Genomic DNA, 72,089 nt, shown 5'->3' on the forward strand with positions numbered 1-72,089 from the left:
CCTATACATATAGCTATGTTCAATGCGCTAGGCAATGCAGGAGTACCCGTGGCAACAACCATTTAAGAATAATGAAAACCCAAAAAACCTCAGGTATAGAAAAGGCAAATGCCCCAATGTGGTGTAGTGATGTTGTAACTTGACTAAAGGAATTTAGCATGGCTTTTAACCCCTTTGTGTGAATAATAATGATAATAATAATAATGATAAGAAGAAGAAGAAGAAGAAGAAAATATGCGGACCTCGCTTTTGAAATGTCACGCTTGCATCCCAAGTACCAAGTTGTCCGACTCCCCGTTGTTCTCGGTGTCTTAGGTTTGGTACCTCCCAATCTGTTGACTGACATTGGGAGCGTACCCGGGTTTGCTACCAGGAATACAGTCATTCTGACAATCTGGGTAATGTAGATGGCTGCAGTATTTGGGAGTTTTCACATCCTCCGAAAGGTTCTGGATGGGTTTGACTAGGCCGTGGTTCCTTGGAGAAGACCCATTCGCTGTCTGGGCTGTGTGTAGAGGGGGCAAGGGCCCTGTGCTGATGATGAGCCTAACCAGCCTGACTGTGCCAGGATCACCCAAACCCTCTTTGCTGCAATTTTTATTTTAATCTGTAAATAATAATAGTTGAGCCTATCCAGCCTGACTAGTTGTTTTAGTTTGTAAATAATAATTATAATAATGACGATTACTATTGCGCCACATCCACCAACTTGTGCATGGTCATAGCGCTACATAAAACATTCAAGCACGGCTAGAGCATAAGACAATTTAGGAATTATAGATATTGACGTCTGAAGAGATGGGTTTTCAGGACTGATTTGTATAGCAATACCTATTACCTTACTTATTGCTGGCTGTTCGGGAACATCTGTCTTCAGCAACCCATGCTTGTCGTAAGGGGCGACTAACGGAATCAGGTGGTCAGGCTCGCTGACTTGCTTGATGCATGTCATCGTATCCCAATTGCGTGGATCGATGCTCATGATTTCAATCACTCGATTATTTACAGACCGCCGTCATATAGCTGGAATATTGCTGAGAGCGGCGTTAAACAACAAATAAACAATACAACATCTAGAAAGGCGACTTAGTAAAGAATATATAAAATCTAGAGAGAACCATTGTTTAAATTATTTGTTTTCGATTAAATGTACATATCGTATTATGTTTAAATCTTCGTTGCTTTGTGAAAGCATGCGTAAACACAGTGCCAAGACATCGAAAAACCTTGCAGAGGTGTTTCTGACTGTCTATCTCCTCGTTTCCTCACCCCTGTCAGGCGACGGCATTATTCAAGTCGTGAAAGATCTCAGGACGGCCGTTGTGGATGTCGTGGCAATAAAGGTCAACGTCTCAGACGGCCATAACGTCGTTGGTCCATTCACCGTCTCTGTACAACTGACAAGTAGGTTCCCCTTCTGAAATACGGCTTTTCCTACCTGTACCTTGATAACGGTAAAATATATCTGTAGATTTGGGGAAGGCTACCAGTAAAGGGGACACCTGGTCGGTTTTGACTTCAGAGTGGATTCATAAACTACCATGTCATCTCTCCAAAATAACCAAAGCAATGAAATGAATAGCTTTAAAGCAGACGACGCAGTGCCTTGTCGATTAATTGTTGTTGGGTTTTTTCCCACATATAGCACACAGAAATGAATCATTCAATTACTTATATCTTCTATACGGTGATGGACCACGTGATCCCTTTGTTGGCAGCCTTACCCTTTTGTATTACTTCAGTTCAAAACTACCATGCGAGTTAATATGTAGTTAAAGTTAATATAGAAACCAGGACTTTTTACATGTATTCTGTTTATAGCATAATTATCATCTGAGACATTAAATATGTTTTAGTATGTTGTTAAGCACAAACATGTTGCAAATACTTGACATTTATTTTAAGTTGCTTAAGATGGCGATATTATCTTATAGATCTGAACTCTCGCCCTGTATTCACCAACCTCCCCACCAATGTGTCCGTGTATGAAGACCTATCCGGGGGCTCCACCATCTACACACTGTCCTACGTTGATTATGACCTATACTCGACCTTGACCCCTGTCTGTTCCGTCACCCCGGACAACGAAAACTACAAATTTGTCTATCTCACCGGGGGTGTGTATGTTTGATTGTAACAACACATATGCACTAAAGCATGAACGCAATAACACAAATGTAATGCAACATGATTGTAACAACACATATGTAAAATAGCATGATTGTACCAACACATGTGTAAAATAGCATGATTGTAACAACACATGTGTAAAATAGCATGATTGTACCAACACATGTGTAAAATAGCATGATTGTACCAACACATGTGTAAAATAGCATGATTGTACCAACACATGTGTAAAATAGCATGATTGTACCAACACATGTGTAAAATAGCATGATTGTAACAACACATGTGTAAAATAGCATGATTGTACCAACACATGTGTAAAATAGCATGATTGTACCAACACACATGTAAAATAGCATGATTGTAACAACACATGTGTAAAATAGCATGATTGTACCAACACATGTGTAAAATAGCATGATTGATACAACGCATATGTAAAATAGCATGATTGATACAACACATATGTAAAATAGCATGATTGTAACAACACATATGTATGTCTATGACTTCGACTCCTATGCAATGTACATCTATGACTTCGACTCCTATGCAATGTACATCTATGACTTCGACTCCTATGCAATGTATATCTATGACTTTGACTCCTATGCAATGTATATCTATGACTTCGACTCCTATGCAATGTATATCTATGACTTCGACTCCTATGCAATGTACATCTATGACTTTGACTCCTATGCAATGTATATCTATGACTTTGACTCCTATGCAATGTACATCTATGACTTTGACTCCTATGCAATGTACATCTATGACTTTGACTCCTATGCCATGTATATTTATGACTTTGACTCCTATGCAATGTATGTCTATGACTTTGACTCCTATGCAGTGTACATCTATGACTTTGACTCCTATGCAATGTATATCTATGACTTTGACTCCTATGCAATGTATATCTATGACTTTGACTCCTATGCAGTGTGTATCTATGCCTTTGACTTCTATGCAATGTATATCTATGACTTTGACTCCTATGCAATGTATATCTATGACTTTGACTCCTATGCAATGTATATCTATGACTTCGACTCCTATGCAATGTACATCTATGACTTTGACTCCTATGCAATGTATATCTATGACTTTGACTCCTATGCAATGTACATTTATGACTTTGACTCCTATGCAATGTATATCTATGACTTTGACGCCTATGCAATGTATATCTATGACTTTGACGCCTATGCAATGTATATCTATGACTTTGACTCCTATGCAATGTATATCTATGACTTTCACGCCTATGCAATGTATATCTATGACTTTGACTCCTATGCAATGTATGTCTATGACTTTGACGCCTATGCAATGTATATCTATGACTTTGACTCCTAAGCAATGTACATTTATGACTTTGACTCCTATGCAATGTACATCTATGACTTTGACTCCTATGCAATGTATATCTATGACTTTGACTCCTATGCAATGTATATCTATGACTTTGACTCCTAAGCAATGTATATCTATGACTTTGACTCCTATGCAATGTACATCTATGACTTTGACTCCTATGCAATGTACATCTATGACTTTGACTCCTATGCAATGTATATCTATGACTTTGACGCCTATGCAATGTATGTCTATGGCTTTGATTCCTATGCAATGTACATCTATGACTTTGACGCCTATGCAATGTACATCTATGACTTTGACGCCTATGCAATGTACATCTATGACTTTGACGCCTATGCAATGTATATCTATGACTTCGACTCCTATGCAATGTACATCTATGACTTTGACTCCTAAGCAATGTACATTTATGACTTTGACTCCTATGCAATGTACATCTATGACTTTGACTCCTATGCAATGTATATCTATGACTTTGACTCCTAAGCAATGTACATCTATGACTTTGACGCCTATGCAATGTACATCTATGACTTTGACGCCTATGCAATGTATATCTATGACTTCGACTCCTATGCAATGTACATCTATGACTTCGACTCCTAAGCAATGTACATTTATGACTTTGACTCCTATGCAATGTACATCTATGACTTGGACTCCTATGCAATGTATATCTATGACTTTGACTCCTAAGCAATGTACATCTATGACTTCGACTCCTATGCAATGTATATCTATGACTTCGACTCCTATGCAATGTATATCTATGACTTCGACTCCTATGCAATGTATATCTATGACTTCGACTCCTATGCAATGTATATCTATGACTTCGACTCCTATGCAATGTATATCTATGACTTCGACTCCTATGCAATGTATATCTATGACTTCGACTCCTATGCAATGTATATCTATGACTTCGACTCCTTTGCAATGTATATCTATGACTTTGACTCCTATGCAATGTATATCTATGACTTTGACTCCTATGCAATGTACATCTATGACTTTGACTCCTATGCAATGTATGTCTATGACTTCGACTCCTATGCAATTTATATCTATGACTTTGACTCCTATGCAATGTACATCTATGACTTAGACTCCTATGCAATGTATATCTATGACTTTGACTCCTATGCAATGTACGTCTATGACTTTGATTCCTATGCAATGTACGTCTATGACTTTGACTCCTATGCAATGTACATCTATGACTTTGACGCCTATGCAATGTATGTCTATGACTTTGATTCCTATGCAATGTACATCTATGACTTCGACTCCTATGCAATGTATATCTATGACTTTGATTCCTATGCAATGTATATCTATGACTTCGACTCCTATGCAATGTATGTCTATGACTTCGACTCCTATGCAATGTATATCTATGACTTTGACTCCTATGCAATGTATATCTATGACTTCGACTCCTATGCAATGTATATCTATGGCTTCGACTCCTATGCAATGTATATCTATGACTTCGACTCCTATGCAATGTATATCTATGACTTCGACTCCTATGCAATGTATATCTATGACTTTGACTCCTATGCAATGTATATCTATGACTTTGACTCCTATGCAATGTACATCTATGACTTTGACTCCTATGCAATGTATATCTATGACTTTGACTCCTATGCAATGTACATCTATGACTTTGACTCCTATGCAATGTACATCTATGACTTTTGACTCCTATGCAATGTATATCTATGACTTTGACTCCTATGCAATGTATATCTATGACTTTGACTCCTATGCAATGTACATCTATGACTTTGACTCCTATGCAATGTACATCTATGACTTTTGACTCCTATGCAATGTATATCTATGACTTTGACTCCTATGCAATGTATATCTATGACTTTGACTCCTATGCAGTGTACATCTATGACTTTGACTCCTATGCAATGTATATCTATGACTTTGACTCCTCGACTTGGTTGGACTTTTAAGTCTGGTTGATGGTCTGTAACAATGTAATCCCTGCAGCTAAACGGATACAGCTGGCATCTCTGACGACAGAAGGCAACCTCCTGGATTTCGAGACGACGACATATTACAACATCTCTTGCCTCATCAATGACGGTTACCTCGACTCCGTCGGCGGATATATCAACCTGTTCGTTCTCAACGTCAACGAGCCACCCGAATTCAACGACCGAGTGTACTACTGCATAATGAATGAAAACTATGTACGTATAAAGGCTTATAAGCTATGAATAAAAATCCATGGGACATTTCGCGCGTAATTTTATCACCTGAATTAAGTCAATCATTTATTGATAACCTGCTATTGAAATTGTTAGACATGAAACAGTGGTTTGTAATGAGTGAGATTATAGATTATTTCGCCAGTGCTTCCATTTGATGGACTTAAAATTTATAGTTAAAAAGTCATGTCCATGACACAATCGTCCTCCTTAACGATATATACTCTGCAAAAAAAGAAACGCAAACGTGATTTTTATGTATATATTTTTCATATATAAATTATCAACATATCAATTGTTCAAAATTGGCACGGATCATTGTCATTGATCCAGGTTCATATGACACACATGGAACAGTAGATGTTCAAGGTGAAGGTCATCTGTTCTCAATATCTTGTATTGCCACCATTGGAGTACAAAACTTCCTGGCATTGTCGTCCCATGGAAGCGATCAGATCCCGAATTGTGGCCTGGGGAATGTTCACCCACTCTGCCTGCAGTGTTTGTGCCAACTGTCGGGGGTTCTGTTATTGTTGTTGACCTGCTCGCAGTCGTTGATTTAGTGCATCCCATAAATGTTTGATTGGGTTTAAATCTGGTGACCTGGAGGGCCATGGCAGGACATGAATGTTGTACTTCCTGAAGCAAGGATGTTGTCAGTCTTGCCGTGTGAGGTCGGCCGTTGTCTTGTTGTAAAATGACGTTCATTTTTTTCACAGTGGTAAGGACGTAAGGCCGAAAAAACCCATCCGTGTGACGTTGTGCGGTTTAATTACCTAGAATTTGCACCTAGTTTGTTCTACCAGTGTAGGAGATGGCTGACCACATCATCCCACTACCACCATCAAATCTGTCCACTTCCTGCATACAGTTTCGTGCATATAGCTCCCCGCGACGTCTGTAAACACGACGTCCACTAACTTCACTGCGAAGCATAAAACGTGACTCGTCACTACACCAAACTTGTCTCCACCGCAGTTGTTGCTATACTCTGTGACTCAGCCGGTTCTTTGGAGCGAATACCTTCAGCGCGTAAACGATTCCTCACTGTCTGAGGAATCCTACGCAGTCCTGGTATTGTTGTAGTTTTAGAGGCGGCCGTGGTGCTTCTTTCATGTAAGTGACGTAACCGTATGAATCTGTCCTGTGCTCTAGTGGTGATACGTTGTCGACCGGGTCTGGGTAGATCTGATAACGGTTCCATAACCTTGTAATGGCGGTTGGTGATACATGTACGTGGAAAAAAACTAGCTTCAGCTGAAGATGATTCTCCTGCTTGCAGTCGGCCGATGGTGTTCTTGCTTTGGGCTTCCGTCAGTCATGGCATGTTTTCGTTATTCACTTTCTGCAGTAACTCATTCTTTCCACACAAATCAATCCCAATCAATGCAGAAAGAACCAATTCATTAACTGTGTATGGATGACAGCAACACACTGCCATATTTGTCCGATTTTACTACTTTTGCATTTCTTTTTGTGCAGAGTATACAAGTAAATTGCCAGGCAAAAAAAGTATACACTAGAAAATAGGATTTGACCAAAAGCGCTATGAAACGTTACTAAGCTGAAAACTGTCACCGAAACACTGAATGTTTAAAGCCCAAAACATAACTATGATACCCGTTGCACTATTAAATAGATCCCCATCGAATAACCGTTTCTTGTTTGTTATATTTTAGCCACCGTCAAACATGGGTGCACATTTTTGCACGGCAGTTTAGAAACGTGTCAGTTGACTCTCGAAAGAGTTTATGATTATTGCTAAAATGGTGAAAGGAGAATTTTCATGATTCAATATGCTTGATATTTAACTTTAGAATATTTCCACTGCAGCAAAACGTCGGTGCATGTGATCTGAGCGGACTGACTGTGTCTGACCCAGAAGGCAATAGCATCATCGACTACAGGTTGTTAACTGGTAACAACAGCGAGCGCTTTCAGTACGACAACGCAAAGAAACAGCTGGCTTTCAATGTAGATTACGACGTAGATGCAGCAGCAATGCCAACAAGCGTCCGCCTGACGTTAGCTGCCGTTGACGACCAGTCGGCTACAGGGACAGCACAGATTCAAATCAACGTTATAGATGTCAACGACAACGCTCCTTCCTTTGCTACAAGTGTCAACGCCTACAGCGTTACGCAAGGTCAAGCCGTAGGCGCGATCGGAAGGATTACCGCTACAGACGCCGATCTTACGTCACCAAACAACGACGTGACGTTCACCGTAACTGGCGGTTCTTTCTCTAACTACGTCTCTGTACTCGGCAATGGACAGGTGATCTACGCTAATGAGTTCGACACCTCGTTTTCTGGCAAGAGTGAGTTGGTATACGTTGAGGCAAAAGATGGCGGTAGTCCTGCAAAGTCGACAACAGCCACAGTTATCGTTTCATTTCAGACTACCACATCAACAACTACAACCACAACTACAACTTCTACTCCCACCACGACCCCTACCACAACAACCACCACACCTAAACCAGGGTTCTTTGATTACACTGAGAACATCGTGTTGTTTTGTTTCTTGATGTTCCTCCTCTTGTTACTGGTATTGGCAGCGCTCTATCTTCTCTACCGCTACTGCTACATGCCCTCTGGTCCAGCCGGGGCAGGAAAGGGCACTTCACTCTGTGAATCGTTAAGTGGTGAAGGAGGAGGATGTGATGACTGTTTCAGACCAAGGTAGGATCTGTTAATTGGGAATGATCTCAGAAAAAAACATTTGACGAAGTATTGTTTTGTTTGATTGTTTGTTAGTTTCTTATCGCCGCACTCAGCAATATTCCAGCTATCGAGTCTAGATCAGTGATAGACATCTTGGGCATCGATCTACGCATTTGGGATGTCATGACATGCACCAACTAAGTCGGCGAGCCTGACTACCAGATCCCGTTAGCATGGATAGTTGAAGACATTTCCAACCCGGATCTTTGACGACGTTTTGATTTAATGTGACAGAATTGACTATCTATAGCATCTTTATATGCAGGCTAAGTAAACCTGTCCAATTTCACCCTTCTCATATACACTAAATGCATTCTGATTTTAAGTAGAGGGTGTCATTTCCCAATGATGTAGCAGAATGTTGTCATGTAATCTTTTTTCTCTTAATAAGAAACTTTATCATCCGACTCTCCCTATGAAACACTGTCTGAGTGATATGAAGGTTAAAGCATTAACGTTCTGCAAATAGTGTGTATGTACATCTTTCCTATTCTTACAGCCAAGCGAACAGAGTCCAAAACCAACCAAGGAATGACTACCCGTGAGTATGTCAATATTACTGACAGACTTTTGCCCATTTTGGTAATTTTGTCTATAATTTGAAAAAGTTAAATTCCAAGATATAGAGCCCTGCATATGGATCATGTGTGTGTTAAGCCCGTTCATGGCACACTACACTTCCAAAATTGTTACTGCAATTAAAATAACAATTAGTGAGTGAGTATGGTTTTACCCCGTTTTTAGCAATATTCCATTACGGAATGGGATACCAGAAATGGGCTTCTCCATGAGGGGAATCGAACCCGGGCTTTCGGAGTTACGAGCGAACGCTTTAACAACTCGGCTCCACCACCGCCCCAAAATAGCAATTCGCTCTATCACAAACTGTGTATAATCCAGTAATAACTACTGACATTAACTGAATAGCCCTACATCGTGAATTCATTAGAAAAGCACTAAATACAAATTCACCTCCAACGCATTACATATGCAAACACTTTCAACTGATTATATGTGACTATTGCAGGATGAGACAGCAGCCACCGCGCATTAACGGGGACTACAAAGACCCGTTCTGGAAGTCGGGTGAGTAAAATGGGGTCACACTTTATTTTCGGATTGATATTTTTAAAACGTTTATTTTGACTTTAAAAGTACCTATGATATAAATATTCTCATCAAACTTTTGTTTCAATTTATAACTTGTTGGCATCTTACTTCATGAAAAATGAAATGCAAGCTGTTCCTATAGCCTGCAATAATTGGAGTAAAGAATGTTTCATTTCAGGAGTTTTCTTTTCCTGTCAGTCAAACATTGAAGTAACATATCAACAGAATGCGTTTGTTTATTGTTTGTAAAACACGACTTATAAACAATAACAGAATTTAACATGTAAACGTGTGCCTCTTTCTTCCAGATGACCATTACGAGAATGGCGCCATTGCGAGGATTTTCTGAGCCTTTTGAATCATCAAATGGCCAACAATGTGGACTCCCTTTGCTTAAGAGCCCACTGAAGTAGCAGTAGTATCTATGACGAACATGATACACATGTGTGTATGTTATAGATCGCGTATACGAATAAACAAGTCCTAAAAAGTGTTGTTAGTATTGTTGATATATCCAGTGCTTAACATTTGGTTTTTTTAATTTTCGCCCTTGTTAATTACAACTATTTTGAATTTCGAAAGCTTTAAATATACTAGTATATAGATGGATGAGACTCATTGGGGGACACCAATTCCTGAGATTTGCCCCCCCCCCCCCCCCTGGATATTTTTTATAGAGATCAGTTTTATTTGAATCCTGAAAATACAAGTTGGGGACAAGTGATACATGTACAAATATTTGCACCCCCCCCCCCCCCCCCCCCCCGTCAAAAAAGGTTAACTACATCCTTGCTACACCAGTGGCCCTGTAGTCTGAGACGCCATTCGCTGTGCCGTGTTGCATTGCATCCCTTAGACGTTCCAGGATCCGCACGATATCCCGATTCGCCCTGATTGCGATCCTTGGTTTGCCAGAACCATACCTGTTTATTTTCTCCAGAATAGTAAACAGAAATACATGAGCATGTACTGTTCTAAGCATTACCCCCAACTCATGTCTTATCGGCCCTGGAGTATGTAGCAAATAGTCGATAGAGGGGGTAGAAAAGGCAATGGTTTTGTCTCATTAGGTGAAGGTGAAAAGGTGGTATAGAATCTCGTAGACAATGATAACGCATAATGACATTCTTTTCAAGGGAAGAGAAAAGACGCTACAGAGTGAGATTACTTTCACACATGTAGTTAAATGTCCCCACGCCTGCTTGTCTATTCCACGTGAAATTATATATGTTCCCGCGACGTGTTTGTTCAGCTGAAAACTTGCCTTGCAGGTTCGGCAGGGATTTGCTTTTATTTACATCTATCCAGATCGAAAATTGTACATAAAAAAGGTGAACGTAATTTATTATATATCTAAAGTATGTATTTTACAATGCACCATATACACAATTTTGTTTTAATGAATAAACCTACATTATGAGGTTACCGTTCTTGTTTACGTTTATGATCAAACTTAATTGCCGGAAAAAAAAGAGAATTGGATTTGACAAACAAACGTTATTAAAACGTTACTAGGCTTAAAACAGTCGCCGAAACACTGCAAACTTATGTTCCAAAACACAAATATATTACCCGTACCAAATAAAACTCACTTTCTTGGTTTTTTATATATTTTTAGTCACCATAGGTGTAAACTTTCTTTTACCCCGTGTATGAATGGATCAATGATTGAATCAATGAAAGTTACAACTAGACCATACCAGAAAGGTCAAAGTTGCCATCAAATTTCATAACATCTACGTCGCTCCTTGTGGGTATTAAAACTATAGCAAACGCTCACAGGACACTCTGTACATTGTACTTACCTTTGGAGTGAGTGAGTATGGTTTTACGCCGCTTTTAGCAATATTCCTGCAATATCAAGGCGGGGGACACCAGAAATGGGCTCACACATTGTACCCATGTCGGGAATCGAACGCGGGTCTTCGGCGTGACGAGTGACCGCTTTAACCGCTTGGCTACCCGACCGCCCCCCTTTGGAAGAAAATATAAACGTTAAGACATTGGATAAACCACAATCCTAGGGAGAACATCAGTGTATCTTAACCATTAGTGTTTTACGAAGTGTATCCTTTCTTTCTTACAATGCTAGAGAGGTCAAGCTTTTATCGAAATGATGTAAATACATAACACATCTACCGTTTCCTAGATTCAGTAGGTTCAGGAAAGTAAAGTCCCAATGTGTCGTATATATTTGCATACTAGTAAAATTAGTAGAGTACTAACTAGAGGTGTTGATAAACAATCATGTTATCTTTCATGAAATTACGTCTATCGAAAACGTCGAGCGTGGCGTCAACAATTATTATTTCAGAACGCCATCGTTTGATGTAAAATGGCGATGCTATAATAATTCGACCAACCATTACTCGCCTGCAGGCCACTGTAAGGTACTTATTTCCTACTTATAGGTTTTACATGGCATCTTCTTAATGATCTGATCGCCTCAAAGGTCTCGTGTAGATCGTCCGCCCGGAAAGCGGAAGGTCCGCGGTTCCATTCCCGGCCGCGTCATACCAAACGACGTTGAAATATGGTACTTGTTATTATCCTGCCTGGAGGACTGGTCGCCTCGGAGTCAGTATACTTTGTCTGAGTGGGGTATTCATGTTAAACTGCTTCATGGTATCTCAGTGGGCTAGCACAATAAATCGGCATCAGTCCGGACTGGTACAAACACACACACACACACACACACACACACACACACACACACACACACACACACACACACACACACACACACACACACACACACACACACACACACACACACACACACACACACACGCAAGCACGCACACACGCACGCACGCACACACACACACACGCGCGCGCGCATACATGCACGTCGCTATATAAGTGCAATAACTTTGTACGCGATGTAAAACCCCATTCCACCTCACCTTCGTCTTGATCAGACCTCAATAACACTGATGTGTGATGTCTTGCGGCATCTAAGGTCAAGTTGTTTTAAAGGGACACCTATTTAAAACATATTTTACCTATGCTTGTTTCATATCTTTATTCCATTTATTCCCTCTTAATAATTATGTGTACGAGGGGATTCCTTTGCTGAACAGGTTACTACGTCAGGGCGTTAAGTATACTTATAAGCCTGACACACTTTGTAAACATGGCCCTCGATTAAACAAAATCAGTGCCATTTCATAGGCACTTCTCCTTTATAACACGACGAGACGTTTGATCTCCAACGCTTGACGCCAGATAGAAGATCTATTGGCTCTTCTGAACATTGTTAGTTGCGATACGGCACGGCCACCATATTGACATGTCAAAAATGTTCACGAACACATGGACCCTATTCAATATAGCTCTTAGGTAGACAGCACATTAGCGGATAGCTAATATGTCCCAAAGTGTTTACATAGACATAATCAAGAACAAACTCAATCTCTGATATTCTATTCACACCATTTCTATCGGCCTGCTGGCGGTGAATTCAGAAGTGTTTGTATGACGATTATTTAAACACTACACATAATTGCACAAATAATCATACAAACATGAATAGTCAAGCAGACCATAGAACTGCTATATGTAAGTTCCAGGCCTACCACGTCATTTGTGAAAATAATAGCCTGAGAAATCACCCCGAGAAATCTTCGTACATGGTGACATGTTGAATAAAGCGAATGTCCGCCGTGCAGGTGGATGGTAATTCTGGTGGTTGACCACATTCCAAGATGAAGATTCTTATAGCATCCGTGGTGGTTTTTGTCCTTGTATCCTTCATTGCTCCGTCACATCAGGTCTGTATTCTATGACAGTTTCACTACAAAATATATTGTGATATATACTATATTACTATATCCGCATTTTGAAAAGTCGACCTCGTGTTATTGGTTAGATACATTGGTTATATACATTGGTTAAAAACATCAATAGAACCATACAGATTGGAAATGGTTTGCGAGTTTTGGGATTTTTTACTCCGATCTTCATACAGTTTGGCCTTCACTATGAAGGTTCATAATCCAGTGAATTTAATTCTTAATTATGAATTGCTGCACGAATAATTCCTTGACGAATTCTACGCTATAGGGATTGAATTCGCACTGGAAGGGTTGTATTGGAGTGAGTGAATGAAAATATTACGACGTAACGTTGCTTTCAACAGCATTTCAGTTATACGACGGTGTGTTCGTTTATTGGGAGAAGACAATACAAATGGATGGTGGTTTGATGGATGTTTACCAAGAGCATGGTATGTCTCTGACAAACAAATGAAGAATCGGGATTCAAACCTTTCTTATAGTAATAAACTTACACCATGACCACAATCCTCATTTTAATTGACATTTGGTAATGTATTTTAGTTTTTATACTGTTTGAAATGGATAATCTCTAACTGGAGAATTGCAAATTAACGAAAGTTCTTGTATAACTATATAGGGTTCTTTTTAAAATAACGTTTTACACGAATCGTTTAAATACAAGTGATACACACAATGAGACCCACCACACTATAGGTCACTTCCTTTTTCAACCAAGCAACCTGTGATCTCCGGTGCGCCTATCGTGGCCAACCTACACGAGGAGACGGCTGTAGAGACGGAGTTGGTGTGTATAAACTGTACCAGCCCCGACAACAAGAACATAGAGGTGTCAGACCAGTCCATCACACCCAGTGCCACGTTCTTTGATGTCTACAGAATCGCCGGCAGTCAAGGTAAAACATTATCAAATGGGAGCCTCCAACACAGTTTGATCTGAATTTCTAGAATGATCCACACTTAAAACAATCCTTTAAAGATTTTATTAAAATATGCTTGGGTTGTCATTTTTGCCCGGACTCAGTCCGTCGTTTCACATTGTCGGTATCGGTGTGTGAACGAGTGAGTTGGATTTAACGTCGTATTAAACGTTTTCTACTAATAGTATTCCAGTTCTATCATGTTATGTGGGAGGAAATCCCGAAGCGATGCAGGTGAAACGGACATGGTGCTTACAAACATAAAATCATAATCGGGGCAAACCGGGATTCGAACACACGACCATAGGTTCCTGGTGTTCCAAAGGACGCAACTCTGCACAGCGAATTTCGGTGCCTTAGGAGACTAGGCCATCCGTGCCCCCGACATCGATCTTTGTGCTGATGTTGGGATGTCTCATGGAATCGGATGTTGTAAACCAACATCCTCAGATGCCGCTACTGTACGGCCGACAATACCGTTATCTCCGTCGAAGATTATCTTAACGCTGAGTGAGTTGACTCTTGTTGTATATTTCGTATTTCCAATTTAATGTGCAGTATTTCCCATACATGTATATTCGTTAATGGTGACTTCTCTGGCAGAGTTCTGCATCCGCTACCTGCCCAGCCAGGGCTCGCCTAACTATAAGAGAGCACGAGCCTACGACATCACGATCCGGTGTACCGACAGCGACAAGGCCTTTGTTGAGGAAAATGTGGAGATAAGGATTCGAACAAACGAGCCACCCCGCATAACCTCGACACTTTCAGGTGAGTGTATTTATGACATTTAAGTGAAACCTTTTACCAAACATGAAAATAAACATAGTACTAAAACTACAAATTCACATATGCAGGCGTCCAGTAATAGACACAACAATAAATCTATTTTACATCGAGACAAAGGTGCAATCCAAAAAACTTGAGAAATATGTCCTTGTCTGCAGACCTTACTGTATTCCTTTGTGATACTGAAATAGAATGCGCTCACAAGTCTTAGCATTGGCTGTGAAAATGAAGTAATGCTGTTATCATCCTGCATTGTAGACTATTATTTTCAGACGAACAATGTTTTTTTGGTTAAAAAGTTTGGGTTTCGGAAATAGTCAATGGACTCTTTTCAGCAGAGATTTCTTATGATTATTGAAAGGGTTAGATCGTTATCATTTTTATATTACTTCATTGCCTAAACAACATAAACGCTCTACGGTTGCTGGCAATTTTAAAGATGTTTATATTCTACATGCTCTGAGAGCATACAGCCGGGTCATTTTGAAAATATATTTCTAATGTTGAGGTATTTGTTTTTCCCATGTCGCATGTTTGTCATTAAATGTGACTGCTGTGGTTGTATTATAATTACACCCGTTTGAAGATACCTGCTCGTATGACGCAAAGACTACCACTGCTGGGACATCACTTCTAAACAATCTCATCACCGTCGAGGACACAGACAACGACGTCCTCACATACACACTCACAACCGTCCCGGCGTCTGCTGCAGACAACTATGAAATAGTAAAGCCTAACCCTGGTTTCGGTGAGTCAACTCAGTCAACTTGAATATAAATATAACGAGAGCCACCTGAAATAACTGGGATATATCGAGGCCGGTTACGGTCAGTCAATTCAGTCAACTGGAATACAACGTGGCCGGTAACGGTGAGTCAACACAGTCGACTGGGATATAACGAGGTCGGTTACGGTGAGTCAACACTGTGGACTAGGAAATAACGAGGAAGTTTACGGTGAGTTAACTGTAGTAACTGGAGTATAACGAGGCCGGTTACGGCGAGTCAACTCAGTCGACTTGAATATAACGAGGCCGGTTACGGTGAGTTAACTCAAGAAACTTGTGTATAACGAGGCCGGTTACGGTGGGTCAACTCAAGAAACTGGGGTATAACGAGGCCGGTTACGGTAGGTCAATTCAGTCAACTGGAATACAACGTGGCCGGTTACGGTGAGTCAACACAGTCGACTGGGATATAACGAGGTCGGTTACGGTGAGTCAACACTGTGGACTGGGAAATAACGAGGAAGGTTACGGTGAGTTAACTGTAGTAACTGGAGTATAACGAGGCCGGTTACGGCGAGTCAACTCAGTCGACTGGAATATAACGAGGCCGGTTACGGTGAGTCAACTCAAGAAACTTGTGTATAACGAGGCCGGTTACGGTGGGTCAACTCAAGAAACTGGGGTATAACGAGGCCGGTTACGGTAGGTCAACTCAAGAAACTGATGTATAACGAGGCCGGTAACGGTGGGTCAACTCAAGAAACTAGGGTACAACGAGGCCGGTTACGGTGAGCCAACACAGCGGACTGGGATATAACGAGGTCGCTTACTCTGGGTCAACTCAAGAAACTTGTGTATAAAGAGGCCGGTTACGGTGGGTCAACTCAAGAAACTGGGATACAACGAGGCCGGTTACGGTGGGTCAACTCAAGAAACTGGGGTATAACGAGGCCGGTTACGGTGGGTCAACTCAAGAAACTTGTGTATAACGAGGTCGGTTACGGTGAGTCAACTCAAGAAACTGGTGTATAACGAGGCCGGTTGCGGTGAGTCAACTCAAGAAACTGGTGTATAAAGAGGCCGGTTACGGTGAGTCAACTCAAGAAACTGGAGTATAACGAGGCCAGTTACGGTGAGTCAACTCAAGAAACTGGGGTATAACGAGACCAGTTACGGTGGGTCAACTCAAGAAACTGGTGTATAACGAGGCCGCTTACCATGGGTCAACTCAAGAAACTGGGGTATAACGAGACCGGTTACGGTGGGTCAACTCAAGAAACTGGTGTATAACGAGGCCGCTTACCATGGGCCAACTCAAGAAACTGGTGTATAAAGAGGCCGGTTACGGTGAGTCAACTCAAGAAACTGGCGTATAACGAGGTCGGTTACGGTGAGTCAACTCAAGAAACTGGGGTATAACGAGGCCGGTTACGGTGAGTCAACTCAAGAAACTTGGGTATAACGAGACCGGTTACGGTGGGTCAACTCAAGAAACTGGTGTATAACGAGACCGCTTACCATGGGTCAACTCAAGAAACTGAGGTATAACGAGACCGGTTACGGTGGGTCAACTCAAGAAACTGGTGTATAACGAGGCCGCTTACCATGGGCCAACTCAAGAAACTGGTGTATAAAGAGGCCGGTTACGGTGAGTCAACTCAAGAAACTGGCGTATAACGAGGCCGGTTACGGTGAGTCAACTCAAGAAACTGGGGTATAAAGAGGCCGGTTACGGTGAGTCAACTCAAGAAACTGGGGTATAACGAGGCCGGTTACGGTGAGTCAACTCAAGAAACTTGGGTATAACGAGACCGGTTACGGTGGGTCAACTCAAGAAACTGGTGTATAACGAGTCTGCTTACCATGGGTCAACTCAAGAAACTGAGGTATAACGAGGCCGGTTACGGTGGCTCAAGTCATCTCTGAATATGTGTCACATGTGTTGAGATTATTGAACATCGAGAAGATCATCCAGTCAGCATCGACGTTGTGCCACCATTGATATTACCACCACATCACGAAACTCGTATTAAACAGAATTGAACTAACATGGTTTATGGCCGTGACTAATGTGTAACGTGTTGATACAGTTTTGCTAGCATAGGTGTGCCGCTGATATATTATTTGTCTATATCCAGAGGAAATCCAAATAGCGGCAAAAAACAACCTTGATGTTGAATGTAACTCTGATGTCACTTTCTACGTCAACGTCACCGACAGCAAGCACAACGCCGTCGGGCCCATCGTCGTGTCCTGCACAGTGAACAACAGTACGTACAACACATATAGGACATTAATTACTAGAACTATTACTTCATGTATTCAAAGTGAATCTACATGATGAAAAAGAAATAAAAATAATGATGAATATATGATAATGATGGTTTTAATAAAACAATACTAATAACAGCAACAACGGCGACGATAATAATTATATTTACCAGAAATCAATCATTATTGATGTTGTCTGACTACTACTCATATTACTACTACTGTTGTAAATAAAAGAAAGAAAAAAAAGAGGATAACTGTCAAACACATTGTCAGTGGATGCCCAATACACAGTATCTTAAGCGACATATGGTGGAGCTCGATCATCTTATTACCTTCTTCGCCATGCTTGTGGTTTTGACACAGAGGTCCGACCACGATACGACTCGGAATATGTAGAGGGCGTCTTGGAAAATGATAAATACAAAATTCTTTGGAATAGGTGTGTGTGTGAGTTAATGCTTTACGTCACATCGGCAATATTTCAGCCATATCGTGACGAGCTTTGGAATAGGCCCGTATACAGCCTCAGACGTATCCAGGACAACAAACCTAATCTTATCCTTTTTGAAATCCGATGAAGTCATTTATATTACTGAATTGTCTGTCCCCTTTGACACTAATGTGATTGACAAGATTGAGAAAATACATGGCAAAAGTTGTCCGACTCCCCATTGTTCTCGGTGCCTTAGGTTTGGTACCTCCAAATCTGTTGACTGACATTGGGAGAGTACCCGGGTTTGCTATCAGGATAAAAGCCCTTCTGACAGTCTGGGTAATGCAGAAAGCTGCAGTGTTGGGGAGTCTTTACGAACGAAAAGTTCTGGATGGGTTTGACTAGGCTGCGCTTCCTGGGAGAAGTCCAATTCGCTGTCTGGGCTGCGTGTAGAAGAGGCCTAACCAGCCTGATTATGCCAGGATCACCCAAACCCCCTTTGCTGCATTTTTATTTCAATCTGTAAATTAATAATAATAATGATGATGATGATAATAATAATAATAATAATGATGATGATGATGATGATGATGATGATGATGATGATGATGATGATGATGATACATTTTTAAAAATAACAATAACTGTTGCAACGATATGTTTATTACGTTTTGCCTTGTGATGCGATAGAGTACACAACCCCTAAGATCGCAAACATCGACAAAGAGATCTACGTCAGCGAGGACACGGCCTTGGACACGTCACTGATCACTTTCATCACTGAGCCTAACGAACCCACTCTGACCACGACCTATGAGATAGCAACAGTCCCAGCCAGCGCCGTGTCCTTGTTTGACGCAACCAGTACACGTGAGTAGCACTGAGTGAGTGACTGAGTGAGTGAGTGAGTTGCCCATCACGTCGCTTGGAACAGTGTTTGAGTCATATCACGGTGTATCAGCTTGATGCGGGAGGAAAGCCCTAAGTGACGCAGGTCGTTGACTTTGAGTATTGAGGGGAAACACATGAGCTCGGATACGTCTCTGGCAAACCAAGTAATATAAAAAGGGTTAGTGAGTGAGTATGGTTTTACGCCGCTTTAAGCAATATTCCAGCAATATCGCAGCGGGGGATACCACAATGGGCTTCACACATTGTGCTAATACGGGGAATCGAGCCCAGGTCTTTAGCGTGTCGACCGAACACTTTAACAAATAGGATGGACCACACGATCGTAGGACTCGACTAAGGTAAAAACAGAGAGAGAACATACAAATGTTGCGTGCACGTTTGTATGTTGAACAAAGATGTATCCTGTCTGTAATGCATTATCAAATCTATCTAATCATGTCTGTTTTGCGGGTATTTATTTCAACCTTGACATTCATCTTCAATATTGTCAGCTAACGAATTGAAACTAGCGGGTCTTCTGAACTATGAGAACACCCAAATGAGGAACATCAACGTCAGCATCAAGGCCGACAACGGCAAATGTCCACCAGACACCCAGTACCTCTACATCCGGGTCACGGACGCTAACGATCTACCGGAACTGGGCCCGAAAAATGTCACAAAGACAGTGTATGAGGGGACGGTTAGTATTATATTTACAACCTAGACAATGTCTAAGGGGACGTTAAATAGTTTTTTTTACAACCAAGACAATGTAGGGGAAGTTAATATCATAATTTACAGCAAAGACAGTGTACAAGGGGCGGGTAGTATCAATGATATTTAACAAGCAATTCAAGACAATGTAGGAGAAGACAATTAAGATGATATTTTACAACCAAGATACTGCCCAAGAAGCTCTTACTATGATACCTTACACCCAAGTACGTGTGGCGGTTTCAAGAAGTGCCTAGAAATCCGTGGCAGTACTAATCGGCGTAAAATATTTCCTCTATGAATTATGATGTCATGACGATACTGTAACGTGACTTTGTGTTCAGATAACTGTCAATCCCGAGTTCACCATCACTGACGAGGACTTGGACGATTCCCACACCTACAGCATCGTATCGGGTAACGACAACGGCTACTTCACCATCGACCCGGCCACAGGCGTCATCAGCAGTGCTGTAATTTATGACGTAGATCAAGGAAGAATGCCTTCAAATGCAACGCTCCTTGTCCAGGTAACATGACACTTCTGACACAACACTTAATAATGCAAAAATTAGTACTAATAAATGCAGTGTCGTCGTTCTTCTTTAGTCAGTGGGTGACTTCGGTTACACGCTACTTATCGGCAACATGTCGTAGGACATGATGTGTGTGTGTGTGTGTGGGGGGGGGGGGATCTATGAATACGAAAATGGTGAGGAAAAAAAAACAAAGTTCAAAATCAGAGCGAATCTCGCATTCAAGCCAGCGATCCGCATTGATCACATCCAGACTACAGTTCAGTTCAGTTTATTGTTTTAAAGAGGCCATATGACCAATATTTTATACAGCATCATGGTGTTGGATTACATCACATTGCCGTTCTAATTATAAATACAATATACATTAACTTTGACAGATGAGATATATTCTCAAGTCTTTTACAATTGATAATAGGATAATAGACATCATATGGTGCTGGTTGTCTGTTAAAACTTCACAGTGAGTACATGCTTAAGTATGGAGAGGACACACAAATAAAACATGATTTTCATCTTCTAGTCCTTTACAGTGCGAGCAGAGAGAGTCTTCATCAACTCTATTACATGTACCGTTACGTACGTTATGAACACCAAATGTATTATATCCACTTCTAAATTATAACCAGGCTTTCCTGTAATTAGGTACATTTATAATTTGGACAGGCATCCACACTACATGTGGTAATGTTTAATTTGGAAGCTGACACTATTCAGATATGTTATTCAATCTCACTAAAATCAGACCTTAGTTCTCGCTACCGCTAAACAAAGATCTGAAGACATCCCATTAGGGGTCACGTCAGAACGACCTTTCATCCGACCAATCAGAGCGTCGCCTACCAGATTATGAAAGTGACAGTCGGAATGTGATTTCTAATCATGCAACCTCGAAAGCTTTAACATGGGGTATTCCAAACGATAGTTACGGTTTTAACGACTGGATCCATACAATCTAGACCATCTTTTAGCCATTCCAGAATGTTCTTTTGTTCAGGTTTCAAATTTGTAACCGGGAATTTGTCAAAATATGTTTCGAAGCGCATTTGCCAATTTGAAATTAGTGCCGTAAAGCACGAGAAAGCTGCTTTCTGATTGGTCATTCCATTAGTCGGTCAAAGTTCGCACAAGGTCGGTCTGACGTGATCCGTAATGGGATGTCCTCAGATCTTTGTTTAGCGGTAGCGAGAACTAAGATCTGATTTTAATGAGATTGATATGTTATTTAAATTAGGTAACTGTAACACAATCATACTACAGATTCAAGACCGGAAGGGAGACGCCATAGACAACGCTACGGTGAACTTGTTCATCCAGGATGCCAACGACAACCCGCCCGAGTTCAGCACCAACTCCACATCCCAGTCCTTCTCAGTCAGTTCATGCGGGCAGCTCGGGGAAACCCTTGGCAAGCTGTGGGCTGAAGACAAGGTCGACTCCGCCTACCAGAGCAACAATGTCAGCACCATAGTGGCTACTTCCAACAGCTACCTGACAGTCACGCCGAGCGGCGACATCATCCACAGCGGCCAGATCCCAGCAGGCACGGTGTCGTCACTGACAGTGTATGCCCAAGACAGAGGTGTGTACCCGAGTGTCCAGACCAGCCGCAACCCCGTCACCATCACCCTCGTTGGGCAAACGTGTACGACGACACAGCTGGTGACCGTCGTTGTCAACAACGCTGGTACTGGCACAGGCACTGGCACAGGCACTGGTACTGTCGTAAACACTATTGTCACAGTTGCTCCGGCGACAACTACTACAACAACAGCAGCCCCATGTACTGGTTTCTTCTGCGACGCTGGTAACATTGCCCTGACGGTTCTCGGGAGCTTGTTGGCACTCGGTCTTCTCGGTTTGCTGTCTGCTTTGATCTACAGATACTGCTGCAACAGACCCGTTGAGGTTAAACGGTAAATGTTGTCGAACCTTTACTGATGAGTTCAACGTATAGACTCATGACATTTCATATTTATATGTTTTAAGTATGGTGGCCGAGAGTGGACATCGCTTTATCGATTTCTATCACGGCGCGAGATCCTTTACTTGTCTCGTGCTGTCACTTTCTCGTATAGAGTTATCGTTTCATCGTCTCGTGCTGTCACTTTCTCGTCTAGTGTTATCGTTTCATCGTCTCGTGCTGTCACTTTCTCGTCTAGAGTTATCGTTTCATCGTCTCGTGCTGTCACTTTCTCGTCTAGAGTTATCGTTTCATCGTCTCGTGCTGTCACTTTCTCGTCTAGAGTTATCGTTTCATCGTCTCGTGCTGTCACTTTCTCGTCTAGAGTTATCGTTTCATCGTCTCGTGCTGTCACTTTCTCGTCTAGAGTTATCGTTTCATCGTCTCGTGCTGTCACTTTCTCGTCTAGTGTTATCGTTTCATCGTCTCGTGCTGTCAATTTCTCGTCTAGTGTTATCGTTTCATCGTCTCGTGCTGTCACTTTCTCGTCTCGTGTTACTTCATTCTCGTCTCGTGTCATCGGTGTATCGCAATCTCTCCGCCGTTATTGAAGTCGATAAAGTAATATCCCCTCTCGGCCACCATACTTAAGGTGTGAACAAGTTGTCGCATGGTGCGGGTGAGAGTTGATGTTTGTACTCCTCATTCAGCGATATTTCATCTTTATTAGCGGCGACTTGTAAGTCTGACCGGTTGGCCTTGGGGTCGACCACTAATGGATGATAACACGAGCATCTATACAGACAGTGTATCCACCCAATCTCATACTGGGCGCATGAAGCACCGCGAAGTGGTTTCAAATAATAAACAATACAAGTAACCATTGTTTTTCTGCCATAAAAAATGTCCTGAGGTAATCTAGGTTTGATTATCATTTATCATGGAACGTTTTCAGAATCTCACACCTTGTGTCATCACTCGTTTTCAGTGGTCCATTCACACAATTTCCACAGCTAATTGCCCTGTACACCAACGGAATCGGTTTTAAGATAAAATCTAGGCTGGTTATTCTCTTGCATTGACATTTTATATTTAACTGGAAGATTTAAATGAAATATGAAGCTAAACATATTTATATGTTTTGCCTCAGGTCTTGGACGCCGCCTAGGAAGGTGCGACCCATCACGCCGCCGACACCACCGCCACGCGTAAGGTAAGACTGTTCAAGCTACGTTCTAACGTTAATCTAATCAATGTACTGTAACTTTAAGTCTTGGACTTACAGGAAGTTGATAGACGGCAGTTTGTATAACGTACCAGAACACCGTCATATGACACTAATCAGATCATTGTGTCTTCATTCCAGAACGCCCGTCACGCCACAGCACATAACCATTGAACGTAAGTAGACAACGGATATGGTATAACACGAACAGTTAAACCTTGTTTATCCGGACGTTACCGTACCACGTTAAATCGCCCCAAATACATTTCGAATCCCGTATATTTCATAACCATATGTATAGGATGGAATTATCTGTCAGGACCTTATTTTAGTCTGCGAAAATGTGTTTGACGGGGCGTTTGGTTAGCCTAGCGGATAATGCGTTGACCCTTCACACAGAAGATCCGGGTTTCATTTCCTACTTGGGCACAATTTGGTAACCCTATTTTCAGTATCACACTCAGAGTGTTTTGGTACCATTCCTAACTGTTTCTGTTCTCTTGCAGGTCCTCCTTCCATTCAATACGTTCCGGTACCCGTTGCCCCTCCACCTCCTCAACTAATGCGCGTGCGCAGAATCGTCCCTGTCAAACAGCAGCAGCAGATGGTCAAGGTCAAGAGCATGGTGCCTGTGACGCAGAATGTCAGGGTCAAACAGCTGGTTCCTGTCCCGGGGAATGCCACACAAGCTATTGCTGCAGCGCCAAAATAGACAGCGTGTTTCTGCGTTTATATGACTTGTTTATAATGTTTAAGTTATTTAATGTTGTTGACGAGTACAGTATTTTGGTTCACAAAGACAAGGCGCTGTATTCTGCTGCTTCTGTCGATGTGTGGTTATTAAAGCAGTATTCAAGAAACCAGACACCTATTCTGTACCAGATATACGAAAACATGTAGTTCTGAACAATGCAAGCAGTTGCATGACACAGCAAAAGTGTTGATATAATCATAAATCGATGTCGGTATTTCTCCTACATTCACCCAGGTGCACAAGAACATCTTTGATCAAACGTAGTTTAATTTGTATAAGGTTCTGGAACATATTCATGTTCAACAGAGGGTACGTTACATTTCACGCAAGCGAAATAACATTTCATGACAAAACCTCTTTCAGTCTGCGTCAATGTCACCTAGGTTTAGAAAGATTGTGAAGATCAATATGAAAATACATAATAGAACATAAGTCTTTCCTAAAGATCTGTTTGGTTGTCTCTGACAACAGTCCACAGCACCTTTACGACTGTATTGATATAAGAACTTCTTTACGTTTTTCTTACATAAAATATAAATGTTTTGTGAAATTACGTTTTACATCCGATAATGTTTTCTATCCATTTCCTGTTTCAATTACTTGTACTTAGCTTCTTTGTAATAAAGGCCGTTTACATTATTTATTATTGCTACTCGTTCGTGTGTGTTTGGAAGAAAAAAATAATTAGAATGACATTTACCTCACAGACGTGACAAAAGGAATAAAACATTATATCTTACCTACGTTTACAGTGGTGGTTTTATAAGTTCAACTAATTCGAAACCCATTATTGGATCGCCTCTGTGGTCTTGTGGTAGAGCGTCCGCCGGAGTGCGGAAGATCCGGGGTTAGATCCCCAGCCGCGTCATACCAAAAGACGTTAAAAGATGGTACTTGTTGTTACCATTTCTTGCGCTCGGCATTAAGGGGCTAAAACAAGGACTGGTCGGCTCGGAGTCAATAAACTGTGTCTGTGTAGGGTACTTATGTTAAACTGCGGCGTGGTATCTCAGTGGGCTAGCATCAGTCCGGATTAGTACAAGTACACACACACACACACACACACACACACACACACACGTACATGCAAGTCGCTATATAACTGCAATAATCTTGGACCCGACGTTAAACCCAATTTCACCTCACCTCACCCGAAACCCATTATTTTGTACAAGTCATACAATGTACAACCAATTGTATGGGAATAGGTTCTGTACAACTATAACATGTAGTTTGTAGGTAGGTAACTATGGTCACGAGTCTAAAAAAATGCGGAAAGCTTTTAACATTTTCTGTCCAATGGAAACATATATAGTGAAACTTCGCAAACCCAATCTCCATTAACAAATATTTCACTCAAACATTATGACTGATCCCGACGAAATGGTTGTTTTCCATCTGCTCCCCATCTCATTTGTCATACAGAAGTGAAGCTATTACCTGAGACAAAGCAGTCTATTCAGGACTGTCATGCAACGTAAGATGTTGCACATGGCTTCTTGAGACAAAGATCAATACTACTTAGACTATTTATATCTTAACAGTACTATGTACGAGGGACGTTCAATAAGTTTTGCAACTTCAATATAAGACCAAGTTGCAGAATACCTTTTGCACTTTTATTTTTCAATATAATCTCCATTCACCTCAATACACTTATTCCATTTTTCCTTCAAGCTTTTAATACCACTTTTATAGAAATCCGCAGATTGGCCCTCTAACCACGCCTCTGTGGCAGCGTTTGTATCCTCGTCATCCTTGAAGCGTCTTCGATGTAGCTTCTTATACCGTTGCGACGTTTCGATGAAGCTTCTTACACCGTTGCGACGTTTCGATGTAGATTCTTACATCCTTATCAACGCAGAGCTACACTGAAACGTCGCTATCTGCCATAAATTAGAAGTTCTTATCCATAAAGTTCTACGTATGTTGAACACTGGCAAATTGACCGGCCACAACCATGTAATGAAACAGTGTGTAACTTGAGTATATAAGCAGAACCTGAAATACACAGGAAAAAAATCGATCTATCTAACTTAATGTTAGTGTTTCCTTTCTCATTGAGTTACTTATATTTACTTAATTCCTTATCATGTACTTAAAATGCAAACCAGTAACTAATATCACTAAATATATACACTGTATTACTCAATTTGGAACTTTTAAACTAATTTACGATTGCCAATAAGATATGAAACACCTAATTTACTCAGTTTGTAGGATTGTCAAGGTGTCATTTTACAGATTGTGATGCATTATCTCAGTGATTCAATGTACACAAGCTAGAGTGTACAGAATATAGGAACTGGCCCATGGTAAAGGTCTACTCGACAACAAGCCTAGGCGTTATGCATTAATACACGATTATACATATTCATCAGCTCAAATATGCAAGTCGGATCGATGTAAAGCAACCACTGAACGTAAGGAAAGTGATTGTCATTGAGTATATATTTCAGTATATCTGAAGTAATATGAACATGAGGTGTTCGGTGTTTTACAAATTGGTAAAGCGATTGAAAAAGTCTTCTTCGCGTTCTTAAGCAGGCCAAAAAATAAATTAATGAGTGAGTGAGTATGTATTTTGGACCTTACTGACCATGTATGACATGTTTCTCTGACCATGTGTGATTGATGACAATAGCCGATATACACGTTATACAAATGGGAACGCTGTTCTAGCATGTACGACACCTTTTTCCACAAAGGTGGTCCAAACGAAAATGAGCTGAAAACAGACATTGTACTGAACAGTGATCAGTGTGCATCATGTCTATAGTGTCTTTTACAAGAATGTAATGAATACTTCAAAAGGTGTGATTACTGGTATGATTTGATGATTAAAACTGCATAATAAACCTATCGTATAAATTCCTCAAAATGTGTGTTTTCTGGTCTGTTCCACTTTAATGAAAGGTAAACGGGTAACTATGCTTGACCGACCAACCTGGACTAATCCTGTTTTTAGCTGTCTGACAAATGGTACCGCCTCCGTGGTCTAGTGGTAGAGCGTCCGCCCGGAGAGCGGAAGGTCCGGGGTTCGATCACCGGCCGCGTCATACCAAAAGATGTTTAAAGATGGTACTTGTTGTTACCCTGTCTGGCGCTCGGCATAAAGGGGCTTAAACAAGGACAGGTCGGCTCGGAGTCAGTACACTGTGTCTGAGTGGGGTATTCATGTTAAACTGCGGCATGGTATCTCAGTGGGCTAGCACTATAAATCGGCATCAGTCCGGACTAGTACAAGCAGCCACACACACACACACACACACACACACACACACGTGCATGCACGTCGCTATATAAGTGCAATATTCTTAGACGCGACGTTAAACCCCATTTCACCTCACCTCTGACAAATGGGATGTCTGAAAATTTGGAGGTTACCAAATCAATTGTATGAAGACGTAGAAACACACACTACATTTAACATCCCTAAAAACATCTTTAAAACACGTGTGATGGGAACACACATAACTGCCCAGAGTTTCTTCCCTAAGGCGGTGCCGAAACCTATACTCGTGGGTTCGAAAGCTGGTTCGCCCTGATTATGTGATTAGGTTTGTCAGCACCATACCCGTGTTCGTGGCTTTCAGCAAAGTGGTGAACGTCTAAGACGTGGATTACCTCTGCCGTTCCTCCAACATCAAACTGACACGTCGTGATATAACTGGAATACTGTTCAACTCACTCACTCACTCGGTGCAATGAAATCTCGTTCACTCAAACTCCAAGAACTCGTTAAAGTCGAATCAGAAGATATGCGTTTTTGGTCCCGGTAGATTCTTAATGGCGCTATTTTCTATAATTGCATCTTATCATGAACTACTGGTAACTCGATATATCGACACTGGTTTCGATAACCTCAGTGACGGTTGCCACCGGTGGGTGAAACCGGTGGCGAACACCTGGTGATTCATAAACAAATGCTCACGATATAGTCGGAACTGTAAAATGGGCTCTGCTTTTAGAAGAGATTTCTTATGATTATCGAAAAAAAATAATTTTCGCTTTCATATGCCTTTCATGTAGTAATATTAACTTACACTTCTTCACACTTCATATATATAAACTTCAGATTTTAGACAATTCCAATACACGCCCTTCAGAGCTAGCACTTCGGTACACCTACATTTGCCCCTGGATCCTTCCCCTGTCAAATTACTCGCCCTTGATTTTCATTAACGTCGACATAAGGGGAAGGTAAGGGATGTAACTCGTAATACCTGAAAACCAACGTCGACGCCAGTTTTAATGGACATGGAGACATCTTTTCCATTAAAAAGCGTAGCCAATAAAATTGGCAAATGCAAAGGAAGGGTTGGTAATGTGATATTGCGAAGACCAAGGGAAAGAATCAAGGGGTTAGTGGACATGTAGGTTTACCGATATGCTAGCCCTGGGGAAGGGGGAGGATGTTCCAATCCAATGCTGGGACGTTGACGTCAATATTTACTACATTCATAAGCAAACTTTGCAGTCACTGTGCAGTTGAGTCCCTTGGGCACGCCAGAAACCTATGATTGTGGATTTGAATCCCGGTTCGCCCCGATTATGTTTCTAGGTTTGTCAGCACCAAACCCGTGCTCGTGGGTTTCACCGAAGTGGTAAACGTCTGAGACCTGCATCACTTCGGGCTTTCCGCCCACATTAAGCTGACACGCCGCGATATAACTGGAATACTGTTAAAAGCGGCGTTAAACCCATCTCACTCATTTACTTCATTATGTTGCGTGTTTGTGACTTGTGATTGATCGTTAATGTCATGTGTACTGTGATTATGGTCGTTGATAATGGACCACTCAGCCAATGATAACGTTTGCCGGTCTTGGCCGGGTCGCCCCGACTTTTGGGCAATCCAAAGTTTAGGTTCGCAGTAGTACAAAGGGTTGTTTTCTTGAATAAGTCAATCATCATACTAGCCCACACCTGTATTTAGTCAACGTATGTACGAAATCAGACCATTCGATAAATGGATGTATTGATGATAAGTCTATGTTCCATTGTGTTGAGCAATTCCTGAAACGTGCGACCTTGAATGAACAGCATTGACACGAACGTGTTCACATGTATAACGAGGGCAAGTCAGAAAGCAGCGTATACAAACTTGTAATCACACACGATAGAGATATACACATCCCACTTTTGTCAATGTTTATTGTACATGTGCGATTGAGTATTGATTAAACATAGAATTGATTTTTTGAAAACCCTCTTCAAATATTATTTCTACATGACGTCAGTTAGTTTGCGTTTCAGGCTCTCCTAAGGCCTGTCACCATTCCTCTGTGCAATCCCCATGGTACCTTCGTACACCGATATACACCATGTAAAATTTGAAGACTGTTACATGTGACACAAGGGATCAAATCATGACACTTCTTTGGTCAGTCCTGTTACTGTTCGTCTTCTTTGTCAGTAAAACACTTGGGGTAAGTAGCTTACATATGTACGTACTGATGATTGTTTTCTATCCACTTAACATTTATGGAATGAGTGAGTGAGTTTTGTTTAACGCAATTTACCTCTATATACCAGCCATATCACGTTGGGGAAAAAACAGAGCACTGGTTAAATACATTTTACAAACGAACGCTTGGACTACTAGGCTACCCTGAAAGTCTGACAGTGTTAAAAGTACTTTAATGATGTGACGTTAAAATTCTGTATTTTGAATACCACGTACGTAAAAGCAAAATTTTCAAATTTTATATGTAACCAGCATGAGATGCTAAAAGCGTCCATACGAAATTCTAGACAATAAAGACTTCTGGTTTTTACTGGCATGCACACTTGAGTTTGCACTTCATTACCTGCCAAAATATAGGGTGGCATCCTATTGTTTTGTTTGTCTGTACATTGCTAACCTGAAATTACCTTCCGTCGTGTGTCCTGTGTGTATCGATCACAAAGGGTCAGTATGCTGATTGGCGGGAGGTACATTCATACCATTTACTCACTCTGCAGAAATTGGTCTGTAAAAACAATGTAATAACATGTTTGTTCTTTAATTTAAAAAATCTACTTCCAATAAAGTAGCCTGATCTAATAAGTCATACCTGAATCACATTTCCTAAAGAAAAAATACTTAAAGACACGTCGTTATTTATTCGAAACTCGCTACCAGTTCGTCGAAGGAGGCCTTACACAAAGAAATGGTATTTTTTTAAAGTTATACTTCAAAATAGTACAAATTATTTGTAATATGTGATTAAGTATATTTGTTTTTGAGCTTGTATATTGATCATAAACTGAATACTGCACTTGCATCTGAATGATTTTATAGAAATACCATTGTTTTTCATAGTGAGCGTGTTCACTGTTGTCATGAGAAACAAGCGAAATTGACGAGGCGCTAGTCGAGTCCACATCGGTACAGAAGGAGAAAACACGCCAATATTTGTATTTGCTTTATATTTGACATATCTTCTCAATTTATTTTAACAAATAATCTGTTTTTCTCGGGTTTTCCTGGGGGTGTGAGCCATCGGCGGTCCAGGGTTTGAATTGTCTCACTCATTCATTTCCAACCCCTTCTCTCTGCACATAATAGATACATTATACTAAATACATCATTGTGCAACTAAGTATTTCGATTTCAAAATGTGAAGATTGATTGTTTTATGCGAGTTTCGTTTGCATTTTCTTCTTAATACTGTATCCAGTTCGTTCCCTTTGGCATTTAAGAACACTTCCCTCCTTAAAGCAGTATATTTAAGACATAGCTAGGCGCAGTGGAGATGGCATGTGTAATGATACGCATGGGAACAAGAGGCGTTATCTGAAATGTGTCGTTATAATTTATGGATATTCAGATCACTAGATCATAAGAGAAGGCGCGAGTTTGTTACATGACATAATCGTGAATGTACTTTGACATTTCTCTGTAATAATCTCTTAAAATCACAGTAGTTTTAGCATTTGTTATATAGTATGGCAGGTCGTTCCATTGTTTGATGATATCCGGCAAATGGTTTTGCATGACTTATTGTCTGAATATTGCTACTGTAAGTACTCAGAGTAGATAATTATTATCCTTTTGGAATGAGATCCGAAAAAAACCATGATTGGTTGATAATCATTTTGTACAATAATATTAATTATTGAATCCTGTAATCTTTGAGCTAGTGACCTGAACCACGTTTCTATGTATATAAAAGCGACAAAACCCTTTCCATAATCATAAGACATCTCTTCCCAAAACAGATTTAATTTTTCGATTCGGACCATATGACATGAACAAGTGTTAATGTGTCACTGTCAACTAGTGGTTGAACCAGGTTTTCGCGAAATCGTGAGAGTATCCAGCCCTACCGGTGGCACTCGTCACAAAAACATGCAAAGGCAAGTCAATTGTTCAACATATCGTCAACATATATGGTACAAGTCAAAATAGGAAATTGCATCGGACATCATTTTTGTCACTGATGCGTCAAATTTAGAAATGTCCTCACCATGTCTACCATAAAACTTTTTTAAAGCTTTACTGGGCCCTTGAATGTTATTAACTTCATTAAACAACTTCTGAGCAAGAGATGTATGACGCTTGGTTCGCTTGGATTGCAAAAAGTCAAGCAAATCCTTTGACCTTTGGAGAACCCACATGGAATTAATTCTACTTTTGTAGAGAATCTCGACCTCGTGTCTTTTGATATCAAATATATCAACACGAGTATATACCACACGGTAAAAGGGGGAAACTTCCGAGGCTTGCCGAGGATTTTTGCCACTGTTATCAACGAGTGTTGATATATTTGATATCAAAAGACACGAGGGTGATATTTTATTTATCATCCAACATCATTGTAACAACTTTTTCAATTTGTAGACAGTAATTAGCAGTGTCTTCAGTGTAAAGGGTACTGCTAACAGCTTCAGTAGCAGAGCCATTAGTGATGTCATTTGTGACGTCATGGTAACCAGTGACGTCACATTGGTCTACAAATCATCGTGATGTAATTTCATTGCAGCGATATCTTCAGTTTTCTACATTTTGATTACCAGTGTAGATATCGCTTGATCTCATCCACGAGATATCTCCTGTGGGAGCCAGTTTTGGATGATAGAAAGAAAGTCCTTCCTTGATGGTATTAAGGATTATGGTTACAGGAGTTTGATGGTAAACTTGTTGAACCCAGCACTATATCTCTCTTCGAAGAGATTTTTATGGTGCTTTCGAATCCATGACAAAAGAGGAATGGACATGTCTTCAGGTTTTAGAGTCAATCAAACGTTGACAGTACCGATGCATAGTTTTGGCAGATTTCTTCCTCAGTTAACATACTGACTTTATATGTAGCATTATTTAATATGTCAGTTATACCAGGTTCCTTGATCAAACAATTCATGTAGTGATGCTTCGATTAATTGTTATGTTACTTGTGACCAATTCACGGCTGGTACAGGCCGCCTCCGTGGTCTTGTGGTAGAGCGTCCGCCCGGAGAGCGGAAGGTCCGGGGTTCGATCCCCGGCCGCGTCATACCAAAAGACGTTAAAAGAAGGTACTTGCTGTTACCCTGTCTGGCGCTCGGCATTAAGGAGCTAAAACAAAGACAGGTCGGCTCGGGGTATTCATGTTAAACTGCGGCATGGTATCTCAGTGAGCTAGCACTATAAATCGGCATCAGTCCGGACTAGTACAAGCAGCCACACACACACACACACACACACACACACACACACACACGTGCATGCACGTCGCTATATAAGTGCAATAATCTTGGACGCGATGTTAAACCCAATTTCACCTCACCTCACCTCACCACGGCTGGTACCGCTAATGATGCCACAGAACGTATTTATGCAACGGAATGACACATATCCTAAACAATAGATATTTATCAGTTGTATTCCTAAATTCGAATCCCAGATACTTACGATCCCTGGTTTATCTGCACCATTCCCGTGCTTGTAGGTTTCAGCTGCCACCTGCGTCGCCTGGGTGAAAACATGGTTGTACAATTGAAATCTAATTCACTCACTCTGAATGTATTGCCGTTATACAGGCTGCTCCCGTGATAGGCGGCACCCCAATTGTCTGCAACATCGATGAAGGCACCCAGGTTGAAACCAAACTCGTGTGCATCAACTGTACCAGCGACCTGAACGTCGCGGTCAGTGGCATCAGCATCTCCCCATCCTCGCCATGTGGAACATGCTTCAACGTCTACCAAGTAAATCCAGATGAAGGTATCCTATCCTGACCTTTTTTAGCATTTTGTATTTGCCTTGTAAAGTGACAAAGCGACTGAAGCCACTTTGTGAGAAAAGGAACACATTCAACGTTGTGTTGCGATAACTTGGTCAAAATTGAAGATTGCATTGATCGATAAGGGAACATATTCATCTGCAATAACTGCATTATCAGACTTTGAAGTTTTATTATATGAACTATTATATTTCAAGACGTTTCGATAATCGAATTAATATGAGAGTCAAAATCGGAACTAGAGCTAGAATGGCTATCAGATTCACCTGGTGAATGGCCAAGGTCTGAATCTGACGCTTTTCTTACACGCTTGTGGTTCATACTGTGGAACCGAAAGGGTTACTTGGCAAATTGGCGATTGAGGCCATGATGAAGAAGGGTTTGTTTGGAAGACCTTTGCGAGATTTCATCTACTTTGTAAATGACCTACTTCCGGTTATCATGATAAAGATACCAATATAACATCTACTACTTTTTATCAAGTGAAATTGAGGATTTGCCTTCATCAACTAAGCTTACGCGTTCTTTTTGATGACAACTCTGCCTATTATTGTTCACCACCAGTATGGCGCTGTAATGTCATATAGAATGTCAACGTCTCAATTCAGTGTGCACAGTAACAACCCGTTCGTTCAAACCGTGTTACTCCCGAAACATCACCTTTCGGATGAATACATATTTAATATAGTCGATGCCAATAATATGTCGATCAAAACGCCGAGTTATTCAGGACAGTTAATCCGGATTACCGAGGGTGAACTGCCTGCATGTTTCAGGATACTGCGTGTACTACCTGGCGAGTCAGGGGACGCTGTCTTACCGCAGGACTCCGGCCTACAACATGGAGGTGGAGTGTAAAGACGGAGCTGGAGAGTCCTCCTCTGCTGTGGTGGAGATCAGGGTCAGAACCAACGAGGCACCCACCTTCACTCTCACCACAGGTAGCATGAATATAACACTATTGATAATACTAATAATACTATTACTAATAACAATACTAATATATGATGTAATAAAGTAAAAGCCACAAATACTTACGCTGCATCCGTCCTTTCGTATTCTGTTGGTGATATTTATTGGACGAAATAAGAAATTCAGGATATTGACACCCACACACGAAGAATTATGCCAAACAATATATTCCACCATCCTCGCTCTTCCCTTAATCGCTTATGTCTACCAATCATAATGGGAGGGCGTGGTTTGATTAACATGGCGGCTCTTCATGAGAATTGTATTGTGCACTTTTGCACACATTGATTTGTTTGATGATCCTCTTGTCAAGGCATTGCACAGTTTTCTAAAACCAGCCAAGGACTTGGGACATAATCTCAATGTCAATGTTGATTTTGTTGATGGTTCTGCACTGCTGGACGGTACGGACGGTTCAATTTGAATGGAACTGCTATCCCTATGGTGTTTCTATTTACCAGTGAATACACAATCATCTAAGTTCTGTTAAGCACGCAATGAGCTGTTTTCGAAATTGGCCTTTATGTTATGCGAAGTTGTGCTGCTCTGGTACCGGAATATGCCGAGTGTCTCCGAGTGACTTATACGTATGTTCGAGGGTGATTCATGTCTACTTGATAAAGGTCGGAAACGTACAATTGAATCTGCTTTTTGTAGAGATGTTTTATTATTATGGCAATGTTTTTGTTGCTCTTTCATTATGTATCATGAAACTGTTCTATCTAGACCAGTGCAAACAGAACCCGTTCCCAACAAACACGGTGACGGGCGAGGTGATTTTCGATGGCGGGTCCGCCGTCGACCCCAACAACGACACTCTCTACTACAGCATGTCCACAACTCCCGTTACAGACAACTTTGAAATAGGAATCAGTGAGTACACAGGATGTGGCGTCCATCAAGCATTGCTTTACATCATAGATGGTACGCTGAGTACACGCATTCCGAACCAAAGTTATCACGAGTAATCAACGTCCATCTAACATTGAGCATTCAGCGGCATGTGCTATAGCGTATGGACATCCATTTTCTGAGAATTGTTTTTAAAATGTACTCTAAGTATGAAAAGCACTGATATAATGTGTTACGTTGGTCTGAAAAATAGAAGCTTGTTAGATTGGGCCTTGCTCCCTGTGGTTGTCTGCCTATTGTTCAGATGTAATGTTGGTACATGTTGACATCATTAACGTATCGTTATTGAAATGTGACGTCATATCACCCAAATAACCAATCAGTAAATATAGGGCAGCTATAATTACAATCGATCTTATATCCTAACAAGTAATAATTCTAAATAATTCATGGACAGGTGAGAGTATTATTTCACGCCGCTTTTGGCAATATTTCATCAATGTCACGGCAAGGGACACCAGGAATGGACTTCACACATTGTACCCATGTAGGGAATCGAACCCGGGTTTTCGGTGCGTCGAACTGACGCTTTGACCACTGGGCTACCCCACCGCCCCTCACATACACAGGTATAATTTATTAAAGCATATTGGTTTAACGATCTTACCGTAGGCGGCTGTCATTTCAGGTGATGGAATCATCAGGGCTAAGAACCCGCTGGTGTTTGAGTGTAACCCGTCTGTGACCTTCAGCATCAAAGTGCAAGATGAGAAGAATCCGGCTGTAGGGCCGCTGACTGTTACGTGTGCCTTCACCGGTACGTAGTTCGAGACCAGGGCTGTGGTTCAATGTTAGCTATGTACACGTTCTTATGATGCGTAACATGGGCATTTCTCTGGTTCGAAACCGGCATGAAGGCCATAGAAATATAACGCATGGTGTCCTTCTGATATATCAATCTTTTCATGGGAAGTGACAGTATACTCTTCATACTATAATGTGCAGTATATTTATTGGAAAATATTGGTAAAAGGGATTTGATGACTGGGGTCTATTTTCAGTTATCGTTAAAAGACATTGACAAAAAGGATGTTGTCTTTCTGAAATGTTTTCGTAGCTGGGTAGAATTTCTTTTTATATATCCAGTAATGTTATAAGTACACTGTTCTGAACTTGTTTCCTTTTGTGTGAGGTACATTAATACATTGCCCGTGAGATACTTTGTACGTAACATGTGGTTTCAGCGTCCGTAGCGCCGACTATTTCCAACGCCAACAAGGACATAGAGGTGGTGGAGAATACCACGGGCGATGTCATCACGCTGACGGCGTCGCCAACAACACCGGCTGTCACGTTCGACTATTCCACAAACCCAGAGGAAGCCTTGTCAATGTTTAGCTTTACTGATGGTAAACATGTAAAAGATCCTCACACTACAGGATCACATTTGATTGTATCAATGATCCATAGTTGCAGTAAACGGTGTGAAAAGTAAGGTTTCCGGGAAGTTTCCTACTTTGAATCCAGAATGTTCTCGGCAAAAAATCTACCCCCTCCCAACTTGTCAAAACTTTGGAGATGCATTTTGTTCAATTAAGTGTGAAACATAAAACATATCTCAAAACTACCACGACAATTGAAGGTTGCTGAAGGTATCGAATTCATTATGTTTCCATGTTCTGTGTCCAGTAAATGATTTTATACCAGATATATAAGCCAGTTGAAGTAATAATATTCAGTGTAGTTTTAATATCTCTTGACGCCGAGGTGCCTGGGCAAGTGTTTTCTAGAGAAGACCATTTGTCACAAGTGTTTTCTTCTAAAATTGGTTTTCGATGTGCCCTGTATACACTCCCCGTGTAGTAAACCATTGTACAAGTCCCAGCATCACTGATTGTATAGTTTTCCCTGGACATGTGCCTAGATGCAACCCTGTGTATTCAGTAACAATACATGCTGTAGCATCGTCATCATCATTAACATGGGATTGTTCCAGGTACTATAAAGGTGGCGTACCCACTTGATTATGAAAATGTGAATCTCAAATCGATCAATATAACGGTGCTGCCAGAGAACGGCTACTGCAACCCCATACCGCACTACATCCACGTGGTGGTGACCGACGACAACGACGGCCCCAGTCTCACCCCGAAACAGCTGTCCAAGGAGCTGTACGAGGGATTTGTAAGATGTTCCTTATTACGAAAGCTTTATTAGTAATATTATAATCCGCAAGTTCCAAACGCTTTGATTCTAAACACCTACATATAGCTACAAAAGAACAGGACACACCTTGAATTGTTTTCGATATAAATGTTTTCTAGTGATACTTGATATACTGACAGTCTACCACAAAGCATTGCGCGTTCCCAAATAATTCCTGCAAGCGTTTCTCACAAGCATGCTATATTAGGAGCGTTTACTGGCTTCGTTGGTCCCGTTGATAACAGAACAACGCAGTACAGTACACAAACATACAAAACTCCCAGATAGATATCTACAGCTTGCCACACACGTCCCGCTGTACGTGTAGATACAGAACGCATATGATATCTTTTCTTTCAAATAGGGGGAACGGGTGGCACAGTGGTCTAAAGCGCCGCCATTCGCTGTGCAGATTTGCTTTCCATGGACACGCCAGAAACCTATTGATCGCGGCATCGAATCCTTGTTCGCTTCGAGTATGATTCTAGTTTTGTCGGCGCCACGCCGTACTCGTGGGCCTCACCAAAGTGGTAAACGTCTGAGACCTGCACCACTTCGGGCTTTCCCCACATTAAGCTGAAACGCCGTGATATAACTGAAAAACTGTTCAAAGCGGCGTTAAACCCAACTCGCTCACTCACTACTTTGAAATAAACACCTTCTGAGTGAGTGAGTGAGTGAGATTGGTTTAAAGCCGCTTTTAACAGTATTCCAGTTATATCACGGCGTGTCAGCTTAATGTGTGAGGAAAGCCGACGCGATGCAGGTCTCAGACGTTTACCACTTCGGTGAAACCCACGAGTACGGGTATGGTGCTGACAAACCTAGAAACATAATCGGGGCGAACCGGGATTCGAACCCACAATCATAGGTTCCTGGCGTGCCCAAGGGACGCAACTCTGCACAGCGAATCGCGGCGCCTTAGACGACTGGGCCACCCGTGCCCCCAAACACCTTCTGGGACATAGATCACTTTTGATATCGCATTATACATTTGACATTCTAATGAACTTAACACACTAACCTGGGCCTATCCCTCGTGCTGTGTTTGCATGATTGTACATTATTTGCACTTATCCTGTGATGCAGATAACGTTCTCTCCGGGGTTCACAGTAGTAGATGAAGATGCTGTCGACACCCACTATTACAGCATCATTGGTGGCAACAATAGGAACTACTTCACCATAGATCAGTCCACAGGCGTCATCAGCTCCACCATCGAGTACGACATCGACACAGGAGCACCTAGGAGTATGAAGGACACCGTTAACCTGACCATCCAGGTCAATGACACCAAGGGTCATGCTGTGGACACCGCTGACTTGTACATCACTATCAAGGACACCAACGACAATGCCCCTGTCTTCACAGAGACATCGCTGACGGTGGACGTGACGGAGTGTGACCGGATCGGGACGCTGCTGGCGACTCTAGTGGCTGAGGATACGTTTGACTCCGACTACAACAACAACAATGTTGTGTACATAGAAGCTACCTCCAACGGCAACGTGGCTGCCACAGAGGACGGGAGTGTTTACCTGAAAAGTGAGTGATTATGAGTGTGTAAAGATGGGTTAAAAGTATGCCAGTTATGTTATTCGGGAATAATAAGGTTATCAGCCAATCTCCATCCCGATTGCGTATTGTGTTGTTGAAATGTTCAGTAAATTAATGGTTACAGTTGATATGTCAGTGTGTCTGTTCTCACAGGTGTGATTGAGAGACAGGGTGATTGGTTGATTTCTGAGTGGTTTTGGAGAGTGAGTGAGTATGGTTTTACGCCGCTTTTAGCAATATTCCAGCAATATCACGGTGGGGGGGCACCAGAAATAGGTTTCACACATTGTACCCCTGTGGGGAATCGAAAACGGGTTTTCGGCGCGACAAGCGAGCGCTTTAAACACTAGGCTACCCGACTGCCCAGCTGTGGAGAGATTTCCTGTGCGCTGTAGAGTGAGTGGTTGCAGATATACCTCCCCCCTCTCCCTCTCCGTCTCCCTCTCCCTCAATTTCTGTCTCGCTCTCTCTCTCTGTGACCCCTCTCTCTATCTCTGTTTCGCTGTCTTTCACTCTCTCTCTCCCTCTCTCTCTCCTCTCTCTCTTTTCCCTCACTGTGTCCTCTCTCTCTCTGTCTCTCTATCTGTGTGTCTCTCTCCGTCTCTCCCTCTCCCTCACTCACAAACTCCAATACTAGGTACCTTTATTTACGTTTTTCTCTGAAGGCGCCATAGCAGCTGGACAGACGAGCATACTGACCGTGAATGCTAAGGACCGAGGGACATACCCCAAACAACAGACGAGTGTTATCCCTGCGACTGTGACGGTGAGGTCTACAGCATGCGTCGTCACAACCGTCAACACTGTTATTGTCAACGCAGGAGGCGGGACTGGGACTGGGACTGGGACTGGGACTGGGACTGGGACAAACACCAACAACGCCGGCACAGGGAATGCGGCAACGTCGACATCAACTACAACTACTACTTCACCACTTGTTGACGTAAACCTAGGTACTCATATGTATCAGTTATAATTCCCGATATCAGATGCAGTGCTAATTTCGTAATAGTCTTTCCCCCAACACTTCAAGGGTTATACCTTTTAATCACCAACACCATGTCGTTGTCCTTCCATCTTCTGGACAAACGGTTAACGTTATTGTGACCTTGACCTTCAATCACGACAACGGGTGATATTGGAAATTGCATGACAGGCTTTTCTGTTGGCGTCATCAATGAAACATTGTAAAATGAATGTGCATTCTTGAAGTAGTAGGGATGGTAGGGTTTCAAAGCTTTCGCTAGTCAAGCCAAAGAACCTGGTTAAATTCCCCAACTGGGTATAATGTGGGAAGCCCATTCCTGGTGTCAACCGCAGTGATGGTATTGGATCACAACCAAAGCAGATTTATCATTTCTACCATGATCAGCGAATCCTGGCACGCATAAGGGAGGCAACTCTTCAAAACAAATTGCATCACGTTAGATCACCTAAATGTTCTCAATGTGTATATTTGACATTGAACAAAGTACGTGTTAACATTGTAACACCATGGACTGTTTCAGGAACGTGTGATGGTTTCTTCTGCGATACAGCAAATGTAATGGCTCTTATATTCGGAGGCCTTGGTGCTATTGGTTTACTGGCAGGACTCGCTTACTGCTTGAGTAAATATTGCAAGAACAAGACGTAAGTAGTTTGGGGAGGAGTTGGAAATATGCTAAATCAGACTGAGTAATGGTCGTCCAATACTTAAAACCAATACAGATACATATATGTCAACTCCATTCCCCAGTTCAGACCAATGCTAAACAATTCACCGTGTTCACCTTCTCACAGATCTGTGCTATACTGTATTGCAGATCACCAGAAGCAAAGGAAAAGGCGAAGGACAAAGCTGAGGAAAAGGCAAGAAAGAAAGCAGAGAAAAAAGCGAAAAAGCAAAAGAAATCAAGGTACAATTTGTCTTCTCAAGCATGCTCGTTATCAAGAAATGGTCTGGAAAGGTGGTATAATTCAGGGAGTGAGTGAGTATGGTTTTACGCCGCTTTTAACAATGTTCCCGCAATATCACGGCGGGGTACACCAGAAAAGGGCTTCACACATTGTACCCATGTCGGGAATCGAACCCGGGTCTTCGGCGTGACAAGGAAAGGCTTTAACCACTAGGCTACTCGACCGCCCCCGGTATCATCCCGACAAATGACGTTGTTTTAATGTTACCGCATTTTGCATTTTGCCAGCAGTGGACAATAAGTTAAGGAAACACGTTCTATCCTTTACATATATATCGTCGATTAGATTGTTTGTATTTACGGCAAGAATTTTTTTCTATACAAATGTTTTCTAGAGATAATTGCTATACTGAATGTCTACCACAATGCATTGCGATTTTTATAAAAATAATTCCTCCAAGTGTTTCATTCATGTCTGCTAGACTGTTGCTGAATAGCTTTCGTTGGTGTCGTTGTTCGTGTTGATAACAGAACAAATACAGTACAGATTTTAGGACACAGCACTTCGGGCTTTCCTTCCACATCAAGCTGACACGCCGTGATATAAATGGAATATCGTTCAAAGCGGCGTTTGGAGATGCATGCACTTATATAACCATGAATGACACAATGTCACCGGTTGGAATGTGTTCAAAAGGGCCATTGACGTCGCATTGTGATTGTCTGTGGGTCCATTTAAATATTTCGATGAAAATTTTGTTTGTTGACATGATTGTACCAATCTTAAATACTAGTAGTTTTGAAGGACTTAAAAAACATACATATAATCACCAGCCTCAGTTAATAATTTACACAGGTATGCTTTAGTCAGTATATTTATGACTTTACAGGAAGGTTTGCCTGTGATAAGAGAGTCATTAAAATGTCAGAGATTGTTAGCCTTTGACACAAAGTCGACAATGAACCAATGACACCTTACTGATGGAAAGAATAGATGCTCAGAATATAATCACAACATCACTGCAAATATTGAAAGAAATATCGATATAGTACTTTTAACAATCTCAATGATATTGTTACAGTTACAATACCGCCAATAATCACCCCAAATATTTACTGTTTTTATTTTCAGTCCTGATGCATTCGACTTTTGGAGTAGCGGCGTTGTGTAACCCGTTCTGCTGAATATTTATTGTGAAGTGGACAATTAGCACGACATGCTCTGCACATTGTATATACGTGGTAGTGATGGATTCACAGGGTACACAACGAGCACCACTCTGTGCATCTGAGTGATTAGGATAGACTAGTTTCACAACGCAGTGCGATGTTTGCATGAAGGATAGGCTAGTGACTCACCACTCACCATAACTGTGCAGTGTGCGCGGTAGTGAAGTATAGACTGGTTGCACAACACTCGCCGCACCGTGCAATGTGCGTGGTAGTCAAGTATAAACTGCTTGCACAACACTCTCAACACCTTGCAATGTGCGTGGTAGTGAAGTATGGACTGCTTGCACAACACACTCCACACCGTGCAATGTGCGTGGTAGTGAAGTATGGACTGGTTGCACAACACTCTCCACACCGTGCAATGTGCGTGGTAGTGAAGTATGGACTGGTTGCACAACACTCGCCACTCCGTGCAATGTGCGCGGTAGTGAAGTATGGACTGGTTGCAAAACACTCTCCACACCGTGGAGAGTGTTGGTTGGGAAAGTATGGACTGGTTGCACAACACTCACCACACCATGCAATGTGTGTGGTAGTAAAGTATGGACTGGTTGCACAACGCTCTCCACACCGTGCAATGTGCACGGTAGTGAAGTATGGACTGGTTGCACAACACTCGCCACACCGTGCAATGTGCGCAGTAGTGAAGTATGGACTAGTTGCACAACACTCGCCACACCGTGCAATGTGCGCGGTAGTGAAGTATGGACTTGTTGCACAAGACTCTCCACACCGTGCGATGTGCACGGCAGTGAAGTATGGACTGGTTGCACAACACTCTCCACACCGTGCAATGTGCGCGGTAGTGAAGTATGGACTAGTTGCACAACACTCTTCACACCGTGTAATGCGTGTGGTAGTAAAGTATAGACTGGTTGCACAACACTCTCCACACCGTGCAATGTGCACGGCAGTGAAGTATAGACTGTTTGCTTAACACTCTCCACACCGTGCAATGTGCACGGTAGTGAAGTAGGGACTGCTTGCACAACACACTCCACACCGTGCGAGGTGCGCGGTAGTGAAGTATAGACTGGTTGCACAACACTCGCCACACCGTGCGATGTGCACGGTAGTGGAGTATGGACTGGTTGCACAACACTCGCCACTCCGTGCAATGTGCGTGGTTGTAAAGTATAGACTGGTTGCACAACACTCACCACGCTGTGCAATGTCCGCGGTAGTGAAGTATAGACTGGTTACTCTGCGCGGTAGTGAAGTATGGACTGTTTACTTTGCGTGGTAGTGAAGTATAGACTGGTTACTCTGCGCGGTAGTGAAGTATGAACTGCTTACTCTGCGCGGTAGTGAAGTATGGACTGCTTACTCTGCGCGGTAGTGAAGTATAGACTGCTTACTCACCATGCCGTGCAATGTGCGTGGTAGTGAAGTATGGACTGCTTACTCTGCGCGGTAGTGGTGTATGGACTGCTTACTCTGCGCGGTAGTGGTGTATGGACTGCTTACTCTGCGCGGTAGTGGAGTATGGACTGTTTACTCACAAAGCCGTGCAATGTGCGTGGTAGGGAAGTTCCACAGTAGTCACCATGCCAAGCTATATGTCAACTCTAGTGCACGCTACTATTGATACACGTAAAAACACCTCAGTGCAAATGTCCACAACTTCATACAATGTCACTAAAAGCAACTTTACGTACATGTATGCATAGGCTAAATGCATGCTGATATGTCTGTCACTGTGTTTTGATAAATACAACAAATAGTCTGAAATAAAGATGTGTCTTGATGATCTAGTCAACATCGTTGCTTTGTAATACCACACCTGCAATTAACAAATGACTGAGTTAGCTAATGTACTACTCAAAAACAACAGCTGATTTTTTCATATGACTCTATTTAATCTATCATGCCATGACAGATTAACTATAGTCATATCAACAATCGGATGTTTGTATGATTGACTTCCTTCGAGTAGAATATTATCCCACTGTCCACACGGGACATACAGGCATCCCGTCCGCCTTCAGGTTCGATTGTAGGTGTCCTTTCCTAACTACTTTCGGAAGGATAGGTTTATATTGAAAGTCGCTACACATTATCGCCAATCATATTCTCTCTCTCCCTCTCCATCTCTCTATCTCTCTCTCTCTCTCTCTCTCTCTCTCTCTCTCTCTCTCTCTCTCTCTCTCTCTCTCTCTCTCTCTCTCTCGCGATGTATCTATATTAATCTGATTATCTCCCCTTCTCTATCGTCCCCAGCTCTTTCTCAGTATCTTCGTGCCCACCATTAATAACAATCTGATCGTGAAATGTATCTCACATGTGTAACTAGTCTCTCACACAGACCCTGAAACAAATATATCTACAGATCTCATGCAAGTCTATAAAATTTTGCAAGTCCAGATTATTGCAGTATCTCTAAAAGTCTCTGACTCCTTTTTATCATATTTCATAACTACAATTTAACACATTTTTTAATCTGTAAAATAGGTTCATTTCAGAGACTAGATGTTAGTATAATGTGTCCAGTAACTATGGAATCAATACCATCAGGCAACACTGTTTACACTACAAGGGATATAACTCTTGTTACGTATACCCCACGTAAATCGTACAGGGTTGCTTCCCTTCTATCCTGCCGTCGCTACCCATAAGTTTAAGATCACCCTATAAGAGCGTTTTTGATTTTCCCCAGAACGTTCGTAAACATACATTGTTAAACACTTCTCAGCATGCAGTGAATGTGAAGACGTTCATATACAAAACCCAGTCATGCGGTACCGACCTCTCCTCACTGTTCATTGTTCTATAGAAACGGTTGGGACATATCCATGAATAGACTTGGTGATCGCTTACGTTGATCGTACCGTTACCACTACACAGAGCCTTTGTATATCAACTGTGCTGGTAGTAAAGGGTTTATTGTTGTTGATATTATTTATCACACCACTTCAATAACGTTTTGTCAGACAGCTTTCTATTTGTTCAATACTTTGTTGAACACTGGCAGAATCTAGGCTTTAATATATTACTTTAAAACACATACAAACTACAACGTTCACCATCTACATAGATATATGTACGAACATATTGGCCATGGACATTAAACATATTTTTTCACGGGAAAACCATGATACCACAAATGTAATATATCTACTTTTATATTTATTTCCAACACTGTAGAAAGGGTTAACGACCCCGTGTATTCACACGTATTGTACTGAATACCCATATACTGACGAATGATTGAAGGGAAGTGACGTCACGAATACATATGGCGTTTGATATGTGACATCGGTAAACACGGAGCCCTGAGAATGTAGATGTTTACCTGGTTTTCTGCTATAAACAACATTTTACTGAGTGCAGTCTAACCAGGAACTATGGGGAGTCATATACTCATTGTGTTCTTGTGGGTGTTACCTTTGGCAATGACTATGACTACATTGGTAAGTTTATTTCACAAATTAACGAAGTTACTTTTAAAACTTGGCACTGCAATGATTAGGTATTATGTTATGGCACATTTCTTCATGTATAAACTTATGTTCTATTCTAATATTTTTGAAAAAATATCCAATCATAATTCTAGAATCATGAAATAAGTAATATATTGTGTTTGCTTCAAAGTTGTTGAATTGTTACCTTGACGTTCATGTTAGTCAATGTAAAGTGTTTGGAATGGAATAACTACTTTATAGGACACCATGTGGTTTCTAGTTTGTCATTAACACCTTCGCTATGTGGCCTTCTTGGCTGTCAGATACCGAGGTAAGCTGGAAACATTTCAAGAAATAATACTCGCCGGCTTCATACACTTGGAACGCATAGCTACAATAACCGCATTTTTTACTTGAAACATTCTACCGCAACCTCCGAAATTCAACCAACTGATTAATTTATTAATGGTTTGATATCATATCGATTTGAAGGAACACTCATTAAATGAAATAACTAGAACTGTGACAGACATTGGACTGACATTAGAGGTGAGGTGAGATGGAATGGGGTTTAACGTCGCGTCCAAGATTATTGCACTTATATAGCGACGTGCATGCACGTGTGTGTGTTTGTGTGGCTGCTTGTACTAGTCCGGACTCCGGCCGATTTATAGTGCTAGCGTTGAGATACCATACCGCACTTTAACATGAATACCCCACTCAGACACAGCATGCTGACTCCCAGCCGACCAGTCCTTGTTTTAGCCCCTTAATGCCGAGTGCCAGACAGGGTAACAATAAGTACCATCTTTTAACGTCTTTTGGTATGACGCGGCCGGGGATCGTACCCCGGACCTCCCGCTTTCGGGCGGACGCTCTACCACTAGACCACGGAGGCGGTCGACTGACATTAGAAGGAGTATTTATTTATCAAACTAGTAACCTTATGGTATTTAATGACACTTTTATGTCAGATATACACACTTACCTAACATAAACGACTGAAATGCTTCCAAACATATATCTAGCTAATTTTCCAATGGACAAGGAGGTAAGCTAAATAATTTACAAACGACTGATCTTGAGAGAATTTCAGTGACAGAATAATGGCCCAACCTTAGTACATAATAACATTCCTGTTGACAGTAATGAAGACATTTTCATATTAGAGAATGATAAATTAAATGGTTTTATGATAGAACTTAATTATATAACAGCTAAGGATTTGAACATATTTGTAGAATCCATTTAGTCATACGGTGGACATTTCGAAAGACTGAATTACGGTAACTATGCTGGTTTGGGGCTGTATGTCATAGCATGATGATAGCGCATTAGTCAAGACAGATGAGTAGAGGTGTTACAATAAACGTTCTAATTGTATGTATTTTAATGTTCCTCCTTGTACACTAACTGTGTTTTTTATTAATAATCATTGATTTTGTACTTTCACCTGATATCTGTGGACTTCAAATTCAAACAATTTATGGGATTGTGTGATTCTAATTGTGCATTTTAAGAGCATTTCAAAACGACAAAACTATGTCACCAGGAACTTTCATTAATAAATATGAGGTGAAGCTGTTTCTTTCCTCTTGAGTGAGTGAGTGAGTATGGTTTTACGCCGCTTTTGGCAATATTCCAGCAACATCACGGCGGGGGACACCAGAAATGGGCTTCACACATTGTACCCATGTCGGGAATCGAACCTGGGTCTTCAGCGTGACGAGCGAAAGCTTTAACCACTAGGCTACCCGACCGCCCCTTTTCCTCTTGAAGAGAAACGCCGAATGCTAGAATGCAAACATGAGCATGCTATTTGTAATAGCTGTCCACACAAGATGTAAATGTTTCGTTCAGTTTTGTGCACCTCGTCTGACTACGTGTATTTGTTTTCTCAAGAAAATCCAAAATCAGCCCCTTGTGAGCCGGAACCTGTACGAACAGGAGCCGACTGAGTTCGAGCTGGAGTGCATTACATGTACCGGCGGCTCCGGTGGACCCTACTCCATCTCTCGGAAGTCTGTCACACCATCCAACGACGCCTGTAGCAACTGTTTCCAAGTATATGACAACATCAACGGCCAGCCACTAAGTAACATTTTCTTGTTTCACTCCGCTCTCTCGCTACTTATGTTTCCATTTCATCATCTTAGTTTACCTTACGTCTTTCCAAGCATTCCATAACTTCAACACCCGACACTACTCCACCTCTGTTCACTCCACACCACAACACATTCCGGTGACCTACACAATGACCAGCGACCCACCTTCCGACCTGTTTGAGATCGAATCAAGTAAATTCATTGTTTCTATTGAAAATAGCATTCCATAACTTCACCACCCGACACTACTCCACCTCCTCACTCCACACCACACCACATCCCGGTGACCTACACCATGACCAGCGACCCACCTTCCGACCTGTTTGAGATCGAATCAAGTAAATTCATTGTTTCTATTGAAAATAGCATTCCATAACTTCACCACCCGACACTACCCCACCTCTGTTCACTCCACACCACAACACATCTCGTCACGTGTGTCTGGACGTTGTGAGACATTGTGAGATTGTATATCCACAACCTATAGCCATGAAGCAAACTGCATAAATATGACACCTTCAAATTTCTCGTTGTAAATGTCCATGAGGGTAAATGATATTCTTAACTGAGCGGCATACATAAGGAAGAAAAGCTTTAAATTCTATGAATCTATATAGATACAGGAATATAATAGGCGCATGTCTGGTAATTACTTCGGCAAGCATTAAACTAAAACTGTACATGTGATGTCCTCAGATGCCTTCTGTCTGTACTTCCTCCCGAGCCAGGGAACGCTGAGCTACCAAAGACAACGTCGATACACTGTCACGGTCGAGTGTCTGGACTCAGTGGGTGACAGAGTGGAGGCTGATATCGATGTCAGGATCCGGACAAATGAACCTCCCTTTTTTAACACATTTGGAATATTCTCTGGTAAGTGTAGATGAGGGTGTAGATGGATGTTCGGAAAATTAGTCGGTTCGGCAACCCATGCTTGTCGTAAGAGGCGACTAACGGGATTGGTGGCCAGGCTTGCTGATTTCGTTGATGCTTGTCATCGTATCCCAATTGTATATATCGATGCTCGATCATGGTGTTAATCACCTCTGTGTTCCAGACTCGAATATTTACAAACCGCCGTCACATAGGTGGAATATTTTGTCAAACAACAAACTATCCATCAATCTGAGACATAGTGGGTCCCAATACAATAGCATAGCTCCACTCTTCATGATATGTTTTGAGTCTTTGACTGAAATTATATTCAGTTTAAAAAACCAACAACCTGACTGCCCTCACAAAGAAACAATTTGCCATTGGCATTACCACATCGCAATGGTTGGTACGTAGGCCATTTATTTTAAAGGACCGATCATTATTAAAATTATATTTTTGAGAGGGGTGGGGCGATACTTTTACAGACAAACGCTTTTTGTGTAGTATCTTTTGATATTCCCCTGACTTCTGTGATCCACATATTCCTCCGTCAACATATGTCCATTTTATTTTCATTTTTAATATAGTACTGAGAGAAATATGCACACACAATGAACTGTTGTCTTCATTCCAGGTACATGTAACATCGCAGCCCAGACTACCACGGCTGGACAGGTTATTGCAATTGGTCCGCCGTCCATCTGGAATCCTGGGGATCCGGACAATGACCCGGTGACCTACACAATGACCAGCGACCCACCTTCCGACCTGTTTGAGATCGAATCAAGTACATTCATTGTTTCTATTGAAAATACTCTCAAACTGTCGATAAAAGCGAAAATTACGATTACGACTATATCATAATCATATTAGTATGAATCATGTGATCATGAAATAGTGATAATACTAAGTGTTCGCGAAAAGGTTAGCATAACTGCCTCATCAGTGGCACAAACACATACAAAGGCAAATCAAACATTGTTCTGAAAAATACACGGAAACATGTGGTACACGTCAAAATAGAGAATTACATCGAACATAATTTTGGTCAGTGGTGAGTCAAATTTAGAAAGTGTCACTATGGTTTTGAATGTATTTAGCTAAATTAAGGAATACCACTGTGTCATCCTCAAGTCATTTTTGTTATGAACATGATTTGCATAGTCTTCTTGAAAAGGGTAGTGTGTATCCGACCAAACGTAAAGTTAATATTATGGACAATACTGCCTGCATGGAAATCCCAGGAGTGTAATTACTTTCAGACTTTGAAAAGGAGTTCGATTCATTAGAATGGGATTTCATTCAAGAAGCTTTGAATTTTTTTAGAATAATTTTGATATATTAGATAAGGTACCCAATTACAACTATGTGATATCCAAAAAATACGTTCAAGATGGATACTAGATCTTGCCTTTAACATGACTGAAAAAGATATAACGTGTCAAAACAAAAATGTTTAATTTCCAATACAGTATTATTCATAGAATTATACCACAAACCAGTTGCTGTAAAATGGGACATAAGGAATCATTTCTTTGCAATTTTTGCAAACGGCAACCTTGCAAAATGGATCAAAGTGAAACTGGAATAGAACTATATTCAGTAAACTTATTGTGTGTGGACTCCATAGATTAAATATCCGTAAGTCTACAAATAAATGTAAATTAATTAAACATCTAGCTATTGATATTTATCAAGCGATGTCACCTCGTAGTACATTATTGTCGGTACAATAAGATCAGTGGACATCACGCAGATTGCAATACAAATGTAGTCATGGACCGATGGCCTACACTTACGAAATACACTGAATTGAATACCCTCATCAGAACACTTTTATGCAAGAATGGTATGACGCTCTTTGAAAACTTCGCAAAAGGCGCATGCTTGTTTGTATGGAATATTGCTCGACATAAAGGGAAAAGTATACTATTCTTCAGGATAGTTTCTTGTCGCTTTGAAATTTGAAACAAGATTAGTGTATCTGATATAAATTAAATCGGAAATAAACACCACACACATGGTTCTCTAATGACCTCAGCTACTCCGGAAGTTTTGTCTGGAAAGAAATATGATGTAGAACATCCTCTGAATGACTACGTGTACGTGTTTCACGTGTTTTGTTTGGTGTTTCAGCAACAGGCACTATTCGAGCAACACGAGAGCTGAAGACGTTCTGTAACCCATCTATTTCCTTCACAATCAACGCACGAGATACCGACGGAAATGCTATCGGGCCGTTCGTTGCGACCTGCAATGTAATCAGTAAGTTCTCGTATAACAGTACTGACACAACTACCGTTAACATGTAACTCCCATGATGTGTCCGGTGATCATTCTAAACGTGTACTGGTTCCACTACGGATTTCTGAACCGTCATGAGATATCACTGTTATATAATTTCCATATTGAACAGTGCTTGTGATGAAGTCTTTGATTGGCAGTTAGAAGTTGGAAGTACATAAAGAGAACATTTTGTTTAATCCTATTAAAGAAGTAACGATGCAAAACGGTATTTCAGTGTGTGTTTTTCATGTATGTGTTACTTCAGTGATTGCAATACTAACGAATGCTGCATGTACGTTCCCAAAAAACGAATGCGTCAATTTATACATTGTTACGTCCCTCTTGTCATCATTATAACGCGGTATAGCTCTTCTGTACTAAGTTCTCAGACAGGATGTGAAGCAATACATCTGGTTCTGCATCTTACCTCTCCAGATCCAAACACGCCTCCCACCATATCTAACGTCAACAAGGAGATCAGCCTGAGCGAGGACACGCTGGTGGGGTCGGCTATAGTTCTTCCCTACCTACGTACAACACCACTCACACCAATAGTCACGTATGACTTCGACACGTTTCCTACGAGTGCTCGCAGTTTTATCAACATTACAAGTAAGAATATCCTTGGCCAACTACAATGTACAGTCACGTGTAATTATTTGTATTTAAAGAGGAAAATCAAAGTAAAGTGATTAATAAAAATATACGCGACATTTCGTTGGTCCGGATCCTTTAGTTTTAACGGCATATTCGGGACTATAACATGAGGAACGCCTATATGCATACACCTGTAAAAATATTACACAACATCCCTTCTTTTTCGTTAAGTATCAAGAACTCCCTTGTGTGTTTTGGTAATATGCACAGTGTTAATAGTGTTATTACAGTGTTGTTATATTTATAGATACCACATATACATGGTGAAAAGTTAGTATACATTCTGAAGAATGTTTGTCTATATGGTCGCATGTCGTGAGAGGCTTTTTTGTTTGTTTGTTGTTTAATACCCCACTGAGCAATATTCCAGCTATATGACTTTGGTCTGTAAATAATCGAGTCTGGACCAGACAATGCAGTGATTGACATCATGAGCATCGATCCACGCAATTGGGATACGATGACATGCAACCAATCAACCAATTCAACGAGCCTGACCACCCGATCCCGTTGCCTCTCGCGACAAGCTTTCTCGCCTTTTATGGCAAGCATGGGTTGCTGAAGACCTATTCTACCCCGGATATTCACGGTTCGATGCAAAGAAGCAACCGCCGTCATGTAGCTGAAATATTGCTGAGTGCGGCGTTAAACAACAACCAAATAAACAAAGAAGCAATATGAAGGCTTGTCAAATGGATAATGCCATGGATCAGTTACGAAACATGCCACTTGTAATCAATTACTGTTTCTTTATTTCAATATTAAACTGTCACTTTAACTGTAAACCAAAAAATATGGAAATTACTGGCTTTTTTCCATGGAATATATATGACATGGTGCTGAACATTCCTCCCAGATGTACGGAGACAAACAGCATTACTCTATCACAATGATTCGTCATGCTGCTGATGTACATTGATATTAGCCAAATGTGGAACTTTCATGGTTCAATAAATTCTATCAAATACGAAAGATGTCGCTCTTTTCGCTCTTGCCTAACAATTTCATATGTTACAGATACACGGGGTTTGGACAGCCTTATTTTACAAAGGAAGTTGGACTTTGAATCCCCAACTACTCAGAACTTCAACATCTCGATTCGTCCTCAGAACGGCTTCTGCGAACCTATTGAACACTTCCTCTTTATCCGAACCACTGACGCCAACGACCCCCCGGTCCTGCTTCCCAAGAATGTCAGCAAGACTGTTAACGAAGGCGGGGTAGGGCACAAAGCATAAAAACGCTAAATACCCACCAGTGCTGCTTTTCTAAATTGATCTTTAATATTCGTAATACTGATACCAGCATCTACTACGTGCCATTGGCCCGTTGGGCAGAATTACCTCGCTTAATCCAGGATCCTCTTATCGTTGGTTAGAATTCTAGATTCACCCATTTAGATTTTTAGTTTGTCAGCATCCTTATGCTCGCAGTAATGCACCACTTCAGGAATTCCCCACACATTCAACTGATACGCTGAGATATAACTGAATACTTTACAGTGGCGTTGGACACGATTCCCGACTCGTCCAGGTACCTGCAGTTAAAGACTCGTGAAGATTCCGGGGTAGAATAGGTCTTCAGCAACCCATGCTTGCCGTAAAAGGTGACTATGCTTGTCGTAAGGGGCGACTAACGGGATCGGGTGGTCAGGCTCGCTGACTTGGTTGATGCATGTCATCGATCCCAATTGCGTGGATCGATTGTCATGATATCAATTCCTGGATTGCCTGGTCCAGACTCGATTATTTACAGACCCCCGTCATATCGCTGGAATATTGCTGCTGAGTGCGGCGTTAAACAACAAACCAACATGCAGTTAAATACAATATTGAATCAGTGAACGTTAGTAAGGTAAAGTCGTAGCATAGTGGCTACTTATACATAATGGAAGGGTGGGTGTATGGCTTGGCTTGAGGAAGTTACAAAACATTTATTTTTGCACACCATAAAATATAATGTGTTTCATAATCTTTTCCAGAGAACATTAAAAAATTTCATACAGACCTTGAATTGATTTGATATTTATCATACATTCATTTACCCTTCTACATGTATACCAAACAGATATTTATTAATTTAATTATTCTGGAAAAAGTTTAATCAGTTGGTAATTGTGAAATGGAAACGTTGTTTATACTATTGTTTCCCCTGTCCGTGTAAGGTGCTGATCGACCCGGGCTGGCTGCTGACAGAGGAGGACTTTGGCGACACCGACATCTACTCCATCATCGGGGGCAACGAAGAGGGGTTGTGGTCAATTGACCCTTCCACCGGGTTCATCACATCCACTGGTATCATTGACCTTGACCCTAGCACGAGGGAGAAGAACTGGACCTTACTGGTGCAGGTAGAGGACCGAGCTGGGAGTACAGACAACGCCACCATCAACATCGTCGTGGAGGACATCAACGACAACGCACCAACTTTCACAATGGCCGTGTTTTCGTAAGTACAGTGTCTAAAGCTGTGTGACTGCCGCAATATACATGACTATTTGAAGTTCTGAACATTGGGTTTACCATCACAATAATGTGAGAAACTGAAAAGAATACTTGAAATGAAACGAAATTATGTTCACTTGTAATATTTAAGTATGTTTACTGCCGTAAATCACTGATGGGGGCTTTCGAAAAATGAAAATTAGGTTGTTGAGAAAGTACATTTGGAGTACGTCCCGATCTAATGACGCCAAGACAGATGGCTGTCACGTGTTCTGAGTTTTGGAAGTGATGAAATTTTTGCATCATCTATAGGAAACCGTTACGGTAACCGATACTTGTGGGCGACCACAATACGTTCATTGGTAGTCAGTAAGACAAACTGCTTAGTTGATATGAAATGAAACGTTTAAAACAAATTGTTGATGTTGGTCATATGAGTAGCAAGTATTCTTGAGGATACTGTGCATGCAGACCAATATTTTTCAGCAATTGTCAGAAAAAGTGTGACAATGATATATATGTACATATTAGGGTTACTAGTTTCACGTATATGTAAGAGCTGTAATATCTGTCTATATTGTCACACGTAAAGAGTTACATGCATATCATTGACCTTTTCAAGATGACACAATGGTCAGTATTAACAACATATGCCCAATTCAGCGTAATGGTGCTTTAAGACATTCTTCGTGCAGACGGCCTGTTGCTGCTTAAACCAGACTATGTGTAGCATTAGTAATACATTCTGTCCGTAGCATATCATGGCATCGTTTTCGGTTCCTATTTATATATGGGCCTCTGGCCTTCATATCGAATAAACTATTGATTGATTGAAGTAACACTGTTGTCAGTATTGGGAAGTAAAAAGACTGTAAAAAGTCACAGGATAATATAATCAGGCTCTCTAAAATTAAACCCTAGTTAACTTGAACTGAAAAGATTTCATATTGTCTAAAAATATGGATAATTCATTTTATTTTCGATGATCTTTGTGACTATTAGGTCACAAAATTCCCAGGAATACTGGTGGCCCATTGGTCAGAAACCTGTGATCATGGGTTCGAATCACCCATGTTATAGTTCTAGGTTTGTCAGCACCATACCCATGCTCAGAGTTTCACCAAAGTGGTCTTCGACCTTCATCACCTGGGACGTTATTCCTGCATTAAGATGAATTACCCGATTTAACTGAAATATTGTTAAAAGCGGCGCTAAACAAACTCACTAACTCTCTCATAAAGATTCCCAATATCCATAAAACTATGAATATCGATATTATGAAGTTACGTTAATAGATGTTATGTTACACTATATTAAAAGACAAAAGACGTTAATAGTCAAGGCCGCAGTCAAAAGGAACGATACATCTATTCACAATACAGACTCGATTTAATATATAAAATGACGGGCAAAAGAAAGTATACACTTCGAACTTCAATTACAAACGTTTACCAAACGTTAATAGACTGAAAACAGTTGCTGAAATACTGCAAGCTTAGGTCCAAAACACGCCTATAATATCTGTATCAAAAACATCGGCAGTGTATTTTAAAAGACCAAGAAGCTTCCTTGTCCCTCCGAATCCTTATGATCTACTATCGATACTCTGGCTGTGTCGACCTACCGTTAGCGCAACATTTTGTCAATTGTCTAAATGAACTTTGGAGTTTCGAGAACTTACATTTAATTGTCATATTGTTGAGATAATGTGTGTATTAACGTAACCCTCCCTTGTCTAACAGTGTCACTTTGATGGACTGTGACACACCCAGGAATCTTGGAACTATCCTGATGGCCACAGACTTGGACTCAGACTACAGGAACAATAATGTCTTCCATTTCACAGAGGTTGAAAATGGTTTTATCAAAATCTTCAACGATGGTACCGCTCTGATTAAAGCCGTTCCGCCGCTAGGCACCACGAGCACACTGAGCACACGAGTGACGGACCTGGGAGAGGTACCGGGACCCTTGACTTCCACCACCACGGGCAACGTGATTGTGACAACTGTAGCTTGTACCACGGTGATTCCAACCACAGTTGTTGTCAATACAGTCGCCGCTGCTACGGTGGATGCGAATGCAAATGCAAATGCAAACGCAAATGCAAACGCTAACGCCGTTGCCGGTCTCAACAGCCTTATCACTGTTGCGGGGTCTGGAGCAAATTCGGCGGGCACAGGGTTCGGTGACATATTCCTGTGGGCATTAGCTGGTCTCCTTGGGTTGTTGCTGTTGGCCGCGCTAGCCTACATGATCTACAGATTCTGCGCCAAGCCGTGCACAGGCTCCAGTTCCTGGTCGGAGGGTTGTGGCTGTAACAGGTTCGTGCTTTGAGCATATTCTATGTTGATATTGTAATTATGAGATTGACTACCATTTGATTTGGCTGTGATTTTGGGTTTCTGTCAAGTTTAAATTGACGGCTTTTGTTTCCTCTGACCTTCAACTGAGGTTTACTTGACATAATTATGTATTAATGGTTTAACTTGGCTAGATCAATTCATTTACTGATAAGGCACTCACGAAACCTGAATCGTTTAAATAAATGTAAACACGGATGTTAAAATATCGATATAAATTATAATTTTCAAGAGCAGATTTCCTAATTAATGTCTATGTGATATGTGCGTTTGTTATAATTCAGTTGAAGTACTAAAAAATAGTAAAAAGTAGTATTTGCGTCATCCTTTTCTAATTTGATGAAATGATATAGATACATATCTACATACGAAATCTGATAAAATTATGAAATAAACTAGTTTTTATATGTCAACTATAACCTCCTAAGGAAGCGTTACAAACTAACACACTAACTGATTTCTCTTGTTCTTGGCAGAGCGGCGACTCCAAAGCACATCCGACCTTTCTCCCAAGAGTATGTATGACCTGCAGCTGACCTGCAACTTGCATCCAGCGTGTTTCATAGTTGTGTGTCAAATAGAGGTCTACTATATAATCGTCATCAGTTTTAATCATCACTTTAAGAGCCTCAAAATGTGCATGATTGTATTTCTTATATTAATTTTCATTTTTTGGTCCTTATTTTAGGAGAGCATATTCGAGACAGAAGGAGGAATTTAAAACTGCATCAAAGGGTAAGACTTCTTGAATCACTTAAAGGTAATTCTAAACCCATGAAGGTGAAGCATTTTCTTCATTGTTCACCATATGAGTTTATTTTGTATCAAGGAATTCTCTACCTCCTGATAACGATATGTGCCTGGTTCTAACGAGTGTTGATGCAATGGTTGTCGATAATGGAAAATTGTTAAATAGAAAGGAACCAATTATTTCTTCATACAGAAATTGAGGAGGAGGAGGAAGAAGAAATTATTCAAACAGCAGTGGTTCCGGCACCAGTGACCTATGGAAACTCGATTGTGCCACAAGCTAAAGTCAACCGCTACCTTCGTGTACGAAGACTGATTCCTTTAAAGCAAAATGTCAAGATAAAACAAGTGATTCCTATTCCGCCGAACCAAGCTGTTCCCTTCAGACAGAACCCACAAGGCCCAGTTTCTCTGCTGTCAACATACCAGAACGCTCCTACAGGCGCAGTCCTCCCCACGGGGACCAACACTAAGCCCGTACAGGGCGGGGTCAACTAGTGAGTGGATATAGTGTACATTTCATACCAATTTGTTGAGTGTCGTGTTTTATCTGTTGATGGTGAAGTGTGATCATATCTATTCGAAGAAGACGCGCCGTTAATCTACCTCCTCAGTCTGTGTCCAAAGTACATTATAATATATGACACTGGTAAATATATTCATGAAGAGCTCGTTAATCCGAGAGGTTCCGTTTCCAATGAACTCATCAATTTGAAATGTCAGGATCAACGAATCATAGACTGTATGGATAAAGAAAGTATACACTTGAAAATTGGATTTTTTTACGAAAAAAATACAAACGTTATAAACACGTTACTGTTCTGAAACACTGCAAAATTTAGGTCCAAATTAAACACAGCTGTGATACCCATTTTTAGCTACCATGAAACACCGGTGTATACTTTCTTTTGCCAGGCAGTTAATTTATGGAGTAATGTCCTTAACTTTATTTATGGAGTAATGTCCTTCAGTTTATTTATGGAGTAATGTCCTTCAGTTTATTTACGGAGTAATGTCCTTCAGTTTATTTATGGAGTAATGTCCTTCAGTTAATTTATGGAGTAATGTCCTTGAGTTTATTTATGGAGTAATGTCCTACAGTTTATTTATGGAGTAATGTCCTTCAGTTAATTTATGGAGTAATGTCCTTCATTTTATTTATGGAGTAATGTCCTTCAGTTTATTTTCGGAGTAATGTCCTTCAGTTTATTTATGGAGTAATGTCCTTCAGTTTATTTATGGAGTAATGTCCTTCAGTTTATTTATGGAGTAATGTCCTTCAGTTTATTTATGGAGTAATGTCCTTCAGTTTATTTATGGAGGAAAACAAATGTTGACGTTCCTTACAAAAGTTGTCACAATTGCTTTTACCTAATGCGTTCAGGCCTCACGTGGCTTCACTGAACACTTTTTTGCACTATTTAGTCAATATCCTGTCGTGCCGGTACGATGAGGTTCCCCTGATTCACTATCATACTTCGCGTGGGGGTACGTAAACATCCAATGTACGACCAGTGGTTCTATCTCCCTTTTCCTATAAATAAGTGGCCTGGAACGTCGCGATTTGTTTGTAGAGGCGTTCCTTATCTTTTCAGGATCTGATGTTTGTTTGTTCCACTCTCAGATTCTCCCAACTATGATCCTCGGTTTGTTAATAGAATATGGTTTCGCCAAAGTGTAAACATTGTTTGACCTACGTTCAGTTGAGCTTTCATCCCACATTGACCTTATACGACCTACTGATATGCTGTTCGGAGAGGGACTAAATCCAACTCGCTCACTTCCTGTCACTTACATGTTATTTCTCAATTCATCACAACCCGTGAAGATCCGTGGTAGAATAGGTCTTCAGCAACCCATGCTTGCCATAAAAAGCGACTATGCTTGTCGTAAGAGGCGACAAACGGGATCGGATGGTCAGGCTCGCTGACTTGGTTGATGAATGTCATCAATCCCAATTGCGTGGATCGATGCTCATGATGTCACTCACTGGATTGTCTGGTTCAGACTCGATTATTTACAGACCGCCATCATGTAGCTGGAATATTGCTGAGTGCGGCATTAAACAACAACCCAACCAACCATTCATCACAAGAGTCGAACTCTCTGAAGTATTAGTTTTGACTGTAACCTGAGTAAATAATTCCCCCCCCAGGATTTTGATGTTTAATTATTACTGTTGTTTCAGAGCCTACAACTGAAGACGATGCAGCCGAACAGGACGATGGGGTCGGAGATCCTGAAAGTATGACTGTACACAACGCAGCATTGATGAGTCCGAGACAATTTGCTCGTCTGTATCCTGCATCTCCCTGCCAGATGGGTTAATGCCAGCTCTCTACTAGCGCCTTTACAACTATCGTCAGTCAACCTTACGATGCACGTGATGCACATGTGCATACAACCAGTTTTTATGGATTGGGTGGAGAGGAGGGTAATCACATGTCCTCTGCGGATAGTCACCGTTAGCATTGTGCAGTGACCGTCAAATCCTTTAATTCTCCACATGTACTGACTGCGTGTATTGTGCTGTGACAGTCAAGTCCTATATGTCCCTACACAACAGTCAAGTCATTTAATTCCCTTTCACATTGTGACTGCATGTGTTGTGCTGTGACAGTCAAGTCCTTTATTTCCCTACGCGTAGTGACTGCGTGTATTGTGCTGTGACAGTCAAGTCCTATATGTCCCTTCACAACAGTCAAGTCATTTAATTCCCTTTCACATTGTGACTGCATGTGTTGTGCTGTGACAATCAAGTCCTTTATTTCCCTACGCGTAGTGACTGCGTGTATTGTGCTGTGACAGTCAAGTTCTATATGTCCCTTCACAACAGTCAAATCCTTTAATTCCCTTTCACATTGTGACTGCATATGTTGTGCTGTGACAATCAAGTCCTTTATTTCCCTACGCGTAGTGACTGTGTGTATTTTGCTATGACCGTCAAGTCCTATATGTCTACATAGATTGTGATCTTGCACATCATACTCCTTCTGTTGAGCCATTTCTCTCTATTACTGCTCGGTCTAGCATAAATTGTCAGAGGTGTGTACTTCTTCGTGCTGTTAATATTTTAAATTATAGTTTCACAACTATGGATGACTTATAAGTGTCTGTGATATAAAATATGATATTATTTCCCGTTTGTACATAATAAACTTGATTTGAATTATGGCATTATGTTTTTACAATGATCGTTTATCCGATAGTAGACAGTAGACTGTATGAGAATCTGTACTTTTCAAAGAAAGTATTATCCCAAATATAACATTTGTTACAGTAGATTTTCAATAATGGCGAAAGGATCTTGGATGTTGTTTATATGCCTCCATGTCAGTTAAGAAGTGTTAATGTCCAGAGACGTGTTCCTATACCATGCTACATTCATGTTTGAGAGAACTACATGTGTGTACAATCGCGGGTCTACAGCACAAACGCACTTCAGTTCGAGTGTAGCTGTGGTTGAGATCATGAGTTTGATGTCTCTGTTTCAAGCAACAGCATCATGGAGGTAGAACGTATATACGAGGAATACTTCTTCCTCAATCCTGGTCGATTGACAGTGTCAACAGTGATAGAAGCACACTTGGATTACCAGTTAAAAAACTAATTTGCTGTTCTAATTATTATAGACTACGTCTACTTTATAACGGCAATACATGTACATTTAGAGCTGTATGTTGTAAATGTTGACAAACTAAAGCTCTGTACCTGTATATACACGATCGTACTGTTGTTTACAGTTTGTTTCGCATGCCAAAGGTCGTGTTAATGTAATCATAAAGCGTTAAGAAACTATGCATTGTCTCAACAAGTGTTATGAATGCTAAAACACCTTTACGTTGTTATCCAAAAGCATTAACACATTTCCAGAGATCACCCTAGTGTATTCCAGTCAATAAGGGGTCATCAAGGTATATGATCTCACTTAATTATTTATGTATTTCCACCACAAGTAACCACAAGGCTACTCAACCGGCCCTCAAATCGCAATAACTACCTCTGAATGAAACAGCCGATTTGAGAATAAATTTTGTCATTGTCGGTAGGCATTTTAAAATAATCATATTTACAATTATTGATTGTAAAATGTATAGTTGCGATGCCTACACTTTTCAAAGAATGTTGAAATGCATTGTTTGCAGAAACACGACAGAAATCGAGAGTGTATTAAAAGCTTTGGGGACATCTGGAAAACTTACACTTTTTTAACCGACTGTGACGTCATAATTTTTTGCGTCACAAATGTGGTTCCCCTGTTGTTTCATAATAGTGCAGAACTAAACCTTGCAAAGATTTCTTACTATTCTGCAGTGGTACCCATGCTGTCTTTCGAACTCTGTGCTCTGTGTTCTATACTTGCCATCTATGCGAGTATATTGACTTAATAAAACTCTTCACGCACATAAAGCGCCATTAGTTGTTTAAAGACTATTATCGGTGTTTCCAGAATTGAAATCGACAACCCTTTCAAAACAATGAACTAAACCATTAAACCATTACTCTATTTTAGATGTAACCGACTGCTTTGACCAAATATTTGAAACTTCACGCTGTGCGTGCGTTTTCGGTTCTAATTTCAATTTACATCTGAGGTAACTTGACTCTAAATTGAAAACACTGTACGTGTCCCAATTCTTCTAAATCTGAACAAAGAGACATTACCACCGTTGATTTCTGGAATGAGGCGTGCATTGAACACTGACCTCTATGAAGATATGGTTTAAAAGCCCAGGGTGCCGTTGTCCAAAGGGATCTTAGCGCTAAGGTGATCCCAACTCACATAACTTAACATAGACGCTAGGGTTGTTTTGAACAACGGCACCCTGAGAAGAATCTCAGTCCAAACTGAACGGAAGCAACACAGACATAGCGAACTATACTCGCAAAGCGTAATGATCGTAAACTTAAATGACACTGGTGAATGTCCTACGGGAGCAGTTGTGATTGACGATGGAAGTGACAACACAGTTCGTCTCAGTATGATTCTACCACAGAACTGGAAACAGTTTTACAGAGTGTGGCAAGCATATTGGTTAATTTGATGGATGTACAAATGTTTCATTGGACTCTCTGCGAGGGGATGAAATGCCAGTTACGCACTGCAGATAACAGGAAACGCAACTCACAGTGCATGGAAGAGTTGATCTTCAGCGTGAATGCCCACAAGGGTAGATGGTAACGATACACTCTAAGGAACGAGTGGCGGTCGGGTAGCCTAGTGGTTAAAGCGTTCGCTCGTCACACCGAAGAACCGGGTTCGATTTCCGACATTGGTACAATGTGTGAAGCCCATTTCTAGTCTCCCCCGCCGTGATATTGCTGGAATATTGCTAAAAGCGGCGTAAAGTTATACTAACTAACTCACTCAATCAGGAACGAAGCAAATTACCCTGAGCTAAATCAGTACGACAAGCTGTCATATGTGATCTATGGTCTGTTGTCTATGTTCAAGAAAAATCTAGATGCAGAAATAGTATTGAGACACCGAGAAATTGCTTCTGTGTATAGAGATAATTATCAAATGCAAGTCTTAGATTGATATGTATTGATAACATTTGAGTTAACAAAATAGGTTTCGAATGACTTGAAACAACTAAGTATTCCGAGACAAAGACATTTAGCTGCAACAAAGAAGCAGTCGTGCTACAGGTTAAAGCGTTGTATGATGATACACACTCTCTGCCATTGCTTCGTTGGCAAGGGAGAATAAATGAAGCAATTTATTATACTGACGGTTTTCATTTCACATGATTGATTTGTATTTGTAGACCACACATTTGTTTAATAAAAACAAACCATTTGTTTTTTATATTACTAACATAACATAATCATAGATAATTATAGAGACCATTAAAAGATATGTTGTTATTATCAGTTTAAAGGGACATGTCATTGTCAATGTTGGGGTAAGAGTATCAGACGGAGTTTATCATTCTGTACTATGCTTATTTTTTGTTTAACTCCTTCGGATTCCAAGCTAACCCAAGCCAAGCGGAGTGGTGGTCTAGCTCGGTGACTTGGCTGGCTCATTTCGTGTCTCCATGCCATGATGGCGTGGACCACTGATCACAATTTCAGTCACTGGTTTGTCTGAAGACCCAAGTCTGGTCCTGACTCGAGATACAGGTTGTCGTTATACAGCTGGAATAACTTTGACAGTGGCGTTATTTACAATTCATTTATTCACTCACTCACACGTTTAAGACACGTCTGTTTACAAGCGTCTTTAAACTCGTGCGAAGACATCAACATGTGGCAATGTGCCTCCACAAAAGAACTTTCAATACACTGTCAATCGGTATAAGTCCCTTTCAACCACTTATCTATTGAACACGTTGCAGATACTGAAAGATGACGTACACATACAGACAACGAAATGTATACACGCCACTTGGCTTTCATATATTCAGTCAGAGTGACCTGTTTGTATATATATGAATTGCCATTGTACCTTTCGTGCACTTGGGCAGATGAAAGAAATAGTCTGGCGATAGTTCAGGAAGATTAGCGATCGTATGACTTACTGCCCGCAATACTAATACTGGTAGTTACCATTGTAACGACATCATCAAGGAATTTAGAGATGTCAGTTATATGACAGCGTCAACACGGACCCATATGGAGGGCGTTGGACATGTTTTCGCAGTTTTCCTTCTTCTCTTGAAGAACCCAGCATCCTCTATACTGGTGAGTCTCCACCGTTCATTCTCTGGTTGCCGCTTCCCTTCAAAATTGTTATGCGTGTTGCCTGATCTTGGTTTGTTCCATCGTGATAATGTTGGTTAATTCCACTCACTCACTCACTCACTCTATTTGGGCTTTCTCCATAGCATCTTCCCGAGACAAGGGAGTTAACTGACTGTAAAAGTCCAGTTTCAACCCTTGCCGAACTAGGCTGCAATTATGGAGTTATAGTTTGGCTGGACTAACGTGTCTATGCATAGTCCAATCAAAATCGCGTAACGAAATAGACTTACGGTTTGTAAATATCATGGATTTAAACATGCAGATTTCGATCGACTCAGTCACAAAGTCGGATGTCCCATACACGTAGGTCGGTTGTCACAGAGAGTCAGATCAGCACATATATTCGCAGGAATAGTCACTGTAAGATCAAACTGTCGATAGGGATTTATATCAAACAATATTCTAGCTATGTCCCTTTCGTCAGAAGTGCTATTCTATAGAAAAGTGATCATGCAATTCTAGGTGTGACTCGTTCATCACAGAAGTGCGATTCTACAGACAATCTATCCTGTAATAGATAATAAACAAAAATATTACACCCAAACAAACATATAATCAAGAACTGTAGGTGGTTCAACCATTAAAACAAATTCCCATTCCGTTGGGATGGCGTACATGTAGCTATAGGTGAAGGTGAAGGTCAAGGCAACACATGGGTAAGGTCGAGGTCGTGGCTGTGAACATTATTAAGAAATTAGATGCTTCGATTCTCTCGATGAAACAATTATGGTATTTCGCAAAGACATAGTTGATACCACAGTGGATGGATTGGAGTACTTGTAATTTCAGCAATTCAAGACCTCCCTAACAGGAACTATCTTTGAGGGTTCCTCAACTCGTATCAATGTGGTGTGTCTGGGTTGTACAGAGGAGCCGGACGCGGGCAGGATCCTAACAGTAAGAAAAGAACAGATAACACCCCAGTTCCAGTGTGGGGGCTGTTTTGATATCTACACAAAACTTGACGGGTTGTCGGTCAACGGTAAGATGGTAGATGGTTTTGTTGTCTACATAAGGCCAAGCCAAATTGCAAAGAATTCTGTTAAACATGCCGTTAAACGATGTTTTTGGTGGCTTTCTATAAGTTTTGGTTATGTCCGGTATAGAGTCTGGTTATGTAAATGTTAAATTTAAAAAGCAACTTAAACATACATTTATGATGACAGTCATGTTTCTTATTTTTTTTGCTTACCCTCATGTATTCTTGAAATGAATAATGTTAGGAAAGAGATAACTGGATTATTGATATCTTTCACACCAGAAACCAATAATGGCCTATATTAGCAACTGTATGCCACATATTTGCTTATGATATTATATTACAGATTGGTGCATTTTCTATCTGCCGAGTCAAGGGAAACTTAACTACACGATGGTTCAAGAATACACGATGACCGCCTCCTGCACTAATGGTGTAGACACACCCATCACAACTAGTGTGTTACTCAAAGTGTCGACAAATGAACCGCCAAGGATTGACAGTCTACAACAAAGTAACATGTCATCTAAGTTATACCGTTCACAGTTAAATGGCTCAGATTTCCAAATTTCTGAATTTGCGAATCATTTGTGTGGAGAATTATCATTTGTATCACATTTGACGTTACCAACGCCATTCCTCCTTTAATCAGGCTTTCACGACTAACGGGATTTCACTGTACGTGGATATTATAGGATGCTCCATAAAACGTACTCAATTTTTTTATTAAACGATATATGGTGTTAGGGTCACTTAAATACCTATATTGGAATAGGCGCATTTCTTGCAGAAATTCATGGAGCTAAATAAAGACAATATATAAATAATGTTATCCGCCATTTCATTTTATATAAATTTACCAGGTGTTAATAATATGCAATGTGTTTTACAGCTTGTCCAACGCCAATAGACGCTAAGTTAACGAACGCTGGCGACACCATCTACAATACGCTCCATACAAGCATATCAGATCCGGATGGGGACATAACCTACTGTTCCATGACCACCATACCTCCCTCGACAAACGTTGAGATAGACCCTGGTATGTTCCGTCGTTGAGCCGTTTGCAAGGGACCGACCATTTGCTATTCTGGGGGGAGGGGAGGGGTTTGCCTGGGAACTGTGAGTCTAAAATATATTTTTGTTACAATCATCTTGCAACAATGTGTTTTTGGTGGCAGATAATTTCTATTTCTTTAGACAGCCTGAATCATAATTATTTTTTCATGCATTAGGATCGTGTATGTGACAGCAGGTGTACGGACATACACGTTACAACCGACTGGAAGAGACGAACCGTTCACACATTTACAATGGCCTTTAAACCAACTTCCTTGATAAAAATTTGGCTGTTCTGCTTTAACCATTGCATCAAATATTGGAAACAACATTACATTATGTATAATTGTTTATCAATATTCTTCTTACTATATTTCCCCAATGACTACAAGTCTGTGCTCACCGACGGTTAATGTTGTAAGCATGTACCATCATAGTTGTTGTCAGTGTTACTGTATTGGAATGTAGGTTGTCACTGCCATTGCCATTGTTGCTGCCATCTTCATCTGTTTCATTGCTGCATTCACAATCGTCACTGGTGTTGCAAGCTCCATCTGTTTCGTTGTTGCACTGAGTCTCCCTATTGTCAGTTTGTTGCAAACTTCATCTGTTTCATTGCTGCATTCACAATCGTCACTGATGTTGCAAGTTTCATCTGTTTCATTGTTATACTGAGCCTCACAATCGTCGGTTGTTGCAAACTTCATCTGTTTCATTGCTGCATTCACAATCGTCACTGATGTTGCAAGCTCCATCTGTTTAATTATTGTACTGAGTCTCCCTATCGTCATTAGGTTGCAAGCTCCATCTGTTTAATTATTGTACTGAGTCTCCCTATCGTCATTAGGTTGCAAGCTCCATCTGCTTCACCATTGTTGTCAGCATTATTGTCACTGATTTTGCAAAACGTATGTCTTATCGTTACTGTAGTTACCTGCATCATTCGGGCGAAGAAGAACCTGGAGATGGAATGTCATCCGTCCATAACCTTCCTGGTGTCAGTCAACGACGGCACTAACCCCAACGTGGGGCCTATATCGATCACGTGTGACATCACCAGTGCGTAGCTACAAGCCTTGACTGGGTCGAGATATGATATTAAAAGCCTTTGTTTCTACAGATGTAAAACAAGCAACATGTTCAAATGCTTAAACAGAGACACCATTGTAATAACACTAAAGATGCTAGACAAATGGATAGTGTACAGTCTACTACGTAAATGTCAAGTTAAGTCACATGAAGTTGGCCCTCGATGACTGCATTGTAAAAGTGATGCAAATCTATACAATAGTTGGAAGCAGCGTACTTTAGTCGTCTATTGTAAAACGTTGATACAAAAACATGATCACATGATCAAATAGATATAATTGTTTGACTCTGTACTTTATAGATTACCTCCCAGCACCGATTGATTCCAAATTGAACCGGTCAATATCCGTGAGAGAGGATCACCCAAAGGGAACTGTAATGTACACCTTTGATCCCCCAACAGTCAACCCTGCAGTCATATACGCCATCATTCACGTGACCCCTCCTCAAGCCCACAGCCTGTTTTCTGTTGAAAGTAAGTGTCTTGGCCTGCATAACACAAGCAGTAAGTGGTAACAGTGCTTACCAATTGGTTACAGTGCTTCCTTTAACTGTCGAGGCAGTGGGGTAGCCTTGTGGTTAAAGCGTTCGCTCGTCACGCCGAATGCCCGGGTTCGATTCCCCACATGGGTACAATGTGTGAAACCGATTTCTGGTGTCCCCCGTATTGATATTGCTAAAGCGGCATAAAACCATACTCAATCAGTCAATCCAGTAACTGTCAATTAACAATGAAAGCAGCATATGAAATATGTGTTTGAAGAATTTGCTAAAATTTCAAAATTCTAACCTCTTCTAATTAATATAAAACGTCAACGCCAGAAAATAACCAGTCTCGATTATCAACCGAAACAGATTCTATTGAGATAAAAGGCAAAACAGCTGTGAAAATTATATGAAAGGATTACTGCAAATGTTAATGTTAAGATGTTTTACAATTTGAATACGTAAAGTATGTCGAAATCTTTTCTTCATATCATAAAAGATATATTGGTTATTTTAGTTCCTACAGAATCATGCCATGATCTTGTAATGTTTTTTTTTTAAATTCTATTATGCAACTCAAACATCCACGAGAAAATAAGGTGATGAGATTCCATATTTTGTAGCACGCCACACCAGCTAAGTTCTGACGCTGTTCCCATAGGTTGTTACAAATAAATGCTGTATGGACAGGCCTTGTAAATCAATGGGAAACAAAATTAACTACAGAAATACATTTTTACGCGCTTCTATTCTCTAGATGGTCGATCATCTATAACCTTGAATGAAGAACTGGATTACGAAAACCCACTTTTTGCCGATATCTACCTCAACATATCCGCCGACAATGGCAACTGTGACTTGGTATACCAGTATCTAAACGTACGTCCCATTGAGGTCAACGAACCACCTGTTCTCAGCCCGAAAGTCTACTACCAGCAGGTCAACGAGGAATCGGTAAGAAAGACTTCAAGCTGAAATACAGATGCATAAGTCAGTTGATGAACTATACCAAAGGATTACTATCTTCTTGCTGCTCCCTGTTAAATTCTGCATCTTCCATTCGCCGAGGTCGACCCAAATCAGATTGTCAAACTATCAATCTAATTATCAAACTCTGGTAGCAGCCAATAGTTTACTTCGAAGAGATTAAGGATCACGAATGTCACTATGTGCTGCTATAACCTTTCTGGTAAAGGTAGTCCATTTTCGTGTAAAGTATCTTATTTCATTACTGATTGTGTTAACACGCCTCTATCAAGAGTCGGTTACGCAAGCACATTCTACATGCCATTTATTAATGAATGTCTGCCTATATATTCAGACAAATACAGTAAGAACATGAGCACTGAAAGAGACGCTACCTAGCAACTTAAATCATTTACGTCTATTTACTTATATACATATATACTTCATGAACAAACACGAATTTACTTTCACTTGGTGAGTTACACTTAGTGTCAGTTCAATGGAATATTTATTTTGAGGATGGGCCAAACTGCATGAACTTTGAGCTTGAAAGGGATATCATATAACTGTTTATACATATATCCCTGTTTGGTATCTCGAAGGATGTATGCACAATTTCCTTCGGAACAAGTGACAGCCACGCAACAATCAAATAGTTCCTCAAACGTTTGGTTACAACAAATAGAGAAACGTCTGTCAAAAGCGATTTTAGGGTAGTCATTGTTGATCAATTGGCCAAGGTGGTTTGAAAATGTGTTGAATATGTAACGGTGTTGAAGACTTAGTGAATTCCCATATTGCTGTAGAATGTAGTTGACTGACACTGTCAGTCTGGGTATATGTACGGATCAAGTCGATGATTTTCTTCGTGATGTTCACAAGGTTGCACGCAAATCAAATAAAATAGTCAAGATAAAAGTGTCCAAAATGATCCAAACAACGCTTTTGTATATATATTCGTGCAAGGGAATTCCAAATCTAGTAATGTGGAAATAGACAGGTAGTGTTTGCGTGTGAGTTTTATGTAGAAGGAATGCCCGCAGCAATGCAGGTCTCAGACGTTTACCACTTTTGGTGAAACCCAGGAGCACGGAGCTCGAGCATGGTGCTGACAAACCAAGAAATGTATTCGAGATTCGAACCCACGTTTGTAGGTTACTGGAGTGCCCAAGGGAGATAAATCTGCACGGTAAATTGCGGCTCCATTTTGTGAATGGGCTACCCGTGCCCCAAATATGTGTTAATGTAGATTATTTGCATAATGTCCATGAAAACACAATTTAAAGATTATTGTTCTCAACCATATCTGCACGGTAAATTGCGGCTCCATTTTGTGAATGGGCTACCCGTGCCCCAAATATGTGTTAATGTAGATTATTTGCATAATGTCCATGAAAACACAATTTAAAGATTATTGTTCTCAACCATAAATGGCCATACTGTTCCAATATATTTGTCCAGATCTACGTGAACCCTGTCTTCCTGTGCGAGGACGAGGATCGTGGAGACAGGTGCCAGTTCAGGATTGTGGGTGGGAATGACGAGGGCAGGTTCCAGATCAACCGCGACACGGGGGAAATAACTGCTCGCTACAACATCGACAACAACGTACGAGAATTAAATTGGACCCTCATCATAGAAGCAGTTGACCTTCAGGGTTTAACGGACAACGCCACCGTCAACCTGAACATCAGAGACATCAACGACAACAGACCCTATTTTACACATGGAGGGGGAATAGCGTGAGTATATCACAGTTAACGCTCAATAATGTAGCTGTTTGACCGTGCCCCTGTGTGGTGTGGAAACATACCGTAGTTTAGGTGTTTTTCCTGAATCGTTTCAATTACATAAGTGTAAAAAGGGACTGAAAATTCAATACTATAAACGATTTCATTGGATTTATCAAAAAGGACAAGATCGGGTTTGTTGACCTGGATAGGTCTGAGGATGTATACAGGCCTATTCCAAAGAATTTTGTAATATAATTTTCCATGACGCCCGCAACATATTCTGGGTCGTACCATGGATGGGCCTCTGTGTCAAAACGACAAGCATGGCCCCGACGGTAATACAAGGATCGAGACTATCCATCATGCCCCTTAAGATACTGTGTTTGTGCCAAACAATGTATGAGCATGTGTTCATGGATCGCTATCACATAGTGCTGATACCAGGTGTTTTCGTAAAGGTGAGCGTATCCTGCAACACAAGTCACAAACACATGCAGAGACAAGTCAGTTGGTACACGTCAAAATGAGGAACTGCATCGGGCATACTTTTTGTCAGTTTTTGTCCTCCACATGCCTACTATAAAACCGTTTCAAAGGTTTACTTAGGCCTTGGATGTTGTAATCCTGATCAAACAACTTTTTTGCAGTCGTATGAGGCTCATTACAGTCTTCCAAGAAAATAACATCATCAATTGTACCTCAAGGTTGTGAAGTGTAGACCCCATGGCAAGAGACACCAAACAGTTGTTTATTATGAAAACGTTTTTGATAAAGTTCATGTATCAAAACCATTTGCCATTCTATGTTTAGGTACACAGTGACTGAATGCACAGGCTTGGGGATACTCCCTGTCAGGTTTGCTGCATCAGATGATGACTCGGACTACAAAGGCAACAACATCATCACGTTTACCCCGGCTAGAAGCGACTGTATACAAATACACGCTGATGGTACGGTGCACCTCCTGAAGACGTTGCTGCAGCCCGAGAGTTGCGTCCTGTCCACTCGTGCTGTGGACCATGGGGAATACCCAGGACCGTTGACGTCACAAATCACTGCTACAGTCACTGTGACGTCATCAGATTGCCCTCCAACACCAGCACCTCCGACCACCGAGTATGTGACTGAAGCGACTACAGTCACAACTGAGCCGCCGACGACGACAAGCACTGCCGTCAATAACAATGGCCCAGTGTTGCACCTTTTAGGCGGACCTCTTGCTCTTCTTTTGTTTTACATGCTGTAGCATGTTGATTCTAACGTTAACATTCTGTGTTCAGGAATTGATTTATCGGCCACCACGAGAGCACCTTGTGTCATCCAAACTTTAACTGAATTATCTTTGATGTGTACTTATTCCAAATTGTCGCTTGCATTTTGTTTTGTTGAACCAATTTGTAATGAGCTGTGAATTGTTTGTAACAGAGCTCTCTAATGTTTCTGGTTGGTTGGTTGGTTGGTTTGTTGCCGCAATATTCCAGATACATGACGGCGTTCTGTAAATAATCGAATCTGGACCAGTAGTTAATACCTTAATCATCGATCCACGCAATTGGGATACGATGACATGCATCAACCAAGTCAGCGAGTTTGACCACCCGCTAATGTTTGTTACAGAGGTCTGATATGTACGTGACAGAGCACCGGTACCTTTGATTTGTGA

General features: G+C 41.0%; 5 protein-coding genes across 5 annotated transcripts in view; all 5 read left to right on the top strand.

Annotated features, from left to right (window-relative positions):
- Nucleotides 1-10,078, top strand: part of LOC124139799 (cadherin EGF LAG seven-pass G-type receptor fmi-1-like) — a 13,768-nt gene extending 3,690 nt beyond the window's left edge. The window contains exons 5-11 of the mRNA XM_046507128.2: nt 1,279-1,404; nt 1,935-2,117; nt 5,530-5,732; nt 7,584-8,434; nt 8,976-9,017; nt 9,504-9,562; nt 9,895-10,078. Of these exons, the coding sequence (XP_046363084.2) occupies nt 1,279-1,404; nt 1,935-2,117; nt 5,530-5,732; nt 7,584-8,434; nt 8,976-9,017; nt 9,504-9,562; nt 9,895-9,935 (1,505 nt within the window). The 3' untranslated portion in view covers nt 9,936-10,078. The remainder of the gene's footprint in view (nt 1-1,278; nt 1,405-1,934; nt 2,118-5,529; nt 5,733-7,583; nt 8,435-8,975; nt 9,018-9,503; nt 9,563-9,894) is intronic.
- A 3,100-nt stretch (nt 10,079-13,178) lies between these two features.
- Nucleotides 13,179-25,211, top strand: LOC124139800 (protocadherin Fat 1-like). The gene is made up of 12 exons (XM_046507129.2): nt 13,179-13,359; nt 14,102-14,279; nt 14,907-15,074; nt 15,679-15,843; nt 17,961-18,092; nt 19,220-19,399; nt 19,933-20,123; nt 20,482-20,667; nt 21,934-22,589; nt 23,727-23,789; nt 23,943-23,977; nt 24,308-25,211. The coding sequence occupies exons 1-12, from the start codon at nt 13,294-13,296 to the stop codon at nt 24,511-24,513; spliced, it is 2,226 nt and encodes a 741-aa protein (XP_046363085.2). The 5' UTR covers nt 13,179-13,293; the 3' UTR covers nt 24,514-25,211.
- A 4,603-nt stretch (nt 25,212-29,814) lies between these two features.
- Nucleotides 29,815-44,236, top strand: LOC124139801 (protocadherin Fat 3-like). The gene is made up of 12 exons (XM_046507130.2): nt 29,815-29,987; nt 33,562-33,745; nt 34,541-34,705; nt 35,463-35,609; nt 36,277-36,405; nt 36,833-36,997; nt 37,585-37,772; nt 38,883-39,339; nt 40,017-40,304; nt 40,860-40,983; nt 41,157-41,249; nt 42,382-44,236. Exons 1-12 carry the CDS (start codon nt 29,928-29,930, stop codon nt 42,419-42,421), a joined length of 2,040 nt encoding a protein of 679 aa, XP_046363086.2. The 5' UTR covers nt 29,815-29,927; the 3' UTR covers nt 42,422-44,236.
- Nucleotides 44,237-45,685: 1,449 nt separating this feature from the next.
- Nucleotides 45,686-60,528, top strand: LOC124139743 (protocadherin Fat 1-like). The gene is made up of 13 exons (XM_046507053.2): nt 45,686-45,892; nt 47,786-47,978; nt 48,685-48,861; nt 49,499-49,651; nt 51,001-51,129; nt 51,586-51,762; nt 52,825-53,027; nt 53,972-54,255; nt 55,994-56,575; nt 57,091-57,129; nt 57,303-57,349; nt 57,558-57,861; nt 59,553-60,528. Coding segments are annotated over exons 1-13 (2,355 nt in total). The 5' UTR covers nt 45,686-45,826; the 3' UTR covers nt 59,554-60,528.
- A 3,254-nt stretch (nt 60,529-63,782) lies between these two features.
- The window catches only part of LOC124139802 (protocadherin Fat 3-like), an 8,956-nt gene continuing 649 nt past the window's right edge, over nt 63,783-72,089 (top strand). Inside the window, exons 1-9 of the mRNA XM_046507131.2 lie at nt 63,783-64,054; nt 64,904-65,096; nt 65,440-65,607; nt 65,986-66,135; nt 67,083-67,211; nt 67,543-67,716; nt 68,485-68,681; nt 70,155-70,435; nt 71,237-72,089. The exon at nt 71,237-72,089 is cut by the window's right edge and continues 649 nt beyond it. Of these exons, the coding sequence (XP_046363087.2) occupies nt 63,962-64,054; nt 64,904-65,096; nt 65,440-65,607; nt 65,986-66,135; nt 67,083-67,211; nt 67,543-67,716; nt 68,485-68,681; nt 70,155-70,435; nt 71,237-71,672 (1,821 nt within the window). The 5' untranslated portion in view covers nt 63,783-63,961 and the 3' untranslated portion in view covers nt 71,673-72,089. The remainder of the gene's footprint in view (nt 64,055-64,903; nt 65,097-65,439; nt 65,608-65,985; nt 66,136-67,082; nt 67,212-67,542; nt 67,717-68,484; nt 68,682-70,154; nt 70,436-71,236) is intronic.

Source organism: Haliotis rufescens, unplaced genomic scaffold, assembly GCF_023055435.1.
Source record: "Haliotis rufescens isolate VD_foot unplaced genomic scaffold, xgHalRufe1.0.p SCAF_1, whole genome shotgun sequence".
Lineage (NCBI taxonomy): Eukaryota > Metazoa > Mollusca > Gastropoda > Lepetellida > Haliotidae > Haliotis > Haliotis rufescens.

Excerpts from the sequence above, each read along its gene's own strand:
- LOC124139743 (XM_046507053.2), top strand. The coding sequence starts at position 45,827 with ATGGGGAGTCATATACTCATTGTGTTCTTGTGGGTGTTACCTTTGGCA. Across the intron at positions 51,763-52,824 it reads CAGTTTTATCAACATTACAA|ATACACGGGGTTTGGACAGC; the intron begins GTAAGAATATCC and ends CATATGTTACAG. Across the intron at positions 56,576-57,090 it reads GAGGGTTGTGGCTGTAACAG|AGCGGCGACTCCAAAGCACA; the intron begins GTTCGTGCTTTG and ends TGTTCTTGGCAG.
- LOC124139801 (XM_046507130.2), top strand. The coding sequence starts at position 29,928 with ATGACACTTCTTTGGTCAGTCCTGTTACTGTTCGTCTTCTTTGTCAGT. Across the intron at positions 33,746-34,540 it reads CCAAGTAAATCCAGATGAAG|GATACTGCGTGTACTACCTG; the intron begins GTATCCTATCCT and ends TGCATGTTTCAG. Across the intron at positions 41,250-42,381 it reads AAAAAGCAAAAGAAATCAAG|TCCTGATGCATTCGACTTTT; the intron begins GTACAATTTGTC and ends TTTTATTTTCAG.
- LOC124139800 (XM_046507129.2), top strand. The coding sequence starts at position 13,294 with ATGAAGATTCTTATAGCATCCGTGGTGGTTTTTGTCCTTGTATCCTTC. Across the intron at positions 15,075-15,678 it reads CATAACCTCGACACTTTCAG|ATACCTGCTCGTATGACGCA; the intron begins GTGAGTGTATTT and ends ACCCGTTTGAAG. Across the intron at positions 23,790-23,942 it reads ACACCACCGCCACGCGTAAG|AACGCCCGTCACGCCACAGC; the intron begins GTAAGACTGTTC and ends TCTTCATTCCAG.